General features: G+C 46.7%; 2 protein-coding genes across 2 annotated transcripts; both read right to left on the bottom strand.

Moving 5' to 3' along the window:
• Positions 1-8692: 8692 nt before the first annotated feature.
• On the bottom strand, positions 8693-17035 carry LOC119659824 (venom protease-like). Its single transcript, XM_038068109.1, has 5 exons — positions 16756-17035; positions 9947-10204; positions 9598-9868; positions 9051-9480; positions 8693-8990 (listed from the first exon to the last, which is right to left on the bottom strand). The coding sequence occupies exons 1-5, from the start codon at positions 16820-16822 to the stop codon at positions 8820-8822; spliced, it is 1197 nt and encodes a 398-aa protein (XP_037924037.1). The 5' UTR covers positions 16823-17035; the 3' UTR covers positions 8693-8819.
• Positions 17036-32628: 15593 nt separating this feature from the next.
• LOC119659825 (serine protease snake-like) lies at positions 32629-46293 on the bottom strand. The gene is made up of 5 exons (XM_038068111.1): positions 46011-46293; positions 33875-34090; positions 33556-33820; positions 33046-33484; positions 32629-32989 (listed from the first exon to the last, which is right to left on the bottom strand). The coding sequence occupies exons 1-5, from the start codon at positions 46075-46077 to the stop codon at positions 32816-32818; spliced, it is 1161 nt and encodes a 386-aa protein (XP_037924039.1). The 5' UTR covers positions 46078-46293; the 3' UTR covers positions 32629-32815.
• Between the last annotated feature and the right edge of the window lie 9236 nt (positions 46294-55529).

Below are 55529 nucleotides of genomic sequence, written 5' to 3'. Positions count from 1 at the left end.
ATTTCCGATATACACCACGCTTCTGAAAAAGATAACTTGGTTGCTGACGCTTTGTCACATGTTGCAGAGGTCACAATCCTCGCTACCGTCGATGTTCCAACAATTGTCGAGACGCAGAAAGATGACACAGTTCTTCAGAGCTTGAGAACCAACTCCAAATACATATTTAAGGAGTTTCCTATTTTCGACTCAACATTACGTATATATACTCCAAGACCTCAGACAAGGGGCCAAGGGCATATATTCCGGCCGATTTCTGAAAAGAAGTATTCTATGCCGCTCATGGTCTGGCCCGCCCAGGCATTCGGACAACGAGTCGGTTAGTCACCATGAAATATTTTAGGCCGTCCATGAACAACGACATTAATTCTTGGGCCAGACAATGGGTCGAATGCCAGAAGCGCAAAGCTACAAAGCATGTAGGAGTGTACCCTCGGTTCAACAAGCGTTTTCATACAGTCCGCATCGATATCATTGGCCCTTTGTTAGACTCATACGGTTTCGAGTATTGCCTCACCATCATCGATAGGTTTACGCGGTGGCAGGGAGGCAACACTTCTGAGACACATCACTGCGCAATCCTGTGCTCGAAGGGTAGCACAGAACGCTGAACGTCGCTATAATACCCCAAAACTATCCTTCTTAGTTGCATGTCCTGCCACTCGTTCTTCTTGGCCACAGAACAGCCAATCGCGACAAATTTGCAGCAAGTCCCTCGGAGCTGGTCTATGGGGACAATCTGAAACCCCCCAGCGACCCTGTTCTCGACAACAGGTCGGGACTCAACGCTAGCGGTCTGTGGCGTCTGCTCAAGAACGCAATGCCAAAGATAAGACCGCCTGCAACCCCGCGAAAACCGTAGCTAAGGTGCCAGGAATTTGGAATCCTTTACACATGTGTAATTAGGACGAACGGCCTTCAGAAGCCGCTGTAGCTGGAAGCCCTCGAGCGAAACCGACGTCATTATAGCCTCAACGTCGGGGGTGCAACCAAACGAGTCTCCTTGGCTCGACTAAAGCACTTTGCCCAACAAGAAAATCGACCAGGGCAGAAGGCACGCGACGCGTCTGCTTTGACTTACGGCAGCCGAGTTGAAGGAGCCGTGCGTCTGGTTCCCGCTGAAACCACCCTTTGGTTTCAGCTGCGGATAGAGTATTATGGCAGAGCGAGGGAGGTTTCAAGGCTGTTCAAAGTTCTAAAGAAGAATAAATTAACTAAGTTGTACTCACTTAAAAACCGAATGGAACTTTCACGAACTCCAGAGTTGAATCTATACAGGCTCTCTTGGAAGTACACCATACGGGAGGACAGGTTTCAGGATTAGGAAGGGGAGAAATTAAAATTTCTGGAAAACTTTCAACACGAAGATGTTGCAAGAGGAATCACTAGGTGAAGTTGCGGCGGTGAGGAGGAGAAAGAATTCGGTGGTGATCGAATGCAAGCACTTGGATGAAGTCACCACAAAGTCTGAGATTTGCGAAACCTTGCAGATCCAATTAGGGTTACAATCAGTGAGTGAGTGTAATGTGCTACAACTTAGGAGGGCGTACAGCAACGAAAAAGGCGATTGTAGTAGGCAAAATAAATATTGGATCGGTGGTCTGCCGGATATGGGACAAGAGTCCAGTGAATAAAGGCTATAAGTGCTGTCAGTTTGACGACATAGCGAAAGCTTGCATTGCTCGCAAGATAGATCATATTTGTGCCGCAAATTTGGAGAACAAGGCCATTGTGCAAAGGAATGCAACAGAATGCCCAAGTGCGTATTCTGCGTGGAAGTGAAAAACAGCGACAGTGCCCACATTAGTTAGTTAGTTTAGTTAAATGGGGGGAGCCGCAGCTCCGAGCGCTCAGACCATTATTAGGCCCATTGTACTATCCCCGTAAGTTGCCTATTCAATGGCTTCCCGCCTACGGTGTTCGCAAGCTTTACCGAATCTGAGAACATTCTCAAGAGGCAGAGTGTGTGCAGATTCTTCATTGAAGAAAACCTTGCCAAGGTGTCTTCGTCTGAGGTCTGAGGATGCCGGGCAGCTGCATAAAAAGTGTAGGGCAGTTTCCTCCTCCTCCTCACATTGGCTGCACACAGCCGAAACCACTACCCCAATCTTTTCCATATGTTAGCTTAAGGGGCAGTGTCCCGTCAAAAGCCCTACTAGGGTTTTCATGTCCCCCTTTTTAAGGGACAACAAAAATGCCGCTCTAGTGGCCCTAGGCTCCTCCACAAGGATTTTCGCTTGCCGGCAAGAGTCCAAATTTCTCCACTCGGTTGCGTGAATCCTTGCAATTTCACCTTTCAGAGTAGACTTGACAGTAGATGGTCGGATTCCAAGAGCTGGTTCTGGGCCCACCATTGTGGATCCAGACCCTCGGCGAGCCAGTCTATCAGCCCCCTCATTACCGGCGATGTTAGAGTGCCCCGGCACCCACATCAGGAATGTTTCGTTCAGTCGGCCAAGTCTCATCAGCACCTGATGACAACTCCACACCAACTGGCTTGATATGTTGTTGCCATCTAGTGTCGATAATGCCGCCCGACTGTCGGAACAGATTCGAATGGTGCGACCCCTCCATTTTTGTCGCAGACATTCTTCTGCTGCCAATGAAATGGCATATATCTCCGCCTGGAATATGGTCGTCATTTTTCCGAGGGGTCGGGCCAGTTCTATAATCGGATTCTCCGAGAACACGCCTGCACCCGATCCATCCTCCGTGACTGACCCGTCGGTGAAGATTATTAGGTCTGTAATCTGAAAAGACTCATGGCCACTTGTCATTTTATTATGGATGTATACATCCAATATATCCGTTTAAGTGAAAGTCCCCAGGTCTTACCTATCGCATTCCTACAGCACCAGAGCAATCTGCAGGATTTCTGGTATTGTTCCTGGATATGATGCTTCCACGTTAACTTGGAGTCGAAATGTACTCCTAAGTACTTGACTGTTTGTGCCAGCTGGATTTCCACCCCTGCTAAGGTGGGTAGCGTATAGCTGACCCACCTGACGTTCCTAGTGAACATAACTAGTCCAGTCTTTCTAGCGTTCACCGTGAGTCCATTGCGGAGGCACCAGGTGTGGATTACATGCAGAGTTGCATTCAAGCGGTCGCATACTGTGTCCGCAAATTTGCCGGTAATTATTACGGCTAGGTCGTCCGCAAATGCTTGCGCGAAGACTTTTTTGTCCTCCAGGAGCCACAGCAGGGTATCCATCACCAAGAGCCATAACAGTGGAGAGAGAACCCCTCCCTGTGGGCAGCCCCTGAGACATCCTGCTTCAATAGACTTCTGGCCGACCGATATGTGGATTTTTCTCCACTCTAGCATGTGAAGGATCCAACTGATTAGCAGCGGTTCGATTCCATGCTGTCTTGCCGCATCACAAATTGCCGCAAATGAGGCATAATTGAAGGCACCTTCGATGTCCATGAATGCGCCTAAAGCGTATTCTTTATCGGACATCGCCTTTTCAATTTTTGCCGTAAGTTCATGGAGTGCTGTCTCCGTGGATTTGCCTTTCTGGTAGGGGTGTTGCCTATGGTGAAGTGGCCATTTAGGAATGTGTGTATCCCTTATGAACCGATCTACTAATCTTTCTAGTCCTTTTAGCAGAAAGGACGTTAGGCTGATCGGTCGAAAGCTTTTTGCGTCTGTGTAGGTGGGTTTTCCTGGTTTGGGAATGAACAACACCTTCACATCCCGCCATATAATTGGAATATAAGCGTGTGCTAGGTATGCCCGATATATATTCCGAATGTGTCGACCCAGGGCATCCATTCCTTCTATTACTAGCGCAGGAATGATGCTATCCGGACCTGCAGACTTATATCTGTGGAACGAGTTAAATGCCCATTTCACTCGCTCCAGTGATACTACTTTGCATGCCAGATTCCAATCTCTCGGTTGAGGGCTGTATGCACCTGTTGGCCCCGAGATTAGATTTTGGATGCTGCCTGGGAAGTGTACTTCAAGCAAATGATTTGCCGTTTCTTCATCACTTTCTGTGTACTTCCCATTCTGTAAACGTAAGTAATCCAGTTTCTGGCTACGTTCTTTGACCAGAATGCGCTTCAGCTTTGAGGTTGCCTCAAGAGAGTTAATCTCTTCGCAAAAGCGTCTCCAAGATGATCGTTTAGCCGATCTTATGCTCTTCTTTAGAGCCTTCTGTGCCTCTTTATAGCGATTCCAGCTAGTGCTTGATTCGCCCTTCAGAGCACGATTAAGGAGCATCCTTGTCGTTCTCCTCTGTTTTGCCAAATCCGAGTTCCACCATGGTGTTTTACCCTTCTTTGGCATCTTGAGTGGACAGCTTTCTTCGAAAGCTTCTCTCATCCTAGTCGTGATCATCTGGGTTGTCTTCTCAATTCCAGCAATGGATTTGATGCGCCTCCCAGGGATCGTGACTCGGGCGTTCAATTCTGTTTGATACATTACCCAATCTGTCTTCCTCGGATTCCGAAATGGAGTGGGTGGAGGTAGATCCATGCCCATAACGAAATCAATGCGTCTGTGATCCGAGAGTGTGATATCGTTTGATACTCTCCACTCTCCGATCAGAGCCGCGATGTCAGGAGATGCCACCGTGATGTCGATGACCTCTCGCCTGACCACGTTGAAGAAAGTGGGTTCATTACCCACATTTAGGATCTGCAAATCGGTTCCTACTAGATACTCCAGTAGTCTCGATCCTCTTGCATTGATGTTCGAACTTCCCCAGCATATGTGGTGAGCGTTGACATCACATCCTGCTATTACCCCCATGCCTCTACTTTTGGCATATTGGATAGCTCTGACGAATGTTCCACTGGGAACGTCTTCTGTGTCGTAGGGGAAGTATGCAGAGCACCATAGTATCTCTTTATCTCCCTGTTGACTTTTTATGGTTAGCTTAGCCGATGTGGTGTCGCCATCACATAGATCGTTAACCAGGTTAGCCTGAAAGTCTTTGGAGACTACCATGCAGGTGCGGGGTCGATCGCTTCCATTGGCATACAATAGGTCAGCATGTTGGAAGTTTAGGCCCCTGACTGCCCCACCAACAACCCACGGTTCTTGTATGAGGTATATAAATGTCTTGCAGCTATTGATCCGACGACTGATAAGTGCAGTCGCCGCTTTACAATGCTGCAAATTTAATTGGGAAATGTGGCACCTCATTTATGTTTCAGATGTAGATGCCGGGGGCTGCATGTCCCCTTCAATGGTTTTAGGAGCCGACACTTGTAACGTGACGGTCCCCAGCCCATAGTAGAGCCGGCAACCCGATTTTTCCCGAACTGTCTTAACATCAGGTTCGGGAGCGTCGATAGTGAGAAAAGTTCCCGGCCTATCGGTTCTCTCTCCTGTTTTGCTGCCTAGCAGCAACCAGGTGGAAGTGTTAAGGTTGTTCTGTACACCAAGTTGTTCCAGAACCCCGACACCATTTCGCTCTTCTTCTGGAAGCCAGAGAAAGCACTTTTTGATCGATGGCAGCTCAGAGACCCTTTTCAAGGTTAGTCGCGCACCCTCCCACACATCGTTAAGGGAGGAGCAGTACTGCCTGAGCCACTCGTTCGTGTCTTCGTCGGCAAAGTTCAGCCGTAACATTTTACGGTATACACCTACCGACTCAAAGCAAAGCTTAATGCCTTGCGCGGACGCAGTCCTTACAGCTAGGAGGAGTTTCCTCCTAAGCTGTTCGCACTGCTCCGTATCGTAGCCGGATGGATTAGAGTCGTCATACAGGACCCATCCATCGGCTTCGATAGCCTTGACTGCAAATGAAGGCCTAGCCGTTGCCGGCCTAGCCGTTGCCGGCCTAGCCGTTGCCGGCCGAGCCCTCTTTGCCGCCTTTTGTGTCGAAGAGTTAGGATCGTCCGAGGACCGCTGCCACTTCGGTTTCCCCTTAGCCGCAGGTGCCCCGAACGCTCCTTTCCCCTCAACCTTGGCACAGCTCTTTGGTTGTGCGTTGCCCGGAGGCGGTTTGCCCGAAGGCGGTTTGCCCGGAGGCGGTTTGCCCGAAGGCGGTTTGCCCGGAGGCTGTTTGCCCGAAGGCGGTTTGCCCGAAGGCAGTTTACTGTCCGTGGACAGGTGCTTACCCATGGGCAAGACTTTAGCCTCAGCAGGTGGCGCCGATTGGATCCTGGGGTCAGGAATACTGACAGAAGGGGCCTGCTTCGGCTCATCCGTTAAGGACTGGGTCCCAATTGAATTGGTTCCCACTTGAATAAGTGGGGAATCTGAGTCTAGACTCAGGTTCTCCATCGATGAACTCAGGGTTGCCCCTTCACTCGGGGTTGGATCGTCACGATCGAAGTTTAATTGTGTTTGCTTAGTAGGTTTGTGTTTTTGTTTTTTTGTTTTTTCATAGTTGGCTGCCATGGCCTCAATTTTTCCGGGGAAAGTAAGTCGATCTCGGCAGAGCCCCTTTTTGCCGAGACAAGGCTAGTTGAAACTGGGGGTTGCCTGGTACCCAAAGTTCACCGTTTACGGCCACATCTTAACCCCTGTGACCATTCAGCCCTCGGCACGGTAGTCACACCTTGGCTTGGGGTTTTGATTACCGCTTGGCTTCAGGCGTCACCTCCCGTTTCCTGGAGGATCTTCCTTACTGAGCTCCCTCACCACGTCAAGGTAGGTAATCGTCGAGGGAGCCCACATTACAGGAAGCAGTAAATTCCCAGTGTTCCGAAAAGGCGTTCATAAGGGTAGCAGAGAAACCAACGTAAGAGGATGAATACTGCTGGAAACATTCTCGCGCAAATGACGCCGAAGTTACGGTAGTGGTAAATGAGGAGGTCCTAAACGCAGCGATAAAATTCACTAAAAAAAAAAACCTAGAACGGAATGGAATCCCTAATGTTGCCCTGAAAGTAGCCGCCAGGACAGCACCGGGTATGTTTGCCCAAGCTTTCACGGCATGCCTTAGAGAAGGAGCAATGGAAGCTACCAAAGCTCATACTCATTCCGAAGCTAGGTAAACCATTGGGTGGCCCCTCCTCATATAGACCGTCATATCTGGTCAATACCATTGATAACCTAATTGAGCGAGTAATATACAACAGACTGCCCGCTGTTACGAAAAAGGAAGGAGGCCTTTCGGATTTCATAAAGCAAAATCAACTGTCGACGCAATCAACATGGTTTGACTCAGGCTGCAATACAAGAAAGCAAATGCTGCGCAGTGATAACCCTCGAAGTAAAAAATTCGTTCAATACTACAAAATAAAAAAAAACCTCGAGGCACTCGTCAAGCTACAGGCCCTGAACACGTACAATGTACGCATTGTTATTGAGGTTCTCCTTGGTAGAAGGCTTTATTGCGACTCGGATTATGGGCTAAAAATATTTCTGACAACCTACGGGATGCAACAAGTTTCTGTCCTAGGTCCCTTACTGTGGCTAGTTAGGCATGATGGAGTGTTGACGCTATGCCTTCCGGACGACGTGACAACCATTGGTTTCGCAGATGATATCGGAATAACAGTAGTTGCAAAGCATCAAGACGAGATTAATTCCTGGTTGAGAAATTTCGGCCTATCACTTGCTGATCATCTCATCAGCAAGAGAAGAAAGAACATAACCGTGAAAATCAAAGTTGGCGAAAAAACTATTTACTCCCAACCATTGCTCAAATACTTGGGAGTAATGATTGATAAAAGGCTCAACCTCAAAAAACACACTGAGTCCGCCGCAACTAAAGCGTCTTCCATTCCTGCAACGATCTCAAGGATTTTACCGAACATTGGTGGGCCAAGACAAAGTGGACGTCTTCTGCTTTTTAAACGAAGCCACGGAGAATTAAGCTACGAGTTAACCCCATTCTTTAGTGGGCATGGAGGGTATCGTGGTTTTTTACCTCGATTTGGTCATGACGAGTCCCCATGCTGCCCAAGATGAGATAGCGTGGCCGAGAATGTGGAGCCTCACATATTTGGTTGCCCCAGATTTACAGCGCTCCGAACGAAAATGGAAGCTTTCACAGACAGGCGCTTAACACCCGAAAATATTGAGGAGTTTGTGGCGATACAGTGGTGAAGCGAACCCATTGTGAATTCGCATCCGTCGCTGTAATAATGGCCGCAGCGAAATCGATAGATGGCCTGGTAGTCAGATATGACAGATATGTCAGATATGACATTTGGCCAAAAAAATAAATTGTCAAAAAAAAGAGTGAAAAGTCTCTCTGTTCTCGTCCACCAGCCAGAGAAGAGTCCAAGTGCTACTTTGTTCAAAAATAATAAATTGTAATATTGAATAGAAAATAAATCGTAAATAAAATAACAATAAAAGCCAGTGCTCTTTGAATATTGGAGAATATAACTCCCCAAAAGTTCATGCTAGAGTCAGCGGATGATTGGAATCAGGTTGTAAAGGAACTGAAAGCTATTCATCAACAGCTTAGGCAGGAAGAACTACGACGAAAACAAGAAGGGAAAAGAACCATAATGAGCCGCAGTTAAAACCTGATCCAGCCCCGCGATGCATCACTTTATAGGAGTTCCGTGGGGAGAGTAGAACGTGAATGTGGTTTCAATGAGTAGAAGTCTCACATAGCTATGTGCCAGGAGTAAGCAGTAGGTTTTGAACCTTTCCACTTTCCAACGCCGAAAAAAGACAGACAGACAGATATTAAACCGATTTTAATAAGGTTTTGTTTTACAAACAAAAATTAAAGACATTTCTATAAAAATCCGTGGAATAGTGAAATAAAGGCCAAATTTGACAGTTTTTTCACAATTACGTTTTATTCAAAATTTTCTGAATTGGAAGAACATCAGCTTAATCCTTTCCCGTTATACTGTGAAAATATCACCAGCGCAATGAACTTGATATTTACTTATTCGTTTCTCCAAACTTGATTCTCAATCCAGGAAACGTATGGATAGACACGAGTGTAGACACCTGGGACGTTAACTTCACCGCAAGTGATGCCAAAGGAGGTCACCCCTATAATAGTGTACATACAGTACAAACTGGAGTATACTTGAAGTGGACCGCCGCTATCACCCTAGGCGAAAAATGGACATATTTAAAGTACCCTTATGAATTTAATATTTTTTTTTCTAACTTGACAAGTATCCTCTCTCTTCGTCTTCGATCCTGCGCAAATCTGAGTTTCCTCTCGGATGCCATCTTCCAACCGAGTACTTATTTCAGTCTCGTAAGTCTTATTACAATCGCGATGAGTGAATTTCGTCAAAGTAACCTTTAATAGCTGACTGGAACCTTTTTTCGAGTTCCATTCTTTGTCACCCCACCCGGTCGCTATAGCCTGAGTCTCGGGACCTCCAAATTCCGTTGGCAGGCACGCTGGTCGAATGAATGGAGTCAGATTTACCTTTTTATCCATTTTCACCAAACCAATGTCATTGTACTTTGAAGTGGTTTTGTAATCTGGATGAGGGATGATGTTCGCAACGCTGAACGTCTCCGGTTTTACTCCGTCCGTGTCCGAAAGAATATCCAATTCTCCAAGCAGGATGTATTTCGGTGGACCTCTGGAAAAGGTACTGGGAGTGAAAACTGTCATACAGGGATGTAGAGATCACAATTCCAACCCAATCAAGGATGCTTTTGTAAATTGTGATGACCCATTCCTATGCTGAAGTACTTACCTTCGGGTGCGTAAACAGTGACCAGCAGTCAGTACATACTGATCACTTATCAAAGTTCCTCCACAAGACCATGCAGTGGAACCATCGGTCTGCTCGTACCCAAGCAGCGCCATGTGTGGGAATTCGCGAAGTTTGGCGAACTCACCTCCCACAATCAAGGGCACCGTTTTATGGCCACATTTGTCTACCTTTATCCTGTTCTTCTTAGCATTCAAATCCAAACTGATGGAATAAATGTATTCATATATGGCTTCTTGGTATTCTTTGCACTCTATTAAATGGCAGATTTTGAAAATGAATTTAATTTAATTTCAATTTAATTAATTAATCTGAGTATCGTTTCCCTTACTGCGCTGGCTTAATGTATCACCATTACTCGATGATGATGCTGGATTTGATGGCAGTGGAGCACGGTTATTCGGTTGTGATCCTGAAGTTGGTGGTGCAGGAATAGCAGTGTTTGGACAGCAAACGATTTCACTTCGTCCTTCAAAACCGCATCGACTGTATGAAAGTTGTTTTCGGACATCCATTATTATATCTGGACAATCTGAAAGAGCCTTACAGACACCCCGAGTTGATTTTCTCACAGCAATGCATGGTTCGCCTGAAAGTAATAGTTTAGATCCATCAATGTAAAGAAGAACAAGTCGGGAAACTGGAAGCTGGACGGTTCAGGTATGGAAGGTTTTGTGTGTTTCTTTCATAAAGCCATTTCAGTGCACATTTGTCCCATTAGTACCTAGCACGTAATATATGCATATAGTATGTGAGAATATCCACTTTCGCATGACCTTCGACCCCCCGCACTGCCCACCTTTCCAATAAATGTCAAACCGGCTTCAGAAAGTACAAACCGAGACCTTTCATTTGACACCCCACATGACTATATTTAGTAAAAGTCCCTCGACCGCAGTGCGGTGCAGTTGCCAATATACGCAATATACAGATGGCGCTCTCCTTTAATCTCCAAAGGAACTACTGGGGCAGAACATTGCTATTCTGACCAGCAGCTAACCAGCGATCAAGGCACTTAGGCTCAACCAGGAGAACTCTTAATTGCTATGGGAATGCCTTAAGAGACTAAATACACTCAGCATGCACAATAAGGTCTGGATACTCTGAGTTCCAGATCATGTTGGGCCTGTGCGGAGTTGCCAAATCTGCCATCAGGCGCGTCCCTTCGTGCAGATAAGGGAATGCTCGGCGAATGTGTCATGGGCATGCACATGCACGCATCCGGAGATGTGCGTGTATGGGCATGCTTATGCGCAGGCCGGATAGGTGGGAAGTAAACACCCACCCGTGGATCAAAATTGGCTATGGGAAGGACACCCAGAAATTAAACCAAATATGGAAGAGGAGAAAAGCAGTTTTTTTACGGTGCAGGGCTTCGGAAACCCAGTGCCGGCGGTTTTTGGGAGTGAGCAAGCGGGCTCCCGGCCGTCGATATCCAACGACCGCAGTGCCTCAGTAGTGGAAAACTTGGCTACTGTGGCATCTAAGGCTACAAGAGATAATAGTGGAGTGGAAATTAGGTCCACACCGGATCCTTTTAGGAGGAGTTCGAAGCTTGGGAGATCACCACCGAGAACAATGGTAGTCGAGATTCGTCGCTGGACTCTGAAAGAAATACGAATAGTCCCTTAATCGATATCATTCCTTGTGGCGCAAGGCGCGAAAGCAAACGGGAACATAACGGAATTGCGTTCGTTACACTCGGGGAACGAATAAATGAACTGTGCGAGTTCATCAAGGAGAGGCGGAATATCCACCAAAATATTCGAGCCTTGATAAGAGGCATTAAATTGTCTTATATCAAGGCACTCGAAGAAAATAATTCCCAAGCGTCAGTTGGCAAGGTCACAAGGGAAACGCAGGTGACGCCTCCCCATGATAAGACAGGCGGGAAGACAGGAAAACGGGCTAGAGACGATACAAGCGAGTCTCTTGGACCACAGCAAGTCCCGAAGAAGAAAAAAGCCTCTTCACCAAAGAAGGCACAGCCGGCGAGAGTACCCGCGAAAGTCAGTCACAACACCTACAAAAGTGGAAGAAACCAACGCCCGGAGGCCCGAACAATGGACTAAGGTGAGCAACAAGAGGAAAAAGGACAAAAAGAAGCTCCGCCCGGAAATAATAATTATTTCCAAGAAGGGAAATATGTCATATGCCGACATCTTCCGAAAGGTGAAGTCAGACCCGGAATTGAAGGATTTGGGGGATAGTGTGAGCCGTATCAGGCGAACACAGAGAGGGAATCTGATGCTGGAGTTAAGTAGATCCGCCGACAAGTCGGCCGATAACTGTGTACTAGGAGAGGAAGCTCAGGTAAGAGCTCGGAAACAGGAGATAGTGGTTGAATGCAAGGACCTTGATGAGGTCACCTCACGGGCGGACGTCTGTGTTGCGCCAAAGCAACAGTTCAACTTTAGCGATATAGACCAGAGTGCCATAAAAAGGATGAAGAAGGCATATGGTTGCACACAGACCGCTATTATTAGTTTGCCGGTGGAATCAGCTATTAAGTTAATTACCGCGGGCAAGGTAAGAATACGTTGGGTCGTGTGCAGGCTCAGGGAGCAAATATCTCTAAAGAGATGCTTTAGATGCCTCCATTTCTGCCATTTTGCTGCGGCATGCACTAGCCACCATGATAGGTCGAGGAGTTGCAGGAAGTGTGGGGAAGAGGGCCACCTCCTCAAAGATTGCATCGGAGATCCACGGTGTATGCTATGTAGTGGGAAAGAGGGTGTGGACGACCGGCATGTTGCGGGAAGCAGCAGATGTCCGGTATATAGGAGGGAGCTGAACCGCACAGGCAAATAAGATTGATACAAATCAATCTCAATCACTGTAAGGCAGCTCAAGACCTGCTCTCGCAAACCATTCGAGAGTCGAATGTCGATGTCGCGGTTATTTGCGAGCCGTACAGAAACCACGGCGGTGCGACTTAGGCGATGGATGCGTCTGGCCATCTGGGCGTGCGGAAGACAGGCCATTCAGGAAGTCATGGCCCCCCGGCAGCCGGTTTTACAAGGACGAAGGTCAACGGTGTCCATATTTACAGCTGCTACGCTCCTCCTAGTGCAACCTTAGACAGTCTGGTGTTGGACATTAGAGACCGCAGCCCTAAAATGGGGGCCCTGGAGTGGGGAAGCCGAACGACGAACACCAGAGGTCAAATTCTGTTGGAGTCATTTACGGAGCTGGACATCGTGCTGGCCAACGTTGGATGCGTGCCTTTCGAGGAAGAGAGGGTTCGATCGTTGACCTGACATTTGTTAGCACTTCACTGGTGAGGGGGATGGCTTGCCAAGTGAGTGAGCACTACACCCACAGTGACCACCAGGCCATCTTCCTCCGCATTGGAAACCGGGGAAACAGTCAACGACGCCCTGGAGGTGGAAAGGCTAAGGCGGTTGACTGGTCTATCGGAGCTTTCGACGAAGAAACATTCCTGGCCGCATTGGAAGCAACCGATGATCCGGATGGAAAAGCTGTGGAAAGGATCACACAGCTGCCTCAGCGTGTAACCGAAGCATGCGACGCTACGATGCCACGACGACGTTTGCACCACGGTAAGAGGCCAAACTACTGGTGGAACACGGAGATCGCTGCCTTGAGATCCTCTTGTCTCCGAGCGAGGAGACTTTCCCACAGGACAAGGGGAAGGCCAGAGCACCAGGAGCGTGAAGAGAAATACAGGGATCTGCGAAGCAACCTTAAGAAGGGTATTCGGAGAAGCAAGCGGGAATGCTACCAGAAGCTCTGCATGGAGGCTGATACGAATCCGTGGGGTACAGCCTACCAAGTTGTAATGAAGAAGATCCGTGCGCAAAAATCACCTCAAGTGACATGCCCACGGCTCTTGTTGCAAATAGTTACACTCTTTTCCCGCAGCAGGAGCAGGACGAAAGAGAACTCCAACTGGCAGCTCAGCAGGACGTCTTCTCGATACCTGATGTTACCGAAGAGGAAATTTGGGAAATCTGCAGACGTATTGGGGACAGCAAGGCTCCGGGATTGGACAGAATTCCGAACAGGGCTCTGAAGGTGGCGGTCAAGGCCAGACCAAGGTGGTTCGCAAGCATATTCGAATCGTGCATGGCGGAAGGAGTGTTTCCCGCCCAGTGGAAGAGGCTACCGAAGCGCGAAAACTACCCGGCGTGCCCTCTTCATATCGCCCTATTTGTCTCTTAGACACCAGGCTGCTCCCGTTCATCGAGCTTGCCGATGGTCTTTCAGAGCGGCAGTATGGGTTTCGGCGAGCCCGTTCTACGGTCGATGCAGTAGCAAAAGTCGTGGAATTGGCTCGAAATGCAATGGCAATGGGCAAATGCTGTGCTCTGGTGACGCTGGACGTCAAAAATGCTTTTAACTCAGCCAATTGGGGCTGGATTAAGGACGCTTTGGCCAAACTGGGTGTTCCTAGCTACTTGGCTCGGCTCATCGAGAGTTACTTTTCGGACAGACTTCTCTGGTACGAGACGGACGACGGGCCGAAGGAGTACATTGTGACAGCAGGTGTGCCTCAAGGTTCTGTATTGGGACCGCTGCTGTGGAACATAATGTACGACGGAGTGCTTGGCCTTCGCGTGGTGGAGGAGACAACGCTAATTGGTTTTGTGGATGACCTGGCGGTAGTTGCAATTGCAAAGCATTCCGAGGACGTGGAGCTTTATGCAAATGAAGCCATTCATACCATCAAGTCATGGTTACGAATGGCCAAGCTGGACCTGGCGGACGAAAAGACGGAGGCGGTCCTCATTACCAACCGTAGGAAGAACAACACGGTTACCATCCAGGTTGGTAATCGTGAGGTCGTCTCAAAATCGGTTGTCAAATATCTTGGGGTGATGATCGATGCCAAGCTGAGTTTCAAGGGACACTTGGATTATGCGCGAGAGAAGGCAGCAAATGCCAGCTCATCCCTTGCAAGGATGATGCCTAACGTGGGAGGGCCGAAGTATAGTCGCAGGCTACTCATCGCGGGAGTGGTGAGGTCGATCCTGCTATACGCGGCCCCTGTCTGGGCGGGAGCGTTGAACCACGCTGTCAACCGAAGGAATATAAGTTCGGCATACCGCTCAATTGCACTAAGGGTGTGCAGCGCATTTAGGAAGGCGTCGACAGAGGCAGTGTGTGTCATCGCAGGAATGATCCCTATAGATCTTCTTGCGGGCGAGGCGCACTGGCTCTACGAAAAACGGAAGGCAAATCCAGCCGAGGTGAATGCGGATTTCCGAAAAGCCATCAGGAGGGAGTTGTGTGGCAAGTGGCAACAACGATGGGATAACTCCGACAAGGGCCGGTGGACCCATACATTGATCCCGTGTATCGAGAAATGGGTCAACCGAAAGCATGGAGAATTGAATTACCACCTGACACAGTTCCTTACGGGACACGGTGGCTATAGGAAGTACTTGCATCGCTTCGAGTTGGACGAGTCTCCCAACTGTCCTGAATGCGGTGCTACACCCGAGGACCCGGAGCACGTTATGTTCCATTGTCCCAGATTTCTGCAGCGGAAAAGGAGGTTGAACAGCATCTTAGGGGCGGACATCGAGCCCTCCAACCTGGTGGAAGAGATGCTGAAGTCGGAGGAAAACTGGATGTCGGTAAATGAGGCAGTAGCCATGGTGCAGACAAAACTCCTGGAGTTGGATCGAGCTCGGAAGGCGGCGCGACGGAGACGTGACATGGACGAGCTGGTATAGCGAACCAGAGCCTCCCCCGCGAAGGAATACTTCACGGTGGTCCCGCGGAGAGGAGCGGAAGGGTGGGGGTGGTTTTAGTGGGTGGGAATCCCACACACTCCTGCAACCTGGCGCTGCAGCGTCTTTCTAAGATTTCCACCTCCATCCATAAAAAAAAAGATCAAGTTGGGTAGGCAGGCAATGAGGCATCGGACGAACTGGCCCAAGGACACAAAAGGATACTTAAACCTCACCAAGAAAAACCTTCGAATCATAGTGGGAATTTTCACTGATCACTGCCGGCTAAACTATCCAATAGGGAAGCTTGGAATATCTGCGAACACTGCTTACTGGTGCGCAATAGTATTCGGGTCCATGAAATCTAAAAATCTAAAAATACTCAACAAAAATTCAAATATTCAACGATCATGTCAGACCGGTCAGAAGGCAAAAAAACGACCAAACATCTCAGTCACGGTCATTGGACCGATTCGTCATAAACATACATAAAAACATGGACTGCATTTTGGACTCTAGTATCTTAGATTTTTTCGATATTTAAAGTTGACTTGATTGTTTTTCTCTTAAATGAATTGTACTCTTAGATGGGTGTAGCTAAGCCCCCCCTTCCTCAAAAGAAAATATTCTCCGTGTTTATCGTGATCGGCTTAGTATCCTTACCTTCACCAATGCACAGACTTTTCCGATCTTCAAACTGTATATCAACCACATAGTTATAGTTAGTAAAGGTGGAGTTATGCCTCTACTAACTAAAACAGCAGCAATTATACGTAAAGCACAGATAGCAAGGGTATCTTTGAAGTAGTTTTCAAGGCCTTAGGATGGTTTTTTTCTCATTTGTTTAATTCTTGCAATTAATACACAATCAAATGTTGAACTAGATAACTTCCCGATGACCACCAATAGCGGCATAATTCAAATAAAATTTTCTGCATCCATTTTGGTGCATGCCCTTAAAGTGGATTACCTATTGCAGAAAATAACCTCTGCGGGAAACCCGCTGGGTATCATAGAGGCTGAATAACAATTGAGCTCCATTTTCCTAGAAAATCTCAATGTAATATTGACAGTAGCAAACCCCCAAAGTGACCTAATAGTTGCTAATATAAACTGGTAACTGTCTTTTTGGATCCAAAGATAAAAATATCTGAAATATTCATGTGTTCCACCTTGAGGAATTTTTAGCATTTGTTATAATAAAATCTACGACAATTAAAAAGACCATTTAGAGTTCCGTCCAAACTTGTCTACTCATTAGTGACAAATCGAGATAAAAAGATAAATAAACGATTTGAAAATGGAAGTTAGCACTTGAGGTACATGTATCATCCCCCAGTTTTGGCTACTTTTCTGGGGGTCGGTCAGAATCGTCTACTTTTTCGAAAATTGATATCTTTCTTCGTGCAAAGAATACTATCCGTCATATTGGTTTTCTCACCAGAATTCTGACCGAGAGCTGATCCACAAAACACAAAAACATAAAACACAATTGTACGCAGAATCATGTTGAACGACGACACTTTTCACCATCAGCACCCACGTAGTTAGTACTGCTCAATACTGCCCGACAGAGCAGACAACAGCTTAATAACTAGAAATCTAGCGTCTCTACTAATTTTGTTATCTGGCAATCTGTAACTTTTTATCTGACTGGATAACCACCAACATCAATAAACAGGTTGTTCTCAAGATAGTCGATGTTACACCGTTTCAATGTTCTTTGAATTTGATACCACCTAAGATGAGGCTCAGAACATTGTGTAAACAAGTTCTGCATCAAATAACTTCCATCCCCCCTCTTTATCCCCTGAGATACAGATCGCCTTAAAGCAATGCAGATTCTTGAAATCAGATCGTGATTCTGAGAAAAATATTCTCTGAGATTTCATTTTATTCTGAACAAGAAGAACACACATGTGAGGGAGCCAGGGTGGTAGCGGACCCACTCACTAAGTAGTAAGAGGTAGTCATTGCACCTGCGCAATAATCATTGGATTTATTGTACTCGCTTAAGTTTTCTTAAGTAAGTTAATCTCAGTTATATTCCAACCGTGTGTATTTCCAAGCAAATTCATGGGAAGAGCTTTTCCCCTAATATATGCATTGACGTGAACATTCCCTGCACAGGTTTAAGTTGCTACCTACCGAGCCAATTACCTGCCTCCATAAGAGGAGGTCTTAAGATAGTCTGAATGCCACCATTTACTCCCAAAGTAAAGAAGGTCCAAGTCCTCCCCCTCGGACACCACCCTGTCATATGGGGGAACCTGTGGTAGTTTACTACTACGCTAAGGGTGTCCAAAACACATAAAAATGGAAGCAAAAGATGGTAACTCCCCGAGCGGTAAGAAGTCACAGACTTCGGATCCACTCGCGGTTTCCGGAAATCAGTTCGTGGCCTAGGCCTAGATTTTGGAGGCCTCACCAGATCCATGTTCCCCTACGAAGAAATCGTTGATAGACAGGCTCTCCACTTCCTGGAAAACCTGCACCAGGCGTCTACGGCATAGTCAGCCAAAAAGTATAGTACACCAACTCCCTTAATGAGAGGAGCTAGAAACCTAACTACGGCAGGCCTGTCGGTGACACTGTTGCCTAATTCTTCCAAAAAATGGGGGAGGAAGGCTCGCCAGAAGGAGACTTCAGCCGCAAAGGAGAAAGGACTACAGGCTTGCCTGTTAGAACCTTCTCTTCCGGCTCTAAAAGCGGAAGAAAGGAAAGTCGGTGATATGGAGACAACTAGTCTAATTCCGGTAAATGGAAATAGATCCATGTAGTCCGGGCAACGTCAACCTTGGAGGGCTTCCAGCCGATAAGAATGGAAGGCAAAGTTTCTTTAAAATGAGGACACTGGCGTTGCTACCAAGAGAAATCGAACACAAGAAACCGAAACTTTCAACGGAAGGTGAGGACAAGCTAGTAACTCCGCTGAGATCTATCCTGAACGCAGCTGACAATTCAGTTAGCTTCGGTTCTCATATATTAACTACACTTCTGTCTATAGACATAAAGGTTAGTCAAATTAACGTAGAGCATGCCAAAGCCTCTTCTTATGGTATCTACTGACAACAAGGCTAGCAAAATTAACTAACTGTCCTTAGATATTTCTGGTTCAAAACCCATGGGTTCGTTTTAACAAAAGTTGTGGTATGGTGTGGATCAGTAAAGGGGACTAGGATCTTCTGCAATGAGAGATCCTCAAGCCTAAAGACCTGCGTTCTGATTTCAAAATTGTTAGAGAAAACCATCATCATCTGCGCAACAACCAGTATCTGGTCTTGGTCTGCCTTAATAAGGAGCGTCAGAAATTCCGGTTTTGCGCTGAGGTCCACCAATTCGATATCCCTAAATGCTGTCTGTGGCCGCGGCGGAAGTTCAATAGCTTTTTTCTGGATTAATTTGCTCAAATAATACATTATATAATGTGCAACTACCTTAGCTTTCGCCCGAAATTGCACATTATGATGATTTTCCGCATCCGTAAGCGCATGCGTATGTTTCTGCAACGTGAATTCTAAGAAGTTCATGGCGAGCGTAGTGGGCATCGGAGACCGGTTCGTGGGTGGACAGCTGTGATTTGTTTTGTGTTTTTTAAGGTTTTGTTTTGCAAAACTAAACCTTATTAAAATCGGTTCAATGTCTGTCCGTCTGTCTGTCTATCTTTTTTTTCTTGTTTTCCAAGAGGTGGAAATCTTCAAAAGACACTAGTCTGGACACACCAGCGTGCGGGATTTTTGCCCACTAAAACCACCCCCGACTCCCTCCCTGCCCCGCGGAACCTCCATGAGGTATTGCATCACTGACGGAGTCAGCTCATTTTAGCTTTAGTTAGATAGTTTAGTTAACTGGAGGGAGCCGCAGCTCCGAGCACTCAGGCCATTATTAGGCCCATTGTACTATCCCCGTAAGCTGCCTATTCAATGGCTTCCCGCCTACGGTTTCGCAAGCTTTAGCGAATCTGAGAACATTCTCAAGAGGCAGAGAGTGTGCAGATTCTTCATTGAAAAAAAACCTTGCCAAGGTGTCTTCGTCTGAGATCTGAGGATGCCGGGCAGCTGCATAAAAAGTGCAGGGCTGTCTCCTCTTCCTCCTCACATTGGCTGCACACAGCCGAAACAACTAACCCAATCTTTTCCATATGGTAGTTTAAGGGGCAGTGTCCCGTCAAAAGCCCTACTAGGGTTTTCATGTCCCACTTCTTAAGGGACAACAAAAATGCCGCTCTAGTGGCCCTAGACTCCTTCACAAGGATTTTCGCTTGCCGGCAAGAGTCCAAATTTCTCCACTCGGTTGCGTGAATCCTTGCAATTTCACCCTTCAGAGTAGACTTGACAGTAGATGGTCGGATTCCAAGAGCTGGTTCTGGCCCCACCATTGTGGATCCAGACACTCGGCGAGCCAGTCTGTCAGCCTCCTCATTACCAGCAATGTTAGAGTGTCCCGGCACCCACATCAGGAATGTTTCGTTCAGTCGGCCAAGTTTCAGCAGCACCTGATGACAACTCCACACCAACTGGCTTGATATGTTGTTGCCATTTAGTGCTGATAATGCCGCCCGACTGTCGGAACAGATCCATTTTTGTCGCAGACATTATTCTGCTGCCAATGAAATGGCATATATCTCCGCCAGCAATATGGTCGTCATTTTTCCGAGGGGTCGGACCAGTTCTATAATCGGATTCTCCGAGAACACACCTGCACCCGATCCATCCTCCGTGACTGACCCGTCGGTGATGATTATTAGGTCTGTAATCTGAAAAGACTCATGGCCACTTGTCGACCATTCTTCTCTTTCGGTGATTACGACAGTGTATATCTTTTCAAAGACGAATCTGAAAACCATATGATCGGTCGGCATCAGGGCTACCGGATGTTTTTCAAGGAATTTCTAGATAGACGCATGCCCGTTGGATTGGCCGCCTTTCCACGCCCCAATGGTATCGAGCTTATATGCGTCGTTGGCTGCTTTCCGTTTCACCTCCAAGTGAATGGGGGGTAAATTTAGGATAGCTTCAAGTGCCGCAGTCGGTGTAGTACTCTTTGCTCCAGTAATACTTAGGCAACCAAGTCTCCGAATCTGCGTTAGTAGCTTCCTGCTGTTAGCAAAGTTCAGTCTTAGCCACCAGACGATGCATGCATACATCAAAATGGGTTTTATTATGGATGTATACATCCAATATATCTGTTTAGGTGAAAGTCCCCAGGTCTTACCTATCGTATTCCTACAGCACCAGAGCAATCTGCAGGATTTCTGATATTGTTCCTGGATATGGTGCTTCCACGTTAACTTGGAGTCGAAGTGTACTCCTAAATACTTGATTGTTTGTGCCAGCTGAATTTCCGCCCCTGCTAAGGTAGGTAGCGTATAGCTTCCCCACCTGACGTTCCTAGTGAACACAACTAGTCCAGTCTTCCTAGCGTTCACCGTGAGTCCATTGCGGAGGCACCAGGTGTGGATTACATGCAGAGTTGCATTCAAGCGGTCACATACTGTGTCCGCAAACTTGGCGGTAATTCGTCGTCTGCAAATGCTTGCGCAAAGACTTTTTTGTCTTCCAGGAGCCACAGCAGGGTATCCATCACCAAGAGCCATAATAGTGGAGAGAAAACCCCTGTTGGCAGCCCCTGAGACAGGTCTTAGTCACCTTTCTTCTATGCGCGGCGCACGTGACCGCGCTTTTCTCCTTTCCTCCGCCTTTCGCAGGTTCGTTTGGATAAATGCGATCATGGAGTTGACCGCATCCCGATTTTCTTGATGTGCTACCATTTTCGGCATCAGATTCTAGAGTCTCCTCTAGATTCCTCCTTTTTTCCACGAATCTCGGACAGTGAAAGAATGCATGCTCTGAGTCCTCTGGGACTCCATCGCAGTTTGGACAATCGGGTGAGGTATCTAGTTTAAACTTGATGAGGTACTGGCGATATCCTCCATGTCCCGTGAGAAACTGAGTTAGATTATAATTAATCTCACTGTGTCCACCGACCCTTTCCCGATCGTTCCCACCGCTCTTGCCACCTATTTAGAGATCTCTCCTTTTCGGCGTTCTTCGTCTGCGATAGAGGACAGACAGACTTCGCGTTATATATATTCGTCATTTCATCTGCCAAGATGTCAATGGGCATCATTCCAGAGATGACGAATGCTGCATCATCTGAGACAGTCCTAAGGGCTGTTCTTCTGTAGACTGAACTCAGTTTGTTAGCGTTAAATGCAACCTGCCTTGTCCCAAACTGGAGCTGCATAGAGCAGGATCGAACACACTACCCTAGCTATAAGCAACCTGAAAGCATGCCGTGGCCCTCCTACGTTCGGCATCATGCTTGCCAAGGTCACACTTGCAGTGGTTGCTTATAGCTAAGCTTCCCATCTATCATCACTCCCAAGTATTTGATGGCAGGCTTAAAAGTGATGGTATGATTCCCAATTTGAATACGGGCAAAATTTCTTTTACAACACTTGGTGGTGAGGACCACTTCCATTTTTTCCTCTGTAAGTGTCAGCCCAGAATTCTCTAGCCAGCCCTTAACAGCACTGATCGCTTATAACTCAGCATCTTCGAGGTGCTTTGCGACCACAACCAGCGCTATATCGTCGGCGTAGCCCACCATCGTGGCTTCCTCCGGAAGGGGAAGATTAAGTACATCGTTGTACATGATGTTCCACAGCAGTGGGCCCAGTACGGAGCCCTGTGGGACACCCGCAGAGACAACGTACTCTTGGGGTCCGTTATCAGTGTCATACCAAAGCCCCCGTTTTTGTAAATAGCTGTTGACAATAGCTGCAAAATAAGCGGGAATACCAATCTTCGCCAGCGATTCTCGTATTAAGTTTGGCCGAATCGAATGCATTTCTCACATCCAGGGTCACTACCACGCAACATTTGCTAGTACTGCCCTTTTCGTGGATTGCATCTTCGGCCAAGCCAGTAACCATTTTGATGGCATCAATGGTTGATCTGGCTTTACGGAACCCATACTGCTGATCTGAGAGACCTCCCTGGCTCTCAACAACTGAGAGTAATCTATTATAGATTACTCGCTCTAGAACTTTGCCCACAGGGTCCAAAAGACAAATAGGTCTATAGGAGGTTGGCTCACCTGGAGGTTAGCCTGCCTTAGGCAGTAGCACCAACTTCTGTCGATTCCATGATGCTGGAAATATCCCCCCGAACATGCACGCTTCGAACAACTCAGCGACCATATCCGGTCTGGTTTTGACGGCGAGTTTAAGGGCCCTATTCGGAATGCCATCCGGACCCGGAGCTTTGTTATCTCCTATCCTAGCGCAGATCTCCAGCAGTTCGTCTCTGGTGACTAGTGGTATTGCCGTCACATTCAGAGGTCGCTGGAAGCTGTCTATGCCCTCCTCTTCCTGGGTGAGTAGCCCCTGGATAATTTATAACAAGAGTGAAGGGGACGTGATCTGCAGAGATGATCGACCTCTGAAACGCCCCATCACGATTCTATAGGCGTTCCCCCACGGGTTTACGTCCGCTTCCGAACAGAGCTCCTTAAAGCTTTACCTCTTGCTTTTTGGGTTTCGCGAACTTCCTTATAGGCGCGCTCTTTTTGCCCTTGGTTGATTCTGCCTACCGCTCCCTAAGCCGGTCTTTTGGCTCGGTGACAGGCTGATTGAAGGCTGGCTAGTTCAGTATTCCACCAGTAGTTTGGTCTTCTACTGGGAAATAAGCACCTCCTAGACATAAACGCGTCACACGCTTTGGCGATGCATTGGGCCACATGGACAGCTCTTTCCGTAGAGGCGCCTACTTTATTAGGTTGGTCTAACCACACCTCTATGAAGGTCTGCTCATCCAGAGCTCTAGTGGACCAACCTGACATCCTTTTCAGTTTCAGGCATGATGGTCTTCTGCCCGGTGGCTCCACCCATAGCCCAAAGAAGATTGCCTGGTGATCGCTCCGGGTGTAGTCCTTGCTGACGCACCAGAAGATACCACGTGCCAGTGCAGAGCTGACAAAAGTTAGGTGTTCGATTGAGACGAGCCCCCTTTCTGAAAGGAAAGGGGCCAGAATGATATCCAACGTGCGGAAGCGTCTAATAAAGTGCAGCACCTTGCTTTTGTCTCTCTGCTACCCCACTCACGGGCCCAAGCATTGAAGTCACCAGCACTCACTCTTAAACTACGACCCCTTGCGTCGAGAACAAGGCTGTCAAGCATTTCCTCGAATTCGGGCAGTGTCAGGCTTGGTGGGGGTTAACAGCTGTACACATATACCTCGTTTAATTTCGCCCACACAAAGCCGCTGTATGTCTGACCCCGAGTACATTGTATGGCTTGTCAACCGCATTCCCATATCGCCGCTCCACCAGTTGAATCTGTAACCCATACGCCACCGTGACGGTTTCTATAGGGTTCGCTAATGATTGCAATTTCCACCTCGGATTCGTATATTGTCTGCTCGAGTAAATCTTGAGCGACCCTACGATGATTGAGGTTTACTTGAATAAACCTCATTTTTTCATTGAAGTTACCGCCTTCCTAAATTCCGGGCATTTACCACTTCCGGCAATATACCGGTAATCCCGTCCCTCACTTCCTTCGCACAATAACCATTTGGGGTCGCTATTGCACGCTTTGGCAATATAGCCTTTTTCCCCACACCTTCTGCATCGATCGGACCGATCAATGCCGCTGGTGCATGCCTTCGCGAAATGACCAAACGCAAAGCACTTGAAGTACCTCTTTAGAGAAATTTGCTCTCTCAGACGGCAAACGGCAAACAACAATTTTTCCTTTGGATGTCACTTCATCGAGATCCTTGCACTGTATATAGACCCCACGTTTTTGGGTCCGTACTGTGACATTCCCCTAGTGAGTTCTTAACCTGAGTTCGAAAGCCATCAGTTTTCCCCGAGCTGGTTTTTTTTTCACCTCAAACATGAGGTCACCCATTTGGGTCCTTCGAATCTGTACTGGAGTATAAAAAGAGCAAAGTTGACTTACTTTCTCCTCTGTCCTCCGTCAAATTGACAAAAGACAACAACACCGACCGGGTTATTGTGTCTTTCGAGGTAACTTATCCACACGAATTTGACGTCCCAGACAACCCTTCTTTCTGGCTTGAAGGCGCCCCAATTCGCGGGTAAATTTCAGGGCAACTCCTTTTCTTCCTTTGCGGAGATTTTAAACTCCCTATGCTCCGCTGGCCTAATCAACCTAGTCTTCCAATTCCTTCCCATAACCTTTCCCTTTCTTCCCTTCTACTTTCTTCAACTTCCGCAAAGGCAATTTCGGCGGTATGAACTCAGCTTTAGCGTCTTTCAACTGGGTACATATATTAAGTAACTCAACGTATGATCAAGCTCTAAAAACCTTTTACAATATCCTGTCCGATCTCCTCTCGTATTGTGTTCCTTCTTCTCCTGCCTACTTACGTTCATACCCAACTTGGTTCGCAACGGAGATGCTTAATAACATTCGCCTGAAATATATGCTGCGGAAGAAGTTTCCGGCTTCTAAGAATGACGCCGACCTGGCACACTTTAAGACTATGCGCTCTACTGTGAAGTCAATTGTTGAAAAAGCGCATAAAAGGTACTTATTGGGCGTCGAATCTGCCCTCGCCCGTGATAACTTAAAACCCCTATTGGTTTCATGCTCGTAATTCTCGTAATCCCACTCAATTTCTCCCTTCTTCAATCAGCTTTGCTGACTCCACTGCCAACTTTCCACAACAATCCTGCGACCTTTTCTGCACCTACTTCTCTTCAGGGTTTCTCCCTCGACCCCTCCACCCTCTACACCTCTTCTAACTGCAGCTTGCTCCGAATCTCTGGCCATTCCTCTTCTTACGCCTTCCTTGGTTGAATTCCTCTTCGGCAATCTTGACCCCAATGTCGGAACTAGCCCCGATGGGCTTCCTAACCTTATCCTTGTTTTCTGTTGAAAACACATTTCTCTCCCTCTGAGTATAATCTACAACGAAAGTCTAGATGAATCCCACTTTCCCCATCTCTACAAAGAGGCCCTTATCATCCCTATCCTCCAGAACAGAGACCCTTCTCTTGCGTTGGTGTTCGGTCAAAAAGCTAACACTGAATGTTAGTAAATACCACTGGATGTGCTATTCGCTTAAACCCTCCCCAACATCCTTTTCCTATTCTTTCAGTGGACATCCCCTTTCACTACTGATCTGCTTCAAAGGCCTTGGTGTAATATTCGACGACAAACTTCGTTTCAATTCCCACTTGGTTGATATCATCAATAAAGCTTCCAAAATGTGTGGTATTATCCTACGTTCCTCCTCCGACTTTAGTTCAATTTAGCCCTCCTTAACACTCTTCAACTCCCTTTCCAGAAACATCCTTGAATATTGCTCAGTAGCCTGTACCCTTCCCCATTCGTGACTGCCGCGCTCTTGAAGTTGTATAACACAAATTCACCCGGACCCTCTTTTATAAAAAGAACATTCCACGAGTTGACTATCCGTCAGGGCTCCCCACCCTCAATCTCCCCTCCTTTTGACAACATTTCAGAATCCAGCTGTCTCCCCCCTTCCCCTACCCCGTGGGTCAACCATAGGGTATCACTGCATGAGACAAAGTTAGCTCACTCTAGCTTGGTCTCCTTTCTTCTCTACGCGCTTTTCTGGTCAACTCTACCTTTCGGTGATTGCTCTGGATATCTCCCATCATGAAGTTGACCGCATCCAAATTCTCCTGACATGCCCCACATCGCAACCAGATTTTCAGGTACTAGCGCTTCTCCTAGAATTTCTACTAGTTTCCTCCCATCTTAGATAGTTAAAAAAATACCTCTTGTGGGTCCTCTAGGACTCCATCACATCCGGTGAGGTGGCCAATTTAAACATGTATGGGTATAGGCAATATTCTCCAAGTCCGTGAAATGTGAGTAAAATTAAAATTGATCTCTCGTTGCCGTCTTTTCAACCACTCCTTAATGGTAGCGATCCGCCGGTGGGTTCACTGACCCTTTCCCGAGCGTTCCCAAAACTCCTCCCCATCTATTTACAGATGTCACCCTTTCGGGGTTCTTCATCAGCGATAAAAGCGAGATTGAGTTCCCATTGTATACGTTGGTCACCTCATCTGCCAAAATGTCAATCGGCATCATTGCCGAGATAATGAACGCTGCATCATCTAAGGCATTCCAGGAGCCAGACCACTCCCTTAGAACTGTCTTTCTATTATCTGCACTCAGTATGAGTTTCTCTTCTCGCGGAACCTTGCCTCCAGTCAGGGTTGTATTCTGTGTGGGGCAGCCTCAAAGGACTAGTTCCATGTCCTCTGTGACTGTCCAGCGTACTGTGACAGCCATAATCTAGACGATATCGACGTTGACGTGATGTACACCATCTACGACTTTCGCCAGTGCCGTGGTCATAGGCGTCGAAGGAGGAAGTTCTTCGGCGCTGCTTCGCCTGCAGTATGATGAACGAATCGCCATAATGGTAGGCACCCAGCAGTCCCGCGTATTTTGTGTTAGTGTCGTCTTGTGACGTCTTATGTGTTGTATTGTACGCAGAGCGGTAGTTAACTGGTGGAAACCCCACCCACGTAACAGAAGAGGGCGATCAAACCCGAGTCTGCAAGGGACTCATCTGAAATGGCTCTTGCTACGAAGCCTCAGCAATTTCACCATTCAGAGTAAACTTGACAGTTGATGGTCGAGTACCAAAAACTGACTATGGCCCTACGATTGTGGGGCCAGACCCTTAGCGAGCCAATCTGTCAGCTTCCTCATTACTGACGATATTCAAGTGCTCTATCATCATAACTGTTTCGTCCATCCGTCTAAATTTGAGCAGCAACTGCCGGCAACCCCATACCAGATGGCCTAATAAGTCGTTGCTGTTTAGTGCTGATAACGGTTCAGTTACTGCTCTATGACCGCAAACGTAACACAAAAATTCTGACCGACAGTAAAGGAATTTCTAGAGGGACGTACCATTGTATGATTGGCCGCCTTTTCACGCACCAATGAATAAAAGGCTGTATACGCCGTTAGCTGCTTTCTGTTTCACCTCTGAATGAATGGGAGGTTCATTTAGGATAGCTTCGAATGCCGCGATCGGCTTAGTACTCATTGCTCCAGCAATGCTTATGCAACCGTGCCACTGAATCTGGCTGTTAGAAAAGTTCAGTCTCGGCCACCAGATGATCCATGCCGACTTCACTCGCTCCAGTGATCTCGGCGTTGGGAGCCTTCCAGTCAGGAAATTCCTTTCACCAACGAGAGGAAATGGAAGGAAGGACACCGAATCCAGAAAAACCCATTCCCTCAGACTTGGACAAGAACACGTAATCGAACGTCATCCCGAACCTAGATGGTAGTGGTACCCGATAAATCGAAATCCATGAATCCGGGTCCCTATTCCAGTATTGCTCGCTGATTAGCACTAGATCAGCTTTTATCTCCGCAACGATCTGCGCTAGCACCTCGGTGCGTGTTAATTTGTAAAATGCGGATCATATTATTCGCGCCCCAGCCCTTTCTAGTTCCGCCCTAAAGATTACCCACCGTCCTGAACCCGCAGCGTGTGCGGCCCTCTCACCAGACGCGCCACGACCCTTGTAGAGAACGCAATTTTCGCTTCCGTTGCAGGTCTTTGCTTGGTGACCTACCTAACCGCATCGGCTGCATGCTGTCCTCCTGTCGGGTCCGTTGCAAGTTGCTGGCACGTGTTCATGGTCCAGGCACCTGTAACACTTGATAAGGATTATCCCCATTCATACCCTGCATACTACCCATCAAATTTTGATTTTCCTGCTGCTGAGGAGTGTCCTCGCATATTTCTCGGGGACTTCCACCACTGCCAGTTTTTGGCCTCAAATATTTACAGATGCGATACCTATCCGGGCATTGGTTACCTCTGAACAGTCACGCTTTATCGCCTCCACCACTTCTACCTTTTCTGTGAGGCAGTCAAGATTTCGGATTTCTAGAGAGCACATAGGCTCTAGACAAGAATCGAGAGCCTTCTTCCCCAGTAATCCCTTGACCGTTTCGCTGGGCGTACTCTTGCTAGTCGTCTTCGGGCCTAGTTCGACAAGGATTCTGCAATCCTTTGTTTTCATTATGGAAGACACTTCTGCCCCGTTGTCTTCGATTTTCATCCAGCAGCAGATTTCACTAAGTACTTCCGCAAATGTCTTGCCTTCTGTTGACATAATGAGCAGAACCGGCAGTCTAGTCCGCCTTCGTTTCCTCGTCTTTTCTGCTACCAACTTTTGGTTTGGAGCCTTCTTGTCTTTCGACAGATGGGTCTCTGGTGCCGTAGCCAGTTACTTCCTTTCATCCGACTTCGCCTTCTTTCTTTAGGCCCCGGAAACTACTTTGATAAAGTTTCCTTGACGCACATTGTCCTCTTTCCGCCTTTCCCTCAGTTCGTTTTGTAGTGGGCTATCTGCGGTCCGTTCGGCGCTAGTAGTGTTCACAGCTATCTTCCCTGCTCTCCACGTTCGTCTGTAGAAGGAGATGCGGTCCAGTAGTTCTTCCAGTTGGATCAGCACGTTTTTGGCATCTTTGCTGATGTTCCTCTGTAAGAACGTTGCCGACCGCATACACTTCGCAACTGCCGCGCATTTCCTGATGAACCTTTCCTCTTCGGCTCTAACTAGAACGGTCGACTGCACTTCTACTAGGTTTGTATCCGAATTCACCCACTCAGGACTCGAGTTTTGACTGGGCTTTTTCCCAGACAGGTGCACGGAAGTTGCCGTCCCCACACCATCAGTCACGCCACTCGGCAAGGCCTCCTCTTTATTTGTGCGTCCCGGTTTTACTTCGAATAATTCAGCCCTCGCTGCCTCTATCACTGGTCGATGCGGTAAGGGACTCATTTTGTGCTGCGCGAAAACGTAGTCATCTTCCTCTTCTCCTGCTATCGCGTCAATTTTTTGTATATTATGATTGTTCTCCATGGCTCCAGTGATACTACTATGCATGCAAGAGTCCTGTCCTTCGATTGAGGGCTACATATACCTCCCAGCCGCGAGATGTGATTTTCCATGATTATCGTTTAGGTGACAGTATGCTCTTCTTTGAAGCTTTTTTGGCCTTTTTGTATCGATTCCAACAAAATGCAAGTTGCAGCTCTCTTCGAAAGCATCTCTCATACTAATTGTGACCATCCGGCGTATAACCGACAAGAATCACAATGTGACCACCTTGAAGAAAGTCGAAGATCTGGAGTTGCTGAAACAGTCTCGATCCTCTCGCGTTGATGTTGGAATTTCCCCACTTCACACCCTGCTATAACCCCCATACTTTTACTTTTGGCATATTCGGTACCTTTGATGAATGCTCCACTAGGAACTTCATCTAGGTGATAGGGGAAGTAAGGAGAGCGCTAAAGAATCTCCTTATCTCCCTGTTGGCTCTTTATGGTCAGCTTGACCCTTGTGGTGTCGCCATCACAAAGGTCGTTAGCCAAGATACCTTGGAGATCTTTTGAAACCACCATCCAGGAGCGGGGTCTATCACTCCCATTAGTATACAACATCGGAAGTTTTAGCCTCTGACTTCTTCACCAATAACCCGTAGTTCCTGTTTGAGGTACACAAATGCACATCCCTTCAATGGTTTTAGAGATATGTGTGTAACATGACGGTTGCAAGTCAGCAGTAAACCTGCTTAATATCGGTTCAGTAATGCCGATAGTAAGGAAAGTTCGGCGCCACTTGATAAGGCTTCCTTATTATTTGGACGCCCCGGTGTCACATCGGGTATGTCTTTGTTTTTGTGCTCCCCCCAGACGCGCTCATTTCTTCCTCTTTCCCTCTTGTTTCGCCGATTTTTTTTTGTATTAATGTATGTTTATTCTCCATGAAAAACTAACCAGCGCAATGTGTGCAAGGGGACGGGTCGCAATGGTTCCCTGAGGCCTGACCTACGCTTAGCTGATCCCGGAATTCACGGACGGATCAGCGCTCGATCGGGGCAACGCAGTCTACTAATATCAGTTCAATGCACACTACCCGACCATGTGAGCTACGCTCACATGACCCCGTGGGCGTTGTAAGAGAGTTGTCCACGGCTCCGGAGACTCCCAGTGTGTTTCGACGTGTACCAGTCATTCGCGGTTCGCTCTTCACCAAGAAGCTTTCTCGAGGCTACTACCTAGGATGCAGGTATACCGCCAGCTAGGGGGTCAAAACTACTTACTCGGGCACCTCGGGACGTCACACTCCGTATTGTAAGCGACCTGTTAAAGGTCCTCCAGTCTATGTCAGGTCGTCAGCTGTTTTTCGCGGCCATTGGATGCAGTGGTGGAGGCGAGTCCATAATGGGACCCAGGTTCGTACCTCCGATGCACAACCACAATCTCGATCCAAAAACTGCATCCTCCAGTTAGAAAATCTTAGAATTGATTTGCAATCTGAGATCTTTTCCGGCATTTGCCTCAAGATCTACGTCTCGCATCCATACTTTAGCACGGCACGGATTAGTATCTCTTAGATGGGTAGTTTATTGCATCTGTGTACTTTTCTCAATCTTATTATGGAAGGGACCGCAGAATGCTTTATGACCGGTTCTAATTAAGCCTTTGGATTTCCAGTTTCTTGTTTTAGTCCTTCGCGGACAGGGTTCCTAGGTAGACGGATTGGTCCACCTGTTCAGAATTATGCTCGCTCATTGCAACATTCTGCACACTAGCAGACGCCGTTCGAGTTTGGGTCATCTATTTCGTTTTGGATTAATTGACCCTGAGCCCCTCTTCCTACGATCGAAAAATCGATCGAACAAGAATGTCTACGTTGTCGGCGTATGCCACCTGTTGGGAGGATTTCACCAGTAACGTACCTGTTATTATTTATCTAAGGCAACTTTTCTTGCGATGTATTCGAACACCAAGTTAAATAGGGTGGGGATGAAACCATCCTCCTGTTTGAGTCCCAACCCTATAGGAAAGCTTTGTGTCAGTTCATTTTGGATCTTCACCTGTCCCCCGTTGTTAATGATTGAGGATTTCACTAGCCGGACTAACTTCGGTGAAATTTTTAGTTCGATAGTACTCTCCACAGAAATCAACGAACAGTTGGTGCATATCGATGCCATATTCCCAGCACTTTTCAAGCACCTACTTAACGGCGACTATCTGGTCCATTGTCGATGGTCCAGATCTGAGTCTAGATTCAGATTCTTCACTTATTCAAGTAGGAACCAATCTAATTGGGACCCAGTCCTTAATGGACGAGCCGAAGCAGGCCCCCATCTGTCAGCATTCCTCACCTCGGACCCCAATCGGCGCTACCTTCTGGGGCTAAAGTCTTGCCCATGGGTAAGACCCTATCCACAGACAGCAAACAGCTTTCGGGCCAATAGCCTCCGGGCAAATCATAACCCACGGGCTGTGCCAAGGTTGGGGGAAAGGATCGTTCGGGATACCTGGGGCTAAGGAGAAACCGAAGCGGCAGTCCTCGGACGATCTCAACTCTTCGACACAAAAGGCAGCAAAGAGGGCTCGGCTAGGCCTTCATTTGCGGCCAAGACTATCGAAGCCGATACAAGACCCATCCTTGTATGACGACACTAATCCACCCGGTTACGATACCGACAGGAGGAAACAGCTCCTAGCTGTAAGGACCGCATCCTCGCTAGGCCTTAAGCTTCGCTTTGAGTCGATAGGTTAATACTGTTTCTCCTATATCCAGGTGGAGGTGTTAAGGTTATTCTGGATACCGAGTTGTTCCAGAACCCGTGCATAATTACGCTCCTCTACCGGAAGCCAAAGAGACCACTTTTTGAACTAAGCAGCTCAGACACACTCTTCAGAATTAGTCACGTAGCGTTTTACAGTGTACTCTTGCTGAATGTAATGCGTTGGGAGAATAACGTCCTTACAACTAGGAGGAGTTTCCTCTTCAACTGTTTGTACTGCTCAGTATCGTAATCAGGTGGAATGGTCTCGTCATACAAGAGCCGTTCATCGGTATCAGTAGCACTGAATGCACCCTACTGGTGAAGCCCTTTTTGTTGTTTTTTAAACCAAAAAATTGTGATCGTCGAAGGACAGTGGCGTTTCGGCTTGCTCTTAACCGCAGATGCCCCAGACGATCCTTTCTCATTGGCCTGGTTGTAATAATGGCATAGGTAGGGTTATAGTGCCAAAAGAACAGGCATTCAGCAGTCTAACTATCACAGAGGCATGCGTGCGCATATCGAACGGACAGTTCAGTAGAACTGCACTTAGGTGTTGGCGGACGTACTCGGTCAATCTCGTCAATTTTCGAGCGCAATCCAGATGTTCACTTTCACCATCCTCAACTTCAATAGCCGTTAGAATATTACAAGCAAATAGTTAATGGAAAAAACAACTATAAATCTTGAGAGTAAATAAAGTGAGATACATATTTGTATATACATACAATGAATAGAAAGCTAATGTTACACTGCATAATTGACATACACTGTTTTATTGAATTTCTTTCTTTTTTGAAAGTCTCTCCTTTGCATCATTGGAATATAATGTTAATGCGATAAATTTTCCAATACTTTACGTAGAGTCCCATTTTACTGACCTGGCCAAACTATTTTTTCAATCCAATTCACGTAAGGATACACACGAGTGTAGACACCGGGAATGTTAATATTACCGCATGTGATGCCAAAAGACGTAACACCAATCACAGTGTACATGCAGTACAAATTCGAATGATAAACTTGAAGTGGGCCGCCGCTATCACCCTAAATGAAAATTTAAAATATTTACTATATTCGACATCCTGATTGAACATCTTTACTTTGCAAGTATCCTTCATCGCAGTTCTTGAACCAGCACAAAGTTGAGTCTCCTCTCGAATGCCATCTTTCAGTCCTTTCTTTTCCAGATAATGTTGGCTTACATATGTCATGTTACATTCCTGATGACTGAATTTCGTCAATACAACTTTCAGCAGGTGATTCGAACCTTCGTTTGCTCCAAATTCTGTGTGACCCCAGCCAGATGCAATCGCCAGAGTCTCAGGACCACCGAATTCAGTTGGTAAACACGCTGGTCGAATGAATGGAGTCAACTTCACCTTCTTCTCCATTTTGGCTAAACCTATGTCATTATATTTTGAATTAGTTTTATAATCCGGATGTAGGATGATTTCGATAATCTTCAATGTTTGTGGTTCTGCCTCATCTTCGTCAGAAAGGAGAACTAATTCTCCCAACCGAACGTAACCTGGATTCCCTCTGGAGAGCATACAATGAAGGAAGCTGATCAAATGGGGGGACATAGTTAATGAGAATATCAAAATACTTACGCTTTTGTGCGTAAACAGTGACCAGCGGAAAGAACATACTGGTCGCTTACCAGAGTTCCACCGCAAGACCACCTAAGCCCCCCTTTATCGAACCCTAACAACGCCATATGTGGAAATTCTCTTGGCTTAGCAAGTTCACCTCCAACAATTAATGGTACTGTTTTATGACCACATTTGTCCACTCGTATTCGATCGTTTTTCGCATCCACAGCCAGACTAACTGATTCGATATACTCGAAAACTGCTTCAGTGTATTCCTTGCACTCTGTGAAAGTCAAAGTCATAAATTTGCTAAAATATCACATCAGTCTCCTCTTACTGCGTTGACTTATTGGAGAGTCATCACTGATCATTGGTTCTGGCTCTGGAGGCGGGGGTAGAGTGGGATTTGGACAGCAAACGACCTCATTTCGTCCTTCGAAGCCACATCGAGTAATACGTTGACGTCTTCGAATCTGTGAAATCGCAACTGGACAGTCCTGGATAATTTTACAGGTTCCTGGAGCAGATGTCCTCTGCACTGTACATGGCTCACCTGGAAGTATTAAATTGGATTATGGATTATTGGACATGTCACCTAAGGGTCTCAACAAATCATTACCAGCAAAATAAAGCACACCTTTGTTAACAAAAAAGTAGCAGATTGCAGAAAGCAAAAATTTCAGGGTATTCTCCCACACATAATCTCAACCAAAGAGCAACGCCGAGTTGAGGAAATGTCGCTGTCCCCCCAAGGAGGCAAGATCCTGATCCTACAAGGATCATTACAGTCGAACTTCGACGCCTGTACCCGATAAAATCGACTCCGATATGAACCGCGACTCTTCCGAAGAAAAAGGCAAGGTCCCCAGATGTAGTAAAAGACCAGAAGAGTCCAGAAGCTCACCTCAACCATGAGAAGGACGACGAGTTGCTACGACCGGCTTGTTGCTCGTTTCGGCATTCCCGATATCCTTCGGACTGACGCCGCCACAAACTTGTCCGTCCATATAGTTATCCATGCTCAAAAAGAAAGAAATTCGAGGCAACGCAGCATCCGCAGCGAATCTCTTCTCGCCGGCACGCGTAGCCAGCAGCCAACCATACAAAACGTCAAAAAACCAATCATAATCCACACGCATACCGCGACATCGTCCGACAAAAGTCAACCTCAGTTAAGTCAGCAAAAATCCCCTTTCATTATCATTCTGACAGACCCCTCTACCCCACATTCGTTTGTGCCTCATTTCAGGCATATTATGAGTCCTTCAATTCCATTTTGAAAGAAGGTAACCATTCCTTCTTCACATACACTCCTTCCGACCTCAAACATGTCACCCTAATCCTACTTGGACTAGATTTGAAGTATTCTCCACACAAAATTCCCGCACGAATGAGTCAAGAAATATGAGGAAAGTCCTTCCTGAATCAATTGCGGAGCTAATACTCATCAGGCGCGTTTTAGCAACTGCCCGATTTTCGTGCAACGCCACGGCCGCGAAACACAAAAAACTCTTTCCGACAAGTAAAACCCCACCCTGCCTACCAAACTTCCCCCAAATCTGAACCCTCAATACTAACCACTCTCTTATGCATGGCTTGAAACACCACACGTCCCCAACCCAACTTCGACCTTAACACCGAAATCAATACCCTCTTCAACACCTCCATCTTACACTGACCACTCCACTCAGCTCCTTCTTCCCCATCTATAATTACCTTTTCTCTCCGCTAGAGAACACCAGGTACTTCCTCCCTCAGGTACTTCCGAGTAATGTCACTCACAGTGATATTGCTGAATTTCAATTCAGTAATTAGTCGACAGAAACGGCATGAATTTCCCAACCTCCTTAATATCCACAAGCCCAACTTGCAGCTTCTCACCAATTCCAAATTAAATCCCAATTTTTCTTTTGCGCAACTACCCCACTTTCGTTCTGGCCTTATAGACGGTCAAAGCGGAGGTGCGGCCATATTGATAACATTTCGCATTGACGCCCAGTGAATCTTCATTCCCACAACAGACGTCCCATTTTTCCAGCTAACAGTCACCACCCACTCCCCCCTCCATGATTGTCCTATGTAGCCTCTACTGTTCCGACGAACCCCTTCATCATCTGTCATCTCCAACTTAGTCCGTCACCTCAAATCCCACCCAATTCGCCAAACTAAACATTTCTTCCTCCTATTATTTGGCAACCTAAGCACCAAACATAATGCATGGTTGAACGCAACCACCTCAATGGCAATAGGTTAGCCAACTGATCGCCCATCAATCCCTGTCTCTCCAATTAAGCCTTTTTCTCATTAGCCAACCCACATTCCACAGACAAAACAACCATTCCTATATCGACGTATTCCTTGTGAGCAACACCCTACCTTTTACCAAGCCATACCAACCATCACAGACTTGAGTGACCTTGACAGTGTTGTTCTGCACATCAATGCCTCCAATCGCCCACCGAAAGCCCAACTCAAGCTCCTCCTTCTAGCTCCCCAACCGCAAACGGACAGCCAACCTGTTGTCTTCCCACTTCCCCACCACCCCTTCCTCTGCAGAGACCGAACTGTCATACAGGAGCCCACGGAAATAACACAAAAAGTGTATTACCAAATCATCCCTCCACACTCTTACTAGGGTCTAATCACCCTTCCACGCCAAGTCCTTAACCTCATCAACCAAAAGTCCTTGTCAACTCTACATACAGATACAACTACCTTAAATCCTGAATATATTCCCTTCTTGATTCCATCCTTTGAGCTCGCAACCCACCACTGTTCCCCTATACATTACGTCACAACTGTCACAGTTGTATCCATCATCCCCTCCCAAAACCATGAACAATCGAGCGACCATGATCTCATCCCAATGAATATACTGAAGAAATGTGCTGAAACATTCAGCCCTTCCCTATCCCAACACTGTCCTACAAAAAAAAACAACAAATATCCGGCTCCCTGGGAAGCTACCGCCCAATTTCACTGTTCACCACCTCCTCGAAAACACAACCTCCATGACATAGAGGGTTGAGACTTTCCAAGAATAACTGGGCGCCTTCGATTGTAGAGAACCAAAGCGTAGTTTAATCCTCCTCCTACTCTCAGAAGTAGTAGCTTCAAAAGCAACTAGTCATTCCTCCTAAGCGACTGTATCCTATTCTTACCCACTAAAGGCCCCGCCTTCTTTCCCCACTCTCACCTCAGGATTGCCATATGGTATGACGTCCCGACCCTTCGACCTCAATAAATGCTGCTTGGCATACATCCATCCGCGCCCCTGATGTTGAAGAGGGAATCAAACGAATGACATCAGGCAAAGCGAGAGAGCTTGTTAACATCGCAGCCAAGCTCCAGAGAGCTGCATAACCACTATCCCGGCTCAGGAGACTAGGAAGAACGCCTCCTTCAGGCAAGCGTTAAAGGTTGTTTCCTGTATACTCCTTATTGAAGTACTTTTTTTGGGTAGGCAGGTGAAATGCATTTAAGCACAAAGTACCGGGCTCCTCCCTCAGACAGTCTACCAGCTAAAACACCCCCTGGAACGTCGAGGACTCTGACCCAAAACCATTGGTAAATTACCTCAAGCCAGGTCTATTCAATGTAAGAGTAAAACCCCCTGCAGCAATTTCTCCTATCCATCCCCTTCTTCTTCGCCTTAAGAATGCCTTGAATGCAACACGCCACTCGGCTCCACGTGTCCTACCTGTGCAGCATGGTCTTAATTATGGTTTCCAGGGACGAAAGACACCCTTTCATCGAAAGGTGAAGGCGATGACACTACCACCTTTTGCAGAAAAAAATGTAACAGGCATCATTCACCTCAACGTGCTCATTAGTAAACAACGCCCGCTGGGATAATGAACCTCCGAGAAGCTCATTTTCCTATCTGTCATGATGCCGAGGTATTTCAACGCAGAATAACATCCGGCCCAGGTGCTTTTTGTCCTTCGTGGACAAGACCGCCGCCTCTAGTTCTTTTGCAGTGAAGACTAGGCGTTCCTCAGTACTCACTCCTTCGTAGGTAGCGCCAATTCTGATGAGGTGGACGGGAAAAAAAGGTCTGCATGATTTCTTCCATCTTCGCTGTTTCCATAGAGTAAGGTGACCGACAGGCACCTAGTTTTTTTGGAATCAGCCATCCGAGGTCCCATCCCTTTCTGTCGTTGATCAGCTCCTGCCAGCAGCGTATCTTCTGCCTGTTGATCTCATAGCGGAGTTCCTTTTGCCGACTCTTATATTCTGCGAATCTAAGCGCCACCTCATCTTCACCTCTCGCAAGCCGTGAGCTTAGAATTTCAACCATCAACCAGGTCACAGATGATTTCCCGGGAGGCAGTTTCCTTTTGGGAGCTGCGCTGATAAGGCTCATTGCTGGTTAAACTAGCGATTCGATTGTCGCTGATTTATTACCCTTGAACGAGCTTCTATAAATTTTGCAACGTCCATTTTCCTGATGCTCCACCCGGTAGGCGTTTACCAGACGGCAGAACATTGGTAAGAGCCATTTGTCACTTCGAAGGAAATGTACTGATGATCACTGACCGTGAAATCTTTCGGTACCTTCCATCGTTGGACCGCTGACACTAAGCACTCCGTAGAAAAGATAGTTCCCTCGCAACCAGGTATTGAGGACAATTAGTCCTGGCCTGGAGGCCATCCCCCAAGTATGTATGCTTCGAGGATCTGGTTGAGGCATACCCCATCCTCAGTACCGTTCGCTTAAAAGCAACAAGTCAGCTCTTCTTTCTTTCTTACACCATTTGGCCCGTCATGTTTGCTGGATGTGGATCACGGTGCTTGACTTTTCGCTTTCTGCAAGTCTCCTTTAAAGAACTGGCAACGCCCAGAACCGGGAACATGAGCCATATCTTCTTTCTGCAGGCCACGATCTTTGCAAAGGACGCAGCACTTTGCCGACTCACAAATCTTCGCTTTGTGCCCGGGTTTGCCACATTTGTTACATTTGTTGGGTTGTCCTGCCCCTTGCAAGCCCGTGTTATATGTCTATATGTCCAGCACTTAAAATAGTAGATTGGAACTACCCTTCGCCTTATTCTGCAAATAATCGCTCGCTGTCTTCTCAGGGACAGTGACAATAGCCAATTTTTGTCCTCTTGAGTTGACAGACGTAACTCCCACCTTAAGGTTGCTCACTTCTAGGTAATCCCTTTTTATCCTTCCCCCTTCTTCAGTATTAATGAGACAACCCAGCTCCCTTAGTTGAAGGGTGAATATGGGCTCTAGGCCGGACACCACTATATACTCTGGACTGCCTCACAGAATGTACTCTTCCTGTCAATCTTCGATCCAAGCTCAGCAAATATATCGTCGATATGAGTCCGCCGAATAGATTTAGCCGCTTCTGGTGTGGTGTTGTTGCGGACTTCTCGAAGAACTTCGGCGAAACATCTCCCTTCGTTCGGCTTAATGATAGTGGCCTCTGACCATGGTTTTTATTTAGGGCTGATGTTGCCTCGTAGTCGACTTCGACCTTCCTATAGTGGAGCCACCGGCGTCGCTATTTAACTTAGATTATTGTTGCTGAGTTTTCCAATTTTTTCGAAGCTGATTGGTCTACTTGGTTACCACCTCGCGGAATTCTTCTTGCTGCGTCCTCGTTGGCAGATCCACGCTGTTTCTCCCTCACCTCCTGTTGCCGATTGTTTCTCCCCCCTCAGCCGGGCTAAGAGCACTGCATTTTGTGCAACTAGGGGCTGCTTTAGCGATATTCTTCTTCCTCAGATCCTCTTCAGCTGTCTTCCCGGAATTTCGCTGGTTTGCAGTAAGGTCCAGCAGTTCTTCCATTTCCATTATGTCATTTTTGACATCCATGGAGATGTTTCGCTGGACGATGGTAACAACCTTCATTTTCCGTAAGACCACGTCGTACTTCTTGAGTAGCCTTTCTCCCTCTACCCTTGTTTTTCGGATGAGGTTCATCCACTTTGGTGAGATAACTTGGATTTCCGCCTGCTTGGGGAGTTCGTAGCCCTTTTTCTTGACAAGGGGCTGTTACGTAGCTCGGAGTTTGCCATCTTTTCTCGTGGTCCATTTTGCAAACTCGAATATGATGGCGTCACTCCTTTTTGGCCGCCAGAATTCTGAGCCTCTGCGGTGTCACTCCCTTTTTCACTTCTAATCTCCTTCAACGTTGGGAAAGTAAACCTTGCTACTTTTTCAGTAGGTGGCCATCGTTGCTTCGCGCTTCATACAGAGGGATTTATAGTTGAATCTCCCATTTTAGTTCCAGAAGTGTTGTTGCTCATTCTAAAAAATTCGGCCATTGCCGGTTGTGCATTGTGTTCGTTGTTGCTGTTGTTATTGTTGATGTTGTCATATTAATTTGGGGCATAGCTGCTGCGAACAGGGAAGTCACGCCTGGGTTGTCACAAATCTTGATGGTAGTTTGTGTTGAGAGCAGGATCAGGCGCTGGGCAGGAGTCCATCTCAACTGAGCCGGGAGTGCCAACTTAATGGTGCCAAGTTTATTATCGAGACGGTGGCAACTGTAACATTAACCTGAAAGCCGTTTCCACAGAGGTCACCCCCGATAACAGAATGCCACAGCTGTCAGCTCATGTATAACCTATTCGGAATCATTTGCCTCCACTTTTAAATGACGCTATGCTTCAGTTTCATTATCATCTCATTTAACACTGTACAAGTGGTAAGCTCAGCGCAACGAGACAAACCCAGGACAAACACGGAGACCTATGACATTAAGATTCAAACCTAGAGCAACAAGAATAAGAGGCTGTCGTTCGATTCCCTCAAGGATCAGACCATTAAATGCGCCAGCAATATGTTCGGCCGATAGTAGAACATCAATTTAAGGGTCTATGTCGGGATACCATGCCCATTGTATAATGCATAGTGGGGGTAACTCACTCTATTCAAAAAGAACCTCATTGAATGAACTTAACCTTAAAGTTTTAGAGAGGGGGAGGGGGGTTATTGTGGTTGAAAGGGCATGATCGAGGAAGGAATGAACCTGCTGCCTATTGTGGAAGAGAGGTTGGACCATCTAGAGCTTAATCTCCGAGAGATCTCGTTTTTTGGGGTCCTACCCCACGGCGGTCGAAATCAACATTTTGCCTGACACATGTTTAAAATAGTAACAGCGTACTCCGGTGATACGTTGTAGCCAGGCGTTCACGAGGACTTCGAGTGACAGTGGTGATCACTTTCCATATTTTATTGCCATATAGCAAAAGGGAGTCAATACTAGCAGAGAATAGTGTCAACTTAATTTTGATGCCGGGATAACTGCATTTGAAGATTTTAGTCAAGGCAGAGGAAACAGATCTGACGCTTCCCTCAGGAGTCGTCAGCGATCCTTAACGAGTCGCTTACAATGCAGGGAGTGGCGTCCCCGAGGTGGTGGAAGCAAGTAGTTCTGATCCCCTAACTCACATAGTACCTGCATCCTGGGAAGTAGCCTCGAAAAAGTTTCTAAGTAAAAAGCAAACTACTAATCACCGATTCACATCGGGACACACTGGGAGTCCCCGGAGCCATCGACGTCGAGCTCTGCGAAGGTGCCAGTTGTAGCGTGTATCAAGAGCCAATCCCTTCGGAACATTGGTCAAGTAGTGTAGACCACGTTGCCCCGAGCGTGCACTGATCCGTCCGTGACTTCCGTGATCAGCTAAGCGTAGATCCAGCCTCAGAGAACTGGGGTAGGAGCTTTGTCCCCGAGGGTACACCCGTTCCTACCTATTGCGGTCCGCTCCTTTGCACATGATGCGCTGGTAAAAATTTAAAACTATGACCGCTTAGGGCCTGATAACTACGATATCCGGAGAAACCAGCTTCCTATGAATTGGTGGACGGTCGCTTGACACAACGTCTGAACGACTGAGAGGAGGTATCAACCATATTTACAGAGTACGCTGTGGCAGGAGTTGGTCGACGAAGGGAATAGGGAGCTGTGGGGAGTTGGTTACAAACTGGTAACCCGGAAAATAGGGGCTCTATTCACTTAAGACCTTGTAGATGGACTCCATTCCCTGCCCACTCCGTACAAGATGATGGCGACAGCGTAGAGAGCATCCACTTTTTTATATAAAAGAGTTGGGAAAGGCGAGAGAGAGAGAGAATTTTGCTACTCGGTTGGTGACTTCAAGACAATGGGTGTTCAAGCGGAGCTTATTGTCAAAAGTAACTCAAAGGTCTTGAGTGGAATTTAGGTATCATAAGGAAGGTTCATTAAGAGACTAGGAAAAGGAAGTAGCACACACACTTTCTGACGTTTAGCGCTAAACCAGTCGCGGAGCACCAACAAATCAGAGTGCCTAGGTTAGATTGAAGGGAAACATAGTCCATATGTCGTCGGTATAGAGCAAACAGGAACAAGTAAGAAGGGAGCAGGTCGTTAACATAAAAATAACAAAAGACTTGGAATAGATCCCTGCGGGACGTCAGAGGAGGGGGAGAAGAAGCGGGATCTACAGGCGTCAAAAGAGCCGCAAGATCGGCTGGAAAAGTAAGAGGCAAGCCGTAACACAAATGGTTTGGGAACGCTTAGAGACGAGAGTTTGGATTGAAGCATCTTGTGATTTACGGTATCGGAAACTTTAGCGAAATCAGTGTAAATGGTATATACTTCTTGCCGTGAATTTAGACATTTGGGGACAAAGTTGGTCAACTCGAGCAAGTTGGAGGCAGTGGATCTGCGCTTAGCAAAGCGGTGTTGCTCTTTCACTAAGTGGTGGCCAAAGTGGACGGACAACCAATCGCTGACATATCCACGATTTTGGAACAGGAGAAGAGGAGGGAAATGAGACGGTAATTCTCGGCAAGCGTACGACCCCCACTTTTGTGAATGGGGATGATGAGAGTCTCTTTCTACAACCCGAGAAAATGATTCTCTTCGAGGCTTTTGTTGAAAATAAGAGATAGGAGAAGGGAGATGGACTGACAATTTTTAAGCAAAAAGAGGTTTGGAAGACCATCGTGGTCAGGGCCGACATTGGCGTCAAGTTTGTCAATGAGGTATTCGACAAGGAGAAGGGAAAGAAGGGTAATGGTATTCGATGCGGGGCAGGCTACGTCCACTAGCGGAAGGAAACAGGAGGAAAGGGAGGGCGGGAGTTGCTAATGTGGGACCAGGAAGGTTTGAGGTTTCCGCGATTTAGTAAGTCTTCAACACTGGTCAGACATTAATTTCTGGACTTATGTATTAAGGGTTTGACCGAGGAATGCAGAGTTTTGAAAAAAACTAAGTCAGCCTAGGTTCTAGAAGACTTGTGGACTTCAGTGGTGAAGTAGACAGGGTAAGAGCATAAGCACTTAGGAGAGGAGGGGACGTAACAGGAAAGAAGATCAGATAAAATGATATAGGAGGTGTTGAGAGCTTGGTTACAAGTGGGGAGAGGAGGGGAATCCAGTTGATTCCCGCCAGGGCTGAATTCAGACCTTCGAAATTTGCCTTAGGAAAGTTGAACTTGGTAGGCTTGCGCGCGACAGAGGAGTGAGCATCGAAATCGGGAGTAGGATGACGGGCATCAGGGGCAACGTAAGAAGGCGCATGAGGAGATTGGGAAACGCAACGCACAGGAAGGTTAGAGAGGGCAAAATCAAGAGTGCGATCCAAGTGGTTTCTAGAAAGGTTAAACTGGAGGGCGGCACAGATATTCATGAAAGTGGATAAAGGAAGGGAAGGGTGGGTGGACCTGTTAGGGAGGGAGGCAAGGCTAGGAGAGCATACGAAGATTAATGTCGCCACAGAGGATGAAAGTAAGTAAGGCGAACAAAACGATTAGGACTTCTGATAATCTGTCGAAGACATCCTCACAAGGAGAAGGGGGTTGAGGCAAGGAAAATATGTACAGAATATGATAGAGGGGCATACATTTGTCGAAATGGCTCGTATAGTGACAGAATCATAGGTGGAGGAGGAGATGAAGGAAAAAGGCACGGAAATATAAGCTGACGAGCGTAAAACTATCTACAAATTCAAGAGAGGTGTTTGCTCGTGAAGAACGGTAACGTACATTAGATGAGTGGCAATTCTCTTGACAAAATGAGACTAGAAGCAGATGGACTGCGCGGCTCATAGACAACCTAGGTACGTAGCTAAATTGGAAGCATGGTGAGACTATTTCCTTACACAGCTCCTAAGTGGGCATGGATGTTTTCAGTCTTACCCAAACAAGATTGGAAAGACAAAATCTCCTGATTGTGTGTTGTGCAATGGGATTGTGTAAACACAAAACCTTATTAAAATCGGTTTACTGTCTGTCTGTCTGTCTGTCCGTCTATCTGTCAGTCTGTTTGTCTGTCTGTCCGTCACACGCATTTTTCTCGGAGACGGTTATAGCGATTGACACCAAATTTGGTAAAAAGGTGGGAACTGCGAACGCTCACGCATATAGTGAGTTGTATCCTTTTACGATGAATTTAAGGGGGGGGGGGGTCCCCATACATGGAAAAGGAGGTGTAAATTTTTTTTTTATCAAATATAGCCATGTGGGGTATCAAATTAAAGGCCTCAGTTAGTCCTTTTCAAAGCTGGTCTTAGTTTTGACTTTTTTTGAAAAGGTGGGGAGTGCAGGGGGTTGAAAGTGGCCATTTTTTTAACGAACCCATTCTCAGAAACTACCCAACCGAAAAATCTGAAAAAAATCAGGGGCTGCCACTATATGGTGCACACTCAAATCTCTTTATAAAAGAAATACACGAAACCTTTCATACCTGAAGCGTCTAGCTTCCGGTTTCCCGACTTGTTTGTGTTGTGGAAGGTGGGATGACAGCAACCGTGTTATGCATTACGTTCGGATTCTTCCCGTTGCAGAGAAGTTAGTGCTCAACCGATGGGGGGCCCGGATTGCAGGGGGTTCCTTGAAATAACAGTTACCTTCCTGCTCTCCTCTCCACCTGGTTAAAGGAATTCCGTGAAGACTCCACAAGGCGGAAGATCTCGGGAGCTAGCCCGAAATAATGTGGCAGACGGTTCCAGGCTAACTGCCGGAGTCAACCAGTCTTTGCGTAAATGAATTCACCTACCCCACCTGGGATGGGCTTGGATGTCGGTGGCAAGCCCAAGACAGTCCCGTTAGACCGGTTGAAACCGTTTTTCCAAGAAGCGTGAATGCAGCGCACATTTTGATGTCGGCCATTTGACCGCGACTGAGTATCCTGCCGCAGGCTCTCGGTTTCAGCTGGGGGCGAAGTGCTGTGGCTAAGCGAACGTATATGTTTCGCGAATAGCCTTGACCATAATATCAAGAAAATTATTTTTCGATGTCAAGGAAATAAAATTGGCCACCTCTCGTCATTGTGGGTAGACCACCGCTTAGTTATATTGAAGTTATTCATTGAAAACTGAAAATCCCGGAGTCATTCTGTGGAGTTGAAAATAGGTTCATGGTGACAAAGCTGAAAGGTGAAGACGAACGGCTACTGGGCGAAGCAACCAGGAATGGAGCTGGACGTTCATGGGGGAATCCAATCCCACACCCACGGATGCTGTCTGTAGATTCTGTGAGGGAACTGACCGACACGTTCTGGGACGGTGTCCAGCATTTGTGGAGAGGAGGTTCGGGCACCTGGGAGAATACCAGATGCCAGTTTGAGACACGTGGAATTAGGGAACGTAATAAAGTTCCTTGTCGACATACTTAGTTAGTAGGTATACCTTAACTAGCATAGGAGCACAATAGGTCTTCCAGGACGTAGTGCGACTTCCCTTGACAATATTATTTAATGATTAGCGAATGTGAGACTGGAAAAGTCAAGAGTCGCACCAAACTGTATCTACTATAGTGTATCCATTATAGTGTATCTATTTTAGTGATATCCAAACCTCCTTCAGTTCAGAGCCATATTCAATTCTAGTTTTGTTGAATAAATTTTTCCTGTTTCAAATTAATTTATGCGTTTATAATTTAATGTTTAGATTCTAAGAAAGAGATTCGCGATATTGTCGTAAGATGGATAGTAACACTCATTTCTCTCTAGAAACGACGATGTTTTGAAATATCAAGGTAAGTTAAAACCATAAAGACCCGTAATTTGCATTCAGAATATTCACATATTCCAAAAGTCGATAATTAATGAAAAGTAACCTTAATTAGTATTCCTGAATTTATGGATGCCATAGTGGGAAGGTAAGCATATATAGATACTTACCATGAAGTTAGGTGACCATTTAGAAGTGCTATTTTTCGGGTAACTAAAATGGAATGTGTAAACTTTCAAAACTGATGATTAAAGGCATGTAAACGCGTAATTTCGATTCGTTGACGAAAATAACTCATTACGACCTAAGGACATCAATATTGCTTACAAACTACACGAACTGTAGGATACTATCAACCCGAATATTTTCCGGGAGGAACTTTGACCAACAAGCCAAAAAAAATCTAGATTTTAAGGCCTGCAGATCTCTATGTGTACAAAAGATAATTGTCTAAGTGGAGTAATGAGAATTTACTATCTAAGATGCACAAAAATTCGCAAAGCCAGTTACTCACCGGAATATTGTCCAAAAGCGGTTCCACAAAACACAAAAATATAAACAAAAGTTGTACGCAAAATCATGGTAAAGGATCACAATTGTCACCACCAGTAACGTAGGAACCTGGCACTCCTACTGAAATATCTGATTCGCTAGATACAGCTTCGCAGCTTCCGTGCTGACTGGAGCATCGCCGGTACAAGTGAACAGGTTGCTCCGCAGTCGCTGTTGGGGTGTAATATTGATCTTCGTAGTCAAGCTCAAATGTGAACTTCCCAAATGAGACTGAATCATTGGAAATTTGCAAAGCTTCGTACAGGTCAGAACTGTCGCCCCACGTACAGTATTTAGTTTCCCAACAACAGGTTCTGACAATTTCTAACAATCTTAACTAACAGATGACTTACTTGTTTCGAGGGTGTAAATTATATTTCTAAAGAAGTCGGACTAGCGCCACTGGACGCTTTGTATATAAAGGTTTTGTATTCACCTCTCAACTCAAAGTATTCCTTGATATACATATCTACGTATTTCCAAACTCAACTTCGCCACTGATAAGAATTCACTTTATATGGTAATGTCGCCATACACGTCTCAGGACGCGATAAATTCACGTAAAATACACAATTTTGCCCTTCTATGATTTTGTTAATAATAGCTTGATTTTTGCCAAACTTTCCAAAACTGTGCACTGTGTTATTACTTAAGGTGGGGTTTCGATTAAATTTCCAAAGTATGTTAATATACTATCATTAACTTCATCGGAATTGGATTGTAATTTGAGACCTAGATTTCATATGGTTTTTCTGTTGATTCTGAGAACGAGACCATATTTTGAGCCCTCACTCACCTATGTTTCACCCAATATCAAAAATATTATTTACAGAAGCCGTCCAGGTTTTTGAGCAAGCCAAACGATAGCTGGCGGATGCTACACTCCTGGCATTCCATCAGCCAAATGCACCCTAGCTGTATTCATCGATGCCTCAGACATTGCAGTAAGTACTGCCCTTCACCAAAAGGTGACCCAAATCTGGACGCCGTTGAGTTTCTTCTCCAAGGAATTAAATGCAGTTCAATAGAACTACAACACATATGATTAGCCACGTACATGGCAATCAAATACTTCAAATATTCCCTAGAAGGCAGCCCGCCACAGTGTTCACAGACCATAAGCCACTTACCTTCACAGAAGCCGGACAAAGCATCCCGTCGCCAACTTCGGCACCTGAACTTCATAAGCCAGAATACTTCGGACATCCAGAACGTGTCCGTCAGGGACAATGTAGTTCATCATCATCATCATCAACGGCGCAACAACCGGTATCCGGTCTAGGCATGACTTAATAAGGAACTCCAGACATCCCGGTTTTGCGCCGAGGTCCACCAATTCGATATCCCTAAAAGCAGTCTGGCGTCCTGGCCTAAGCCATCGCTCCATCTTTGGCAGGGTCTCCCTCGTCCTCTTTTTCTACCATAGATATTGCGCTTATAGACTTTCCGGACTGGATCATCTTCCATACGAATTAAGGGACCCGCCCACCGTTACCTATTGAGCCCGATTTTACCCACAACCGGATGGTCATGGCATCGCCCACAGATTTCGTCGTTATGTAGGTTACGAAATCTTCCATCCTCATGTAGGGGGCGAAAAATTCTTCGGAGGATTCTTCTCTCGAACGCGGCCAAGAGTTCGCAATTCTTCTTGCTAAGAACCCAAGTCTCCGAGGAATACGTGAGGACTGACAAGATCATTGTCTTGTACAGTAAGAGCTTTGACCCTATGGTGAGACGTTTCGAGCGGAACAGTTTTTGTAAGTTAAAATAGGCTCTGTTGGCTGACAACAACCGTGCGCGGATTTCATCATCGTAGCTGTTATCGGTTGAGATTTTCGACCCTAGATAGGAGAAATTATCAACGGTCTCAAAATTGTATTCTCCTATCCTTATTCTTCCTGTTTGACCAGTGTGGTTTGATGTTGTTGGTTGGCATATACATTTCGTCTTACCTTCATTGATGTGCAGCCCAAGATCTCGCGCCAATCGCCGCCTGCTCGATCTGGATGAAGGCAGTTTGTACGCCTCAGGTGGTTCTTCCCATGATGTCGATATCGTCAGTATAGGCCAGTAGTTGGGTGGACTTAAAGAGGATCGTACCTCTTGCATTTATCTCAGCATCACGGATCACTTTCTCAAGGGCCAGGACGCATGATGAGGCATGATGGGGCATCCCCTTATCGTAGACCGTTGTTGATGTCGAATGGTGTTGAGAGTGATCCTACTGCTTTTATCTGACCTCGCACATTGGTCAGGGTCAGCCTAGTCAGTCTTATCAATTCTGTCGGGGTACCGAATTCTCTCATGACCTTGCTATGCTATCATAGGCGGCTTTAAAGTCGATGAATAGATGATGCAACTGGTGTCCATATTCCAACAGTTTTTCCATCGGTTGTCGTACAGATAAAATCTGATCTGTTGCTGATTTGCCTGGAGTGAAGCCTCTTTGGTATGGGCCAATGATGTTCTGGGCGCATAGGGCTATCCGGCCTAGCAAGATAGCGAAGAATATCTTATAGATGGTACTCAGCAACGTGATACCTCTATAATTGCTGCACTGTGTGATATCTCCCTTTTTATGTATGAGACAGATAATGCCTCGTTGCCAATTGTCAGGCATTGATTCGCTGTCCCATACCTTGAGCACAAGTTGATGAACCACTTAGTGTAACTGGTCGCCTCCATATTTAACCAATTCGGCTGTAATTCCATCGGCTCCTGGCGACTTATGATTTTTTAGCCGATGAATTACACGGACTGTTTCTCCTAAACTTGGAGGTAGCAGTATTTGTCCGTCGTCTTCAGTTGGCAGGACCTTCAACTCACCGATGTTCTGGTTGTTCAGTAGCTCATCAAAGTACTCAACCCATCGCTCCAATATGCCCATTCTGTGGGAAATCAGATTTCCTTCTTTGTCTCGGCAGGATGTAAAGCCGCTTCTCCGCTCGACGGAGTTCGTGATAAGTCTCTGCGCATGCCCGCGTTCTTTGAGAATGCAACATTACTCGATATGCGGCATTCTTCCGTTCTGTTGCTAGCTTACATTCATAGTCAAACCTGCCGTTCCGACTCCTTTTGCGACTGGGGCCAAGAATGTTTGTGACCGTATCAATGATAACGTTCTTCAGGTGATTGTGAAGATCATTTGATGATGCTTTATCTCCAGGTCCTCTGTTGACTGCGGTTATTGTGGCATTCATTTCCCTTTTATAGGTGTCACGGAGGGCTTTTTTGTGGATGGATTCAATGTTAACTCTCCCCTGATTGTCAGAGGGGATTCTGGATGGTGTTATTATTCGAGCTCGGAACACCATGCCAACGAGATAGTGATCCTTGTCAATATGGGCCCCTTATATGTTCTGACTTTCATCAAAGCTGAGAGGTGGCGGGGTTCGATCAACACGTGGTCAATTTGGTTGGAAGTGGTCCCGTCTGGAGAGGCCCATGTATGTTTATGGACCGTTATTCCGTTGTCGTTGCCGGGTTCGTCGTTGTATTATCCGTCCAGTCCGAGGCTCCTGTTGTGGCTTCGTAACATGTCGTTTTCCGTGTAGGGTTGTCAGCCCTACCCAGCCCCCAACCTGGAGGACCAGTTGGTACAATTTGTCCCGTTTTTGGGCGCGGGAGACTCGCCTTCATCCTTCTCCGTCTGTAGCTTTTCGTCAAAAAAGAGCTTCCAGCGGTCACCACGTGGAGGTGGAGATAGGGTTTGGTAGTAGAGCTGTTGGTGTTGGTTCAGCAGGCATTTCCCAGGTTTTATGCTCCATCGTCGGTACCAATCCACATTCCGCCCTGGGACCGATACTACCCTTTGACCACGCGTTTCAAAGGTTAAAATACCTGCCACCTGTCGATTTTTCGACAATCCTCGAAGCATAGAAGGATGACGCAGTGCTTCAGAGCCTCAGGGACAACCCCAAATACAAATTTCTGGAGTTTTCCCTTTTCGGCTCAACCTCCAGAATACTTTGTGAGACCTCTGAAAAGGGGCCTAGGCCATATGGAATATATATTCCGGGCGCTTTTTGCAAGGAAGTATTCCATGCATCATTAGCAAATATTTCTGACCATCAATGAATAAGGATGATGACTCGCGGGTCAGACAGTGCATCGCATGCCAGAAATGTAAAATCACCAAGCACATACAGAAAGATGTAGGCTCATTCCCTCGGTCTACAGAGCGTTTTCACACGATTCACATCGACATCATTGGCCCCTTGCGAAATTCGCATGGCTTCGAGTATCGCCTGACAGTCATCGACAGGTTTACGAGGTAGCCTAAAGTGATACCTGTGGGCATATCCACACAATCCCGCGCCGAGGCCTTTTGCAGAGAAGGGATCCCACGCTATGGAGTTCCTGCCGAAGTCATTACTAACCAAGGAATGGAGTTCGCGTCTACCCTGTTCTCAAAGTTAGGTAAACTCCTAGGCTTCAAACGTCGTTGGATAACTGCCTCAGGGGCCATGCCTCATTGAAAAACTGAGGCTGAGGAATCAATGATTAAGGCTGTGATCCGTCGTGGATCTTTCACCCGTCGATCACGGCATTCGGGTCGGGAAGATTACGGCTCCACGCGCGGTCGCCCCGTTTTTAAGGTTTTGTGAAAAACGAAACCTTATTAAAATCGGTTTACTGTCTGGCTGTCCGTCACACGTATTTTTCTCGGAGACTATAGCAGCCATTGACACCAAATTTAGTGGATTTGTGCTCGGGTTCAAGGCCACCGATGTGTCGCCACATCACTCCGCCCCCAGATGAAACCGCGCAGGTTGAGCGAAGCAAACCGACCATGTAATCCACCCATGGCGTCACTGGGCGAATCTGACACTTTGCGGGCGCTGGCCGTGAACTCCCCTCGGTGGACTGTTTGAAGGCCTAAGAGGACGAGAGACAAGGACCACAACCACGACGGATTGCCGCGAGGCATTAAGGCAGCCTTCGGCATCCGGTGCCGACGTTTCAGCATACCATTGGACTGTCAATGGTAAGCAGTAGTCCTATGCCATTGGAAGCCAAGGAGTTTGCCTAATGAGTATGGCTGAAACACCAAAGCGGGGAATTTATTCTTGACAAAGAACCTCGGCACATAATTGTACCGTAATGTCAGACAGAGGTATTGCTTCAGGCCACCGGGTGAACCTGCCGATGATTGTAAAATAATACTTGAATTAGTGCGAGCCACGCAAAGGGCCGATAATATCGAGATGAATGGTGTGGAAGCGTCTTGTTCATGGACGGCCAGAAGTATTTATTAATCACTAACCGGTTCCTCGTCCCTGATGCCTGGGTGCGCAAGATCGTGTATTGGGTGGAATACTTCCTTGCGAAAGTCGACCATAATGAATAGCCTAGATCCCTTGTCTGAGGAGTCGCAGAGTAAATAGAAGTTTGAGCCGAAAACAAGAAACTTCTTGAACTTGTATTTAAATTTTGCTCCAGGCTCTGAAGCTCCGCGTCTTCTTTTTCTGCCTCGGCGATTACCATATAATCGACCACGGAGGGGACTGTGACCTCCGAGATTCGAGAGAAAGCGTCTGGAACAACATTATATTTTCCGACACAAGGTAAACTGGCAGATATAACTCAAGTCCCGAAATTGGCGAGGGGACGCTTTGACGGGCTTTTGTCTAAGCGCGAAAATAAGGGGTTTGTGGTCCGTGAACACGGTGAACGGCCTGTCCTCAAGAGCGAAATAGAAGTATTTTATAGCCAGGTATGTAGTAAGTAGCTCACTGTCGTAGGCGCAGTAGTTACGTTGAGTTTGGTTGAATTGTTTTTTAAGGAAGCTCAACGGTTGCCAGATTTAGTTCACCCATTGGTGAAGAGCGGCGCCTAACGCTGTATCTGAGGCATCGACGAACACAGCTAGAGGTGCATCTGACGGCGGAAATACCAGTATTGTTGCGTCAACAAGCTGCTGCTTGACTGTCTCAAACGCGTGCACGGCCTCACCACGCAACTCCGCGAGAGTCTTTGGTTTTAGGCCCAGACAAGTAGGCGTTAAGAATGGCTTGGTGATCGGCCTTTGGCAAGAAACGACGATAGAAGTTCAACATGCCCAAGAATCTCCTTCACCGTGGTTGGCAGGGAAAATCTCTTAATCACCTCAACCTTGTTCGGGTGACGTTGAATACCATCATGGCTTATTAAGTGGCCTTTCTACCTGCTTCTGTAGGAATGTACATTTTTCAACGTTCAGAACAAGTCCGGTCTCAAGGAGATGTTGAGAAATGCACTCGAGATGATCCAAGTGCTCAGAAGAGGCGACTAAAATATTATCGATATAAACGAAACAAAAGTTTAAGCTTCGCAAGACAAATTGAATGAACCTCTAGAAAGTCTGCAAAGCGTTGGATAAGCCGAAAATCGTCCTGGTGAATTCAAAGAGACCGAAAGGTGTGCAGATAGCCATCTTCGCAATGTCTTTGGGAGCGACAGGGACTTAGTGATACGCCTTGGTTACATCCAAGGTCATAAAAACACGGTAGTTCGTAAGCGAGTGCGGAAGATCAGGGATGAGTGAGATCATCTGGACCTGTCTGAACATTCAGACTATAGGCTCCGTATGGCCGTCAGTCGCCGTTCGGATTAGGGACCAAATTAATTGGGGATTAGCTATGCTAGTGCGGTCAAGGGCATTCATCTAGCCATACTGCCAAAAACGTAAATACTCACTCGTAAGGAGCAGGAAACTATCAAAGACCTTGTTGTCATCCAGATGTGCAAAGGATAGACTGTGAAACTTGTGTTTACCAAGATGTGCTTTTGACCAGGTCATATACTGGTGGACTGTGCGACGGAAGACACTGCAGACTGGCTTAGGATTACAGTTCGTAAATTGCTAAGCAGGGAAGAAGCACCGCTGTCGACATTTGCTGGAAATGATAAACCAGGAGCACACATGATGACAGTGTTTTTTCCTAAAGCCGCAACAATAGAGATGGAATATCTCATGGGCCTCAGAATCGCTCAGATTGAGGATCTCCATACGCAATTGTGGAGAGTCTTCAGAAGCAAGGTGGAGGGAAAGGGTAGACTCCCCACCATGCACAGGGAAAAGCCGAGGAAAGACACTTCGGAAGAGATAGCAGGTGAAAAACTTACCGAGGTCCCCAAAGGAATCTCGTAGGGCATAGAGGCGGAAAGGCCTATCATCAATCAGGGAAGTAGACCTGCTGGCCAGTGGAGAACAGAAACTGGACGACCTATACCTAGATCTAGTAAGGCTTAGGGTGAATAGCGACGTGCAGGAAAGCGCCATATTGGAAGACAATGGAGAAGAGCTTCAAACAATAACGGAGCCATTGGCTAGCACTGAGATAAAATAGATAAACATCCACCGTGTGAAAACAGCACCTGCGATAAATGCAAGGCAAGTGCCAAGGCAAACATTAGAATAGTGTTGACTCAGGAGCACTGTGTACGGGTGCAGACTCCCGGTCTGTAAGGAGGAAGCATGTAGGTAATTTGGGACTCCTCTTGTGAAAAGTCAACAGCTTGCATCATTCTTAAACGAAATTTAAAATATATATGCCTTTCAGATTTTGGGAGACCGGGGACCTTGTGGCTATCCAGACGTCACCGGAAACTGAAAGGAATTCGTAGCATCGGGATACTTCCCAGAAGATGGCATCCGGATTCCACCTGAGCTAGCCGTTAGACTGGTGAAGTATTGTGAGAAGAGTGGCTGCGATCCCAACGCCCACCAGGAAGGGAAGCAGCGACACCAATCGAAGAGGTGCGTACCTTCTTGAATTTATTGTTAGCCATAAGTTAGAGATATTTAACAAAGAGAACACTCCAAAATTCGTGACCAGCAATAGAGAAGAGTTTCTAGACATAACTCTACGGAAAATTTTGATTAACGGACTGGTCGGGAATTAGAGTGTGTCAGATGAGCCCTTTATTTCTGATTACAGAGTAGTCAGATTCGACATTGAGGGCAAATCCGAAATAAAAAGAATAACAACGAACCCTTGGTGGGGTGATATCAGGAGCGACCCTGTGCTAAAAACAGTGGTGGAAAATCTCAACAAAGTCGTCATTGGTCCATGTGAGGGGGAGCTGTTCGGCTAAGAAAGTTACGTCATCTAAGGATATACCTTGTTGGAATGGGAACCTAGTCAGACTGAGAGCAGAGGTCGGAAAACGCACCTGGGAAGATCAGAGAAGCAAACGGAATTCTGTGAAGGGGTCGAACAAACCGCTGAAGCAACTATGATATACAAAGCTACAGTTATACTCGTAGCTATCTATCTGGAGAAAGAAGATGGAACGTTTACCGAAAATAAGGAGGACAGAGTATTCCTGCTTCTCTGAACTCATTTCCCGGGGTCCTATCTCACGGTGGAAGACGGCAATATTCTGCCTGACAACCCAACAGCGAATAAAAGAGGAAGAAAAGAGAACTGGAAACCAGAGAAGGAGGTATGCTCGGAAACTAGGGTAAGGTGGGTAGTGAATACTTTTAAACCACTGAAATCACCCGAGGTAGATGGCATCCTCCCAGCGCTGATTCGGAAAGATTCTGGGCCTTTCATATTAAAATCTCCTCGACGAGTGGTAAGGGGCAGCATAACTCTGGGATATGTATGGAGACGAGCAAAAGTGGTCATTATCCCAAAGCGGGTAAAAGGGATACTTTTCAACCTAAATCTTTCAGAACAATTTGCCTAAAGTCTTTCGTACTCAAGACGGTGGAGAAGGTAATAGACGACTATATCAGAACTCATGTTCTTTAGCATAGTCCCCTAAATCAGTGTCAACACGCTTACCGGGCAGGACGGTCAACCGAAACTGCTCTATGCCAGCTGGAGGGTGTATTACGGGAAACAAATGAAATACCACTGTGTGTGTTTCTGGATATCAGAAGAGCATTCGATAACACATCGTAGACAGAGATACAAGATGCCCTGATTCGCAAGGGAGTTTCTCATTGCCCCCCCCCCCTGGTTTTCCGCATGCGCAAAATGTTAAAGAGTATGAAACCGACAGGTACAAACTTTATTGTCATGAATACTACTGAAGGTTATCAACAGGGCGGGGTACTATCATCGCTTCTTCTTCTTCTTCTTTTTCTTCAGCCTTTGTCCCGTTCACAAGCGGGGTCGGCTCGTCGTGATCGGCTTCGCCATTTGGCTCTATCGAATGCCTGGTCTGGGTGCAATCTCGAGACTTTCAAATCCCCATCCAGCGTATCAAGCCACCGTTGCTTAGGTCTGCCTTTTGGTCGTTTTCCATCGACTTCGATGTTCAGACCAATCTTGGCAAGTGAATTCTCGTTTGCACGAATTGCGTGACCATACCATCGAAGACGCCTCTCTCGTAACTTTTCCACGATCGGTGCAACCCCATAACGATCGCGGATATCCTCATTTCGGATGTGATCTAAACGTGTCACGCCACTAGTCCAACGTAACATCTTCGTCTTCATTACCGCAAGACGCCGTTCATTCTCTTTTATGGTCGGCCAACA

The sequence above is a fragment of the Hermetia illucens genome, chromosome 6 (assembly GCF_905115235.1).
Source record: "Hermetia illucens chromosome 6, iHerIll2.2.curated.20191125, whole genome shotgun sequence".
NCBI lineage: Eukaryota > Metazoa > Arthropoda > Insecta > Diptera > Stratiomyidae > Hermetia > Hermetia illucens.
The sequence above is the reverse complement of the archived record's forward strand: the minus strand, read 5'-3'. Positions and strand labels throughout refer to the sequence as shown.

Excerpts from the sequence above, each read along its gene's own strand:
- LOC119659825 (XM_038068111.1), bottom strand. The coding sequence starts at position 46,077 with ATGATTTTGCGTACAACTTTTGTTTATATTTTTGTGTTTTGTGGAACC. Across the intron at positions 33,485-33,555 it reads CACTGTTTACGCACAAAAGC|AGGGAATCCAGGTTACGTTC; the intron begins GTAAGTATTTTG and ends TATGCTCTCCAG. Across the intron at positions 32,990-33,045 it reads CGATGAAGGATACTTGCAAA|GGTGATAGCGGCGGCCCACT; the intron begins GTAAAGATGTTC and ends ATTTTCATTTAG.
- LOC119659824 (XM_038068109.1), bottom strand. The coding sequence starts at position 16,822 with ATGATTCTGCGTACAATTGTGTTTTATGTTTTTGTGTTTTGTGGATCA. Across the intron at positions 10,205-16,755 it reads AGCTCTCGGTCAGAATTCTG|GCGAACCATGCATTGCTGTG; the intron begins GTGAGAAAACCA and ends TATTACTTTCAG. Across the intron at positions 9,481-9,597 it reads CACTGTTTACGCACCCGAAG|AGGTCCACCGAAATACATCC; the intron begins GTAAGTACTTCA and ends TACCTTTTCCAG.